Source organism: Haliotis rubra, unplaced genomic scaffold, assembly GCF_003918875.1.
Source record: "Haliotis rubra isolate DU_JTF1 unplaced genomic scaffold, ASM391887v1 Scf226, whole genome shotgun sequence".
Lineage (NCBI taxonomy): Eukaryota > Metazoa > Mollusca > Gastropoda > Lepetellida > Haliotidae > Haliotis > Haliotis rubra.
The window spans coordinates 711,281-783,369 of NW_025766292.1; the positions used below are offsets into that span (position 1 = coordinate 711,281).

The 72,089-nt window shown below is 40.4% G+C and overlaps 1 protein-coding gene and 1 long non-coding RNA gene across 2 annotated transcripts; one reads left to right on the plus strand and one right to left on the minus strand.

Moving 5' to 3' along the window:
- Positions 1–7,984: 7,984 nt before the first annotated feature.
- Positions 7,985–58,118, minus strand: LOC124277713 (paired box protein Pax-8-like). The gene is given in 12 exon segments (XM_046713440.1): positions 7,985–10,674; positions 10,958–11,065; positions 15,842–15,958; positions 18,170–18,391; positions 20,224–20,331; positions 20,787–21,000; positions 21,143–21,210; positions 26,981–27,180; positions 36,449–36,646; positions 43,256–43,421; positions 57,755–57,860; positions 57,862–58,118. Coding segments are annotated over 12 exon segments (1,758 nt in total). The 5' UTR covers positions 57,988–58,118; the 3' UTR covers positions 7,985–10,549.
- Positions 11,075–14,871, plus strand: LOC124277714. Its single transcript, XR_006898900.1, has 4 exons — positions 11,075–11,240; positions 11,781–11,788; positions 11,861–11,865; positions 14,861–14,871. It is a non-coding gene; the product is annotated as an uncharacterized LOC124277714 (long non-coding RNA).
- Positions 58,119–72,089: the final 13,971 nt, after the last annotated feature.

Consider the following 72,089-nt stretch of genomic DNA (forward strand, 5'->3'; position numbering starts at 1 on the left):
ATGTATAATGTGATACCAGAGACTACATAGATGATAACATTACAGTTGATATCATAGACTTTATACGGATATCATCGAGTTTATATCGGGTTTTGTGCTGAATGTATACGTGATACCAGAGACTACATAGATGATAACATTACAGTTGATATCATAGACTTTATACGGGATATCATCGAGTTTATATCGGGTTTTGTGCTGAATGTATACGTGATACCAGAGACTACATAGATGATAACATTACAGTTGATATCATAGACTTTATACGGGGATATCATCGAGTTTATATCGGGTTTTGTGCTGAATGTATACGTGATACCAGAGACTACATAGATGATAACATTACAGTTGATATCATAGACTTTATACGGGATATCATCGAGTTTATATCGGGTTTTGTGCTGAATGTATACGTGATACCAGAGACTACATAGATGATAACATTACAGTTGATATCATAGACTTTATACGGGATATCATCGAGTTTATATCGGGTTTTGTGCTGAATGTATACGTGATACCAGAGACTACATAGATGATAACATTACAGTTGATATCATAGACTTTATACGGGATATCATCGAGTTTATATCGGGTTTTGTGCTGAATGTATACGTGATACCAGAGACTACATAGATGATAACATTACAGTTGATATCATAGACTTTATACGGGATATCATCGAGTTTATATCGGGTTTTGTGCTGAATGTATACGTGATACCAGAGACTACATAGATGATAACATTACAGTTGATATCATAGACTTTATACGGATATCATCGAGTTTATATCGGGTTTTGTGCTGAATGTATACGTGATACCAGAGACTACATAGATGATAACATTACAGTTGATATCATAGACTTTATACGGGATATCATCGAGTTTATATCGGGTTTTGTGCTGAATGTATACGTGATACCAGAGACTACATAGATGATAACATTACAGTTGATATCATAGACTTTATACGGGATATCATCGAGTTTATATCGGGTTTTAGTGCTGAATGTATACGTGATACCAGAGACTACATAGATGATAACATTACAGTTGATATCATAGACTTTATACGGATATCATCGAGTTTATATCGGGTTTTGTATATCGGCTGAATGTATACGTGATACCAGAGACTACATAGATGATAACATTACAGTTGATATCATAGACTTTATACGGGATATCATCGAGTTTATATCGGGTTTTGTGCTGAATGTATACGTGATACCAGAGACTACATAGATGATAACATTACAGTTGATATCATAGACTTTATACGGGATATCATCGAGTTTATATCGGGTTTTGTGCTGAATGTATACGTGATACCAGAGACTACATAGATGATAACATTACAGTTGATATCATAGACTTTATACGGGATATCATCGAGTTTATATCGGGTTTTGTGCTGTATACGTGATACCAGAGACTACATAGATGATAACATTACAGTTGATAGCATAGACTTTATACGGTTTTGCGCTGAAGATCATCGACATAATGATACCAGATAATGATAACATTACAGTTGATATCATAGACTTTATACGGGATATCATCGAGTTTATATCGGGTTTTGTGCTGAATGTATACGTGATACCAGAGACTACATAGATGATAACATTACAGTTGATAGCATAGACTTTATACGGGATATCATCGAGTTTATACCGGGTTTTGTGCTGAATGTATACGTGATACCAGAGACTACATAGATGATAACATTACAGTTGATATCATAGACTTTATACGGGATATCATCGAGTTTATACCGGGTTTTGTGCTGAATGTATACGTGATACCAGAGACTACATAGATGATAACATTACAGTTGATATCATAGAATTTATACAGTGTTTTGTGCTGAGTACATTTTGCGGAATTAACAAGTGCCCTAAAGGCAGAAGGCGATGCTCATTTTACCGTTGAGCAACAGTGGAGGCCTTGCCGGTATATTAGCAGATAATCCCCGCCTGGCCGGCCATGCGCTCTCCGCACTGTAGACCCACAGTGTTTAATTGAACGAAATATTAAACTTATGTTTTAGATCACTTGCTACTATCACAGCCTGTTATACTGAAACGAGTGCACTGTTTCTCACCATTAGAACCAGTTTATCATTCGTAAATCGGGGGCGGTGGGGAAGCCTAGTGGTAAGAGCGTTCGCTCGTCACGCCGAAGACCCGGGTTCGAATCCCCACATGGGTACATTGTGTGAAGCCCATTTCTGGTGTCCCCCGCCGTGATATTGCTGGAATATTGCTAAAAGCGGCGTAAAACCAAACTCACTCACTCACTCATTGGTAAATCATAATCAAAATATTAAAAATACCAAACTAAAATGGTGTCTGGGTATATACACAGACGCTCTGTATCGTACTGAATGTGGAGGTACTTGGACACAGAGAGTCTGGGTATACACATACACTCTCTATCGTACTCTATTTTCACAAGCGGTACAATCAAACATTACTTGGTGCTCCATAAGTAAGGATGATACGTTATTATAAAGCCCAGCAGGTGATACTGAATTCACTCTAAACAGTAATAGCCAGTATCAATCAGTCATATTCTTAAACAATCTGAAATAACCGACTTTGATGATTTTGACTGTATGCGAGAACCATGTCATACCGACTCTCTAAACCTCACTGTAATTAAAATACATCTGACATTTGCAGCTTAAGTGCAATATAGATTTTCCCCAATGTATGAATAACCCGTGTGATGACAGCTATATCAGGCCAGCGCATCCATGTATGTATACACTTTCCGATATATACATTAGCCTGCTTGATTTGGAATAGGAAAGTAGAGGTTATAAATGGGCACATAGGTGTACACGATGATGCAAATGTCCAACACTATTTTATTACCATATCCTGCCTCATCCGCCAGTTGTACATCAAAACATATTTCGTTGTACTTGTCCCTTAGGGATTCAGTGTCACATCCGCCGTACTACCACACTAAGGACCGGCTAGCGACCTTCAATGTTGACTGTATATCACTGGTCATTGTGGATTGTTGCTCTTTCTATTAACCATCGGTATGTTTGGTCCTACCATTCTCCTGCTCTACTCTGAGAGCGATGGTAACTGCTCACATAATGCGGCGCCGTGAACCTGATCTTTTTAATAAACCTGGACTGTTATATTTTGGTTTAAAATTACGTCAAAAGACTATTCATGGGCAATATAGGCTACATTTACAGACATACAAATAATTAATTCTACTCCAGGTTGTTTTATATTTCAGTATAATATTGTTAGCGTGGCTGTATATGTTGTCAATGTTGTATTCATGCTGTATACCAGCAAACATCGCTATCTTTCCTAAAGATCAATAAAAAAGTATATAATTGTGAAATTGCATTATACCATCTATGCCTACGTGCTCTGCTATACCAACCAGACACTAGGGGCAGATACTGTAGGTCACAGACGGTCTAGGTCCACTTCAGAACGATTGCAGCACCCCTAAATAAAGCTGTGTTCACCACTTCCACCAGACAGGCTAGGTGAGTGTAAGTGGTAAGGGTTCAACTTTAGACTGTTATTAAGACTGACTTCTCGTTCACAAAACAACATTAATCTTGCTTACAATAAAACGAAAACAACTGAAGTCACCCTAGAATTGTTCATGAATTATATTCAATATTTCAAGTTTAATAAAGGTGTTTATTTTATATGCTAACTCTCTATTTTGGTGCAAAAAGGCCTCTACAAAAAATATACACAAATTTTTAATGGTGGGTGAGAATGAAATAGTTCTTCCAAGGATATGTATGTACGTTTGTGGTGATTCAGTGAGTGTTTTCAGCTTAGTAGCGTTCTCATAACGTTTCTAATGTTTCGATCAAATTAAATTTTCAAGTTGATACTTTCGTTTGCATGGCACTTAATAAAATAGAATAAAAATAACTTGACACACAATTCAACAGTTTTAACCCTCAAATAATAGTCAATACGAAAGCATCGATGAGATGTTAAATCAATATTTCAACTAAACAATAACCTTTCTTCATGATACATTTTATAAATAATACATAGAGGATATTTTTATTTTCTCGTCATGTTCATTCCTAGTGACTTAGCGTATGTGACATAGAGGGCAGTCACCACTGTCACAAAGTGGATATGTTCATGACTTCTGCGATGCCATGTTCTAAACATATGTTTAGTATAGTAATGAAATAAAACATAACATCAATACTCATTCTTTTATGTAATGAGTCATTTCGTATCGGTACCTTCTAACAGAATGAGATTTGTATCAGTAGTGTATGTTTCATCTGCGAACACACTGGTACAATTTGGGAGGCATATATATTCACTATAGCTAGGCGATGAGAGATTGATGGAAACACGCTTGGTGATGTAAGACCCTGGGAATTAAACAATGTGAAGTTATAAAACTCTCGTCAAGCGACATTCCTTCGTTTCTCGGCTGAAAACAGTAACATTCATTAATTCATGAACGAAGGCTGTAACATGCGTGAGAATTAACAACTGGAGTATGTTGATGTAAGGATATATAAGGAAAGGAGGAATGAGTGAGTATCTGAAGCGTCTAAAGTAAATTTCAATACGTTGTTAGTGTCGTACACACAGTACACGTGGAACATGACGACTACTGGTATTGGGGAATTACGTGTTGCTGCACATGCGAAGACAACTGTCACTATCCAAACAGGTATGAGGATCAGTGGAACGTGTCCAGGCATGTGTAATTTCCGTGATTGGATTTATATAGTGGATGTCTCTATTTCTCCATAAATGTGTTGAGGGGAAATTGCTTATTTGTTCACTTCTTATTTTATCAAGAATGTATCGTGCTATATGTTTTCACCTATATTAATACAATACATTTCCTAATCATAGGTGTTAGTAAATTTCAACCAACACGCAGACATATGGTGTAAAAATAGGTAACAATGTCGTGAAACTTAGTTTCGTAATTGGAAATATTTAGAAATTATTACCAGAAAACGACCCTGGCAAAGTGTGTTAGAAGTGGCCAATGACACTAAACTGTCACGATTTTAGCAGTACATAGAGTAAGATCGAGTTAAGGTTACTTTGTGAATCCCGCGAAACCCCAGACTAATTTAGTAATTTAAAGTTATCCTTGGCTAAGGTTATTTTGGTGAAGCTGGTTCAGGGAACACAGCGTCATCCAGCTGGTGATGCTTCTAGTGTGCACTATGTAGAACAATCCACAAGTTTTCTGTGTGTGTGTGTGTTTGTGTGTTCTCGTATTCTCTATTTTCGTGCTTATATATATATCTATTGTTGTCTCGTCAGCAAGCTACGTCTTGTAGCAAACAAGGAAGTACATTTGTCGCTCTCTACGGGATTCTGATGGATGTGCATATGGAAGCGTATTTACAGGAGAAACAGGCGCGTGTTAACTGACGAAACGTCACTACAAGCGGAGCAGGGAGTTCACCACTGACAGTTTGTTATTAACGCTAGATTGTGACAGGACATTACCAACAAGACCCTTTGTTCAGCTACAAGGACGTAGTTCTTTTTCCTAAAGTTAATTCCTATGGGACTATTAGATGCTATTAAGAGCCATGCACATGTAACTGAGTATTGAGGCGCTCTGTGTTCACTGTGTTTATTACCCCCACATACAGATCCAGGTCTCCATCAAATATGTCATCAGTTTTAATCCATTTATTCACCAAATCTTTTCATCGTGTTCTTACATTGTGTCTAAGGAACTCCAGCTGAACTCACGAGGAAGGAAGAGTGAAGATACGCGGGCAGTGACCAATATTCCAGTTATGTTACGACCGCCTGTCAATAATATTGGACTGATGGCTCGGTAAACCATTGCTGCAGGTGCTGAGGGGCTTCCCGTACCTTCAGGGATAAGGTGCTCTGCCAGATACCGCGTCAGTCCAGCCACAGCAACATGGGGACCAGGGGATCTAGACTCCATCCGGCATCACCACGGGGGGAGAACATGCTAGTTCAAGTCCATCCGGCATCACCACGGGAGGAGAACATGCTGGTCCAAGTCCATCCGGCATCACCACGGGAGGAGAACATGCTGGTCCAAGTCCATCCGGCATCACCACGGGGGGAGAACATGCTGGTCCAAACTGAACAAGTCAAGCTGAATTGCTGACAGTGTTCTATGCATGCTGATGTTGGTTGGTTGGCTTGTTGTTTAACGTCGCACATGTAAATGTACATAGTGTCAGCTGGTTTCACGCCCTTTAGTAAGGATGTGTGCACGTGTGTGTTTGCAGGCTGTCGATTACCTGATCAAATAAGATATATTAGAAGCAGACTATGGTTAGTTGTGTTGTCTTGTAGGGTGTATCTGATACCTGGTGAGTGCAATCAATGGACGTGGCCGTTTGCTCAGGTCTTGTAAGTTATTGTTAAAACAGTTTTATATTTGAAACCCCCGATTAAAGTTACATCAGAAATGAAGTTTACTTTCTGCCCAACACATCTAAATATAGCCCGTGCACACACATGCACGCGCGTGCATTTTGAGGAGTCTGGTACAATAAAGGGGAACGGATTAAAAAAGTGAAACAATATTTTGGCCACATCAATCCAACACTCTTTATTCTGAATCTTTAAACCAGTGTATGTTGAAAGAAAGAATGTATCGCTTAAGAAGTTTTTTTCTTATCATATCATACAAACACATTATCAGCCGATTGAAGTGTTTAGGCTGAGATATTATTAATGTTAGATCTACACGGAGATTGCACTACAAACTACAAAAGTATGTGTGAAACATGCGTGGAATGTTACTAAAATATATAAAACATATAATACAGCGGGAAACAAAGCCATTCTACGTGGTATTTAAGCGCTGTAATGTCATGGGGAATATATTATGAGATATCTGTGTAGTTTTCAAAATGTCATGCTCGCCAAGTCGTACATCCGTGTTAGCTGTAGTGCTGAACAAACTGTAGTTATTCCTCTCCCAGAACTGGAGTCTGCTGCAGATATACATGCAGATCAACAATGAGTAGAACCATAATCAGGTACCTTTTTTGCTGCTAGCTGTTGAATGAAATGTTTTCGAAATTAGCAATATATAACTGATTTCCAATTAAGTATTTGAACATTTACAAGCCAAACACCTTCACAGAGATCAGTCTGTAAGACGGATCTTGGTAAGCTTTCAAGAAGTACTCGCGAGAATGACGAGAACCTGAGCTCCAGCTGGTTTAGTGACAGACCAGTCTAGTTTAGTTTACCTTGTTGTGTAAGAACTGTTCCTCTACAGATAAAGAAAGTTATCTAAACATATCAAGATGAATTTCACTTCCATTCCTATTCGTCCTTTCCCCATAGATAACGACTGTTGCCTTTTGTCTAACAGTTTGGTTAATGATACCATGTATTTTCCATCGCAAGTCATAAACAGTCACTGTCAATCAGCGGAGTCGGAATGTTGCGCCTCGCTTTGATCTCACATGGATAAAAAGCGGGCTGTTTGTTTTTGTTGAGTCTAAACGGGAACTGCCATTGTTGTTGGAGCGATTCTGTTTCAAGCAAACCACAACAGAATGCAGGTACCACATATTACATCACACCATGTGGGCATGTATGGTTTAAACATACGCTTTCTGTAAATTCTTCATGAGCGTAGGATTTGTGCAGTGCCATTCTGTACATCACAACATTGGACGCCATGCATACTAACATATAGTCTCTGGAGTGAACATATTTTACAGAAAAAACAGATCCTAAATTGTAATCATAAAATATAATGAAAGGAGTCCAGAAACTTTTTTCATTTTCAGAAACTGTGGAAATCTAGACTTGCCACATATTCTAGACTTGCATGGGCTTTCTTGGATATATTTGTTTCAGGGTCTGTATGACAGACCATACGCCTTGGTGATCTGAGACACGCTCTACGTATACCGTGGTCACTATACCTTGGATCTCAGCACCCCAGGCTGAAAACAAAATACAATCAACGCATTGTAAAAGAATAATATGACAATTTATTCATGTGAGTTCCACACATATACACGATTTAGATACATAAACAGAATAGACTATTGTTTAACCTCGAGTACCGTTCACAAACACAGAAACAGGCAGATCTGTCAGACACAAGGTCCAACAACGTAAAAAACAACATAAGAGTATTGAGCAAAACTTGAACAAGTAAAGATCATATTTCCATTAAACTCATGAGGTGTAAGCGTACACACCATCGCGTATACAGCGTATATAGATTATTGTTGGCGACTTATAATTATGTACAATTAGACATAATAAGATTCATAAATTATGTGTTTCTAAATAATTCTTGTATAATTAATGCAAAAGAAAATTTTGCTTAAAAGGATTCAGATCTTTATACGCATTTGCTATTTGTCAATATATTTCCGGAGGTTCAACAAAGTGAGACAACAGTAACAGACATGGAAAAGAGTGTATTCCCATCCAGAAACAGTTTTGATTGCTGGACTTTGATTGAGCAGGTAAGGTGCAAATAAGTATGTATTTGATAATTCTATAAGGTATATAAGAGTGTATCAAAATTGAATCTACAATATTTTGATGAAGAGAATGTCTACGTAGATCAGCAGTGATACCATACAGCAGATCATTAGGCATATCGATGCAATTACAGGCATGGTTGGAACTGAATAATGACTTAATGGAATATATGACGTGAGAAGAAGGAAGATATCAAAATCTGATGGAGTCTTACTGACCTAAAGAAAATGAATAAATTGGATACATTTTGAAGAAGCAGACCTTTTACTTCGTAAATAATTATGTTTTCGAATTACTGCAAACAGTCTTAAATAAAGGCAATTTATACTGGGAGTTATGCTTTATTTTTAAAAGGTTAAAACCTGTAAAATAATGCAGAGAGCTTTAAAAGTTTGTTTCGTATAAAAGCTACAATGAAATACTTGCTATGTACAGAAAGCAATTTGAGCACTTAATGGCCGACACGGGACCCATGTGTGAATATGGAGGGGTGTTCTAACTACTATACCCCCACACCATATGCAGTGATAATGCGTCAAGATAAAAAAATGCCATTTTTGACACAGAAAAACTGGTAAAATGGCATCGATGGCAAGATTTACTAACAAATACAACGAAAACGGTAATGGCTATGTTTGCATTCACGCATTCTCAGTCATATGTTTTCACATGAATGTGAATGATAAATTGTACAATTATCTTGTATCTACAAATAAAATATACACACGGAATAACCGTATTTGATTGACAATATAATACCTCAATAATCTAGAATTTGTTTGACATAAACGAGAGCTTTTACCCGATATCTGCAAGAAATCTGGAACAGATTTTACACGTTAGATTCGATGTTACCATGGTTATCTCTACGTAACAAACACACAAACGTATATTTGAGCAAGGCCTCCTCTTGTGGGAAGATATGTCTCTGCCCCAAAGGAGTAACGTAGGGAGCCCCATTCGGTTCACAAATATGAAACTATACGTCAATACATTCCAAATGATTGACTTCAATTCCGCTAAGAATTGTGTCCCGAATGCGTTTCCATAAATACTGGTGATTCGCTCTACGGTCTTCGCTGTATGTTCACAATACATCTAGTATCTATGTGTCTAGGCTTCCATATATCTCTATATCATGACAATCTATAATGTGTGTGGCAAATGAAATGTTTAATAAATATTGCACACAACAAACATTTTGATTAGTAGGTATCAGATCGACTGTTCGGCACGTCCCTCTGGCGCAGCCGTGCTGGATGAAATGTACATGAAATTGATGATGGTAGGTGTCACCTGTATGGCACGACATGTGGGACAGATTTCAGTAAAAGACAACTATATATTGGACATCCCTGCTGTCATCAGCACGTTGACACACCTATAGATGTACATAACAGCAGTACAGAGAGCTGACCCAGGACCAGCTACCTCGGTACCAAACACCAATGGCATATGTGAACATCTCAATGAAACAGCTCTGTGGAGATTTCTGTGGCAAGACAGCAGATGTAACACTGAGTATTCAAACAAGTATGTCTTAAAATATTTTCTGATGAATATGGATGTAAAATAATCTCTGATAACATAGGCGTAACGCTGATATAACATCAGAACTAGATCCTCTTATAATACCATAGTTTATGAGTCAATAAGTCTGAATGTGGGACTATCTTGATATTTGAGACCAGACTTGGATCTTCATTATCAGTCACGTGACATAACTGACCAATCAACACAGGCGTTACACTGTCCGACTATGTATCACACTGGAGTCTATTATCTCGACACATGTTGGACACACTGATGAATTAAGTCCCTTGGCCTGTCAGGTCACGTGAACTCTCCTCCAAACCAGGAATTCTTCTGAAGATAATGTCACTTGAAGTAGTGTCTCTATCATCCGTGAAATCAGTGCTAGCAGTCACGAGGTGATGCCCAGAACAAGTTGAAGAGCATACATGGTTCAAATCACCCGCGCTATTACACATCTGAAAATCCATCAGCCAGTGAAAATGCGTGCTGTTGATTTTCAGCCAATCAGTAGGTAGTTTGGGCTGCGAAGACAGCTGCCGCGTGATTGCGTGCTTTATGTCGTAGCTCCTCCAGGCTCATGTCTCTAGGTTTTGCTGGGTGTGGCTGTTGTTGGGGGGTCGCTTCGGACACTGTGTGGATAATAATACGGCGTGTCTGTAATTTAGGAAATGACTTTGCAAGCAGGTACGATATTTGAGATATATTGTGTTAGTAGACATTAACGACGTTAACTGAACAAGCATATAACATTGATAAGATAAACAATCAAAATGATAATGGTGAATATAAAATATTACGATTTGGTACAATTTACGCTGCGCACTTGTGGCAGTATCGGATGAACGCTTTACATAAATTAAATGTGAATTTATTATTTCAGTTGAATTTACTGTTTCTGAAAAGTGTACTCACTTAATAAACCACTGGGGGTTCCGTAACGCATTGCCCAGGAGGGGTCGGTGTAGGGGCCAGCGCTGTACTGAGTGTAGGGTGTGGAGTTGTACGTGGAATATTCAGCTGCTGCAAAGAGAACATGAACATCATCAATGCCTGTGTGGCAGTGAACATATCGACATCACTGTCTGTGGCAGTGAACACATCGACATCAGTGTCTGTGGCAGTGAACATATCGACATCACTGTCTGTGACAGTGAACATATCGACATCACTGTCTGTGGCAGTGAACACATAAACAGTCAGTGATTCACTTAACACAGTGAAGACATCTATGATGCTGCTATCTCGAACATCGCTCATGAGACTGGTTACACGAGACTGCACCGTGCCTCAGTGTGCGACTTCCGGGTCTGTCCAAGTTTGCATGGACCACTCAGGTGCAGTTTGCTGCTTCGCTTTATCATAATTTCAGGACGACAGACAGTTCTAAATACAACATGAAATTGCAACGAAAAATGGATACACAAAGAATCTGAGCCTGCATGTGTCATCCGCGTACGTCAATCCAGTTACATGGATTATATTACCGGGTAAATTTGAATAAAACATTCACACATATTAAAAAGCACTGTAACAATATCACTAATCAAACTGATAACAAATAGATTATACAACATGTGTAAGCAACATTTGGTGTATTTTTTCATGTCTTGTATAAACATAAAAACCCTGAAGGTTTGCATTGGTGTATTTTAAATAACAATTCATGGGAATTAAAACGTCCTTTCATACTTTATGGTGGTTCCATTTTGTCGTTTACCGATAATATTTGTTTCAGTGAGTGTCGTGTTACCCTCTGAAATAATATTTTACCAACTCGTATCACAGTTGTTTGGCCATCTAAACGCAGTGCAACAGTGTGAGTGGACTCAATTTACAGTGTGATTGGTGTACGGCGGAGGGCATATTTGTCTCCGGGCTCGATTAATGGCAATACCATTATATTTTATACCGTCATATGATACCGTATCGCTCATCACTTGTTTGAAATCTCATCGTTATTGTTTCAGTCACTCATTGTTTCGTTTCCCGACAGATCCAACTTTTCGTAATTTCCCTCCTGCTGTTGCCAGCTCCAATGGCCTCAAAATCCAAGATGGCGGATCGTGCGTAAACATTAAAACAATTGCCCCGTGGGGTGAATGCAAACTAAAATCAATAATTGAATAATTTGTCGTCGCGAAAAAATCGTCAGGTTTAGGATACGTCATCTCTGTTTCATGTTAAAATAACAGATGGTTCGCCACGATACATACACGGGCAGGGGATGACAGCACCACCGTTCGAGTGTTTTCCTGAGCATTTAAATCATGTTTTCGGCCGCTAGGTGTTTCTCGCCCCGCGACACTATTATTTCTAACAACTCTACCTCGTTGACAGTTGAAAGCTCGTCGAAGAAACATAGCAGTGCTTATTTTGCCAACAGATCTCTCTTAATGAAATTTGGTAAATTGAGAACGGGGAATAATTGAATGCTTCTTCCCCATGGCCGTTCCCTGATTGGGTTTCGGATCATCACCGCTCGCATTTCATTGGCAACTGACAGGCGAAATTAGATAAAACCTTAACAATCAAGCCTATTTCCCTCCTCCATTCAAGCCCCACCACTCTAAATAATATTATTTCAATGTCATTATTTTTCGACGTGTTTTTGAGATCGACGCGTCCCGATAGCCTAAGACAATCGCGTTTTATCGCGAATTAATGGAGTCCCCAATTTAGAGCGAATACAGCAACAACGCGACAAGCTTGCTTCGCTAATTAATAGGAGAAAAGATTTGTAAACTAACAGGCCGCCGAAATTAGAGATGCTCTCGGGGGACCAATTATTGTAGTGGTGCTGTCCGTAACAATGACTGGTCCCCGCTATTAAGTGGAGCGATCGCGACATGACATGTCAAGCAGATTTTCGTATCCAAGCAGTTTGCTCCCCCGGGCTTGTGGCGCGTGGCTGTTGCAGAAGCCGCTGCTGTTACCAGTCCAATGCGTTCATATGTATCCCATAAAGTAGCCACTGTCAAGTGGTCAGTCTCTCCACAAACGCCAACCGGTCAGTTTGATCCTCGTTCTCAACATCAGCAACTTGGCTGAAGAAAACAGCAGTTTTCACGTTCGGCAGTGTAGAAAATATATCCATGTTAACTCTAAACATTTAAGCTAACCGCTCAAAAAGGAATATGATTCGATTAAGATTTGATACTGACGGCAACGATTCACACATGTAGCGCGTTATCATTACTAAAATCATTTTGGAATGGCGGGTCCCTGCTGACGTCATATAGCTTGCAAACGAGGCGCTAAACGAGATCTCGTGAGACATTTTAAACACTTTTACAGCTGTCGCCCAACTTTTCAATAAATTCTCATCTGCCTTTCTATATTCCCCGTGCAATAACTATTTTAGCTACTGCCACAACGTTTACACTTTAATCACAAAACAATCGGCTAATTTCGGCCCGGCTTCAAGGGTATCGCTTACATTTAAATTTTCCAGAGCACTGTACCACCATATGAATTTTGTCAGTAGGAAAGCTGACACCAAGCAAAGTTGATCTTCAGCGCCCCAGCCATTAATCATTACAAGCATGGCATGCACGAAAAACATGCGTTTTGCTACTCGTTGTTGGGACCATAGCTCCCTACAGGGTTATCCCACACCTGGGGGAAGGGCTTTTGAAAAGATCTACAAGCTGATTCTCATACAGAGCCCCATTAAGGTGATGTGCATGTATTTTTTGCCAGTCAATGGATCAATGTATCACTGAATACAGCCTCACAGAAAGCAATAGAATTACAATTCATGAAAATATGAAACTTTAATATTTCCACTTCGTTTTCATTATATTTGAAAAAAAAATGTAACAGATTTTGTGTCGCATTCAAGTTGAGAACTCTTTTAGAGTAAATTGGCGACTAATGTCACAGGCAAACGAGGAGGGTGGGGCTGCTGGCGGGTTTCAGCGTTGTGCTGTTGCTGAGTGAGGTGATGGGGAGGCGGGGGGACCCAGGGGAGCCGAGTGCATTAGACTGAATTACTCCGTAACTTCAGTCGATCTAAATCGACTTGGATGTTACTGGGAGTAGCGGTACACCAGAATCACTCAACTTTAATAGCTAAAGCGGCGATTGGAAGCATCTTTGACGATCTATTTGAGGGTTTTGATAAAGACATACATCATGCAGAATCGGGATCTCAATCGCCCGCAGTCCCTCAGTGGGGAAATAACAGGATCGTTCCCCGTTATGATTACAAGCAATTTATCCAATTGTCTGGTAATTGCATTAGCAAGACTCACAGGCCCTGCCTATTGCGAGGTATCCCAACAGGCCTGAGCGAGACTTGGCCGAGATTTACTGACATTATGCGAGATCCAGCATCAATTTAGTACAGCTCTCTTGCACTTTATTGCCCAGCTATCAGTAGTGGGGCGGGGGGCATTACAAGCCAGGCAAGCAATTTGTTTGAAGGGTTACAGAAAACAAGGCAAATGTTAATAAAATTGTCTGCCATGTGATTAGTTATATCCCAATATTGTAGCTCATATCATTCTCGCCGTGTCAAGGTCTGGGACGGTGGGACTGCTCCGAGGCGGGGAGAAGGTGTGGGTGTGGTGTCGGTTGTGGTCAAGCGTCATCTTGACCTCCCATAATGATTCGATGTACTGCTTGATTAAGTGTGCGCCTTTCATATGTACTTTCATAGGCTAGTTCAGTCATTGAGAATGTGTTTCTCAGATGGGTAACTTGTACCTAAATCCGTTTCACTATTGTGAATAGCGTCTGTATAAAACAATAGTTCATTCTCTCTCAGTGGTGACTACAGATCCCTGAACACTTACAAAATCTTGTTGCTTTGAGCAGTGAACACACGACACTCGACGCGGACACGTGCCTGCTGATATCATGCCCATTTGATACAGTTGATAACAATCACATGCACATAATCGCGGTGCCAATAATGGCAATCAGAAAGGGGCCTCGCAAACAGCAATCAAGGGCATCCGCCCGACCAATTTGAGACGATCGCGCGACCGATGCTGAAGTAACAATGGCCGACTGTCCTCGACTTAATCTCAATCCTGTAATATCCTGGGGGCTGCATGCTTAAGCCTCATTTAGGTAGCCTCTCTGTTGCGAGCAAGCATGGGCAATGGGCTTCTAATTCAATACATGATTCCATCTAATTGCTGACGAGGAACTGAGAGCGTTGTGCTGAAGGTTATACGATTAAGGCACGGAAAGCCTTAGATTTCCCCCCTATGGGATGGGCCGTAATGTGGTGTTTGGGCTACGGAGAAAGACCGTGTTTGATTTGTTGTTTGAGAGTCGGCTTTGAACTATGTCATATTGTGATTGGTTGACAAATAGAACACACATGTAATTGTATCATGTCTGGTTCTTGAAAGTTCGAACAAATACCTTAAAATGATTAATTTTGTTTGTAAACCGCGACACTAAAAGCCTTTCAAGCACTTTCAGGAATAAAATATAATTTGATTTTCATTCAGTGGCCATGACCTTCTCACTTCAGCAGGCGAGACAACGATTTTGTGTTCACCTCAGCACACGAGGGTAACATATCCCTGCGTTAAGATGATCCACAAACGCTAACTGAAACACGACCAGAACATAGGTAAACCCGGTCGCCATTAGATCTGCTTGTATCACGAAAGTTTAAAACTTTTGTTGAAACATGACGGCAGTCTGAAATCATCGAAATCTCGGGATCAACTCTAAAGATTGACAGTAACTGTACACCATTGACCAACCCTATCGTGACTACAGTCTTTAACATGTTGACATCTGGCTAGAAACAGTTCCAGCACACGAGCTACATACCAGGGACATTGCCGGTCTGATAGATTCCTCCGGGTACTTGGGGTAGAACAAGAGGTACAGAGCTGTTGACACCTGCCTGGCCTGTGTAGGTCGCTGTACTGTAGCTTATTGCGGGAGCTGAAAGTTAAAGTCACGGATTAGCTGCTGCTGCTGCTGAATAAAGCCACCAACATGTAAACAAACTCTTTCAATTACTTGTTGCATTTTATCGATTGTACGGAATCTGAAGCTGCATCAACACTTTTCCACCAACTAGTTATGTTTCAAAACAAGCACAAATGGAGCTGATACAAGAGCTCATGAGTTCGTCTACAGGTTACAGAGATCTAATTCATCGTACAGTTGTCTCAGACGGAAAGCTATACTATTCATTCATACCATTTCATTCAGTATCAGAGTGTCTTAAATCAAAACTGATTTGGAAACGATAGCGTCATATAAATACAAATTACCTGCAGCTTCTAGCATGCCATTCACACCCACACAATATCACCGACAGGAAGACTATACTCGTATATTTAATGGCATGTTGGATATTCGAATAGTTTTTGTGAATTACAAGATGTTGCATTGCAAGGAAAATACAAAAGAGATGAACAGAAGTCGTTGCTGCTGTGCGGGTAATACACGCTCAGTGTAATAGACGTGCTAGTCGTACGTAAGAGATACAAGAAAGCAGATCAAAGTAAATACAAGAATTGACTACCATGGGGGGAGTCTTTGTGAATACAATGAAATGACGACTGAAACCTTCCCCCAAAGAGTCAGTGATCCATAATCTCTTGTAGCAGGTATTGATGCCTGCTTTGGCAACACCCTGGTTATATCACTGAATAATGTATGGCCATCTCTGACTGTCGGACTAACAGCCGCAGGCAAGTGGATCATTGTGTATCTATTGTCAACGATAAGTCTTTCAGATGAGTAATTGACTACATCGAGATCGAAATAACTTCTACAGTGAAATGTACATAAGACTGACGATAGCCTGAATAAACTATTTTTATTTTGGGCTTTATGACATTAAATTCGAGAAGAAACAATTATATAAAAAATTGAACAGTTAAATATTGTAGATCGTATTGTTGATTTTGGAAATGTAACAAATTTCCTTATTTTAAAGGTTGCTGCACAAGGCCGCCGCACATGCTACAACCCGATTTCAAGTACTGAAATGAACATCTTTTAACTGCCTGCAATATGAAAGTCTTTTTTTAAAGTTCCAAATCGATTTTAAGCCTGACTTTTATCTCCTAAAATTACTTCAAAATGAAAGTGGGCTCAGAATAAAATAGGCCTGAAGTGTGGAAACTCCAGTATACAAGACTGTAGATCGCTGCGTGGTTCAGCACCCCCTGGCGGGCCTCAGACATGTGTGTGCACGTGCGATGTCGTCACTCAATAGAAAAATTAATTGCGATTCTGGTGATAAAGAGGGGTTTAAGTGAGAACCCGAAGTAACCCGAGAAGTGGTTAGAATTCGTTTTTGAAAATCGAACTAATAAATTTCGCTGCAAATTGGAAAGGATAATGTATAACAGTATAGCGTCTTTATGCCAGATGTAGAGGGCAATGAAGAATTATCTCCCTTTTCAGAACTCTCCCATAGGTGTTCAAACAAAAGATTGGATTATCGATAGGCCTACGGGACAAGCAACATAAAAACATTTCTCAGGAACTATTAAGTATGTGATCATATGGACAGGTTTTATATATACGAGCTCACTGCCAAGATGTCAAAAAACTATTAATTCTCAGTTACACTTTGACAAGTGTTTGGCGCCAGTAAATTGGCTGATACTGATAAGTAACCAACAATTAAGACATGTAGCAAGCAACCATTTCTTGGCACGTTAGCAATTTCGATGACATTGATTCCTGTTCACGAGGAATGGTGTCGAAATTTATCAGATTAGTGTTTGTTTGGACTGAGATCAGAACGCGTGGTGAGTCACCTATACAAGAATACCTGGCAGGGAAGAACGTGCTGGTAAATGAGAAGTTGGTTACAGTACTCAAGAACTGATCACCCCCTAGCGTGACCACTGCGCATTATGCGTGTCAGGGACTGAAATAATAGTAGGCCTCCATGGGTATCATCCGTGATAAACAAAACAGAGTGTATCATTTCAGGATTACCTTTGAAAGACATGTCGTAACAGATCAAATAATGTCGTGCACGTATCTTGTACAACAAATCACATGCTTATTCATGCAACATAACAAAATGTGACGGGAGTATATACAAATACATATCAATATATACATACAAAATTGCGTGCACAATATCAACCAATAAAACGAGCTGTAACAACAAGCGACGCTTACTTGAGAAGGTCTGTCCAATGGGCGGGAGCGGTGCATAAGTCTGACTGATGGGAGCTACCGTGGGTACCGGTTTGAGCTCAGTAAAAGTCGTGCTCCCAGAATTGTTTGGAGTCCCGGGCTTGGAGGGTGGGGAGGGGTTATTGTTGTTGATGTTGTTGTTGTTGGTAGTGATGTTATTGTTGTTGTTTGATGGTGAGGAGGAGGCGGCTGGGGTCACACTGGCTGCAACACGATACACTGCATGCAGGGTCATGCCACTCAAACGGGATGACGGGAGTACATGTACATTGCACTAGCTAACAATGTCAAGTCCACTACATTGCATTACAAATACACACCGCAGATCTCGTTCAACTTTCAATACCTTAATTTATCACCCTTATCAATGAAATTAACGTACGGAATGGATCTAAAACAGTAGTTACTAATCGATGTAATTCGCATTTGACATTTAGAATCAGAATTGGCTTGCTATAACAGATATGTTTTTATATGCAATTGAGTCATACGCCACATCATATAAATGTTAAGAATAATAAATATATAAATTATTAACACATAACGGTATTTATTTCCATAAGCGAGATCTGCAGTGTGTTGACTATATCATACCAAAATACAACACTACCAAACATAATCAGATAACAACATTGAACAGAAAGCATCACAAGCTATATTGGCTTGAACTAGCTACCACGTGAAAAGAAGGAGAGTTGTATTGGGACAGAAACAGCTTGGCCAACCTTGGGGACGATCCTGCTTCTTAATCGTGTCTAAGTGGGAAGCACTTGAAAACATTCAGATGACAAGTTTCTATCAATACATTTCCTTGCTAACCAATCATGCCATTGTCTCAACACACAAAGTCAGTTACAGCAACATTTGTCACCCTTGTTGGGTATTACACACAAATGAGGCAAATGAGCGGACTGACATCCAGGTATTGTTAAGGATATGCGGGCGCCCCTCCCACAAACTCTATGCGAATCATTTTGAAATAATAGCAAAGTCATTCAGATTTTTAATTATTTCTCTTGACAAAATTAATTATGCAGTCGCTGCTTCAAAATATGTATGCCACACGCTGCGTTATTCCCGAGACGAACTCATTACGATGGACACTTTCTGTGACATTATAGTCAACAAGAGTTACGGCCCCTGGTTCCGCTCTTCTGACATCGCGGACAGAAAAAAGCCAGTGCGTGACGAGAGGCGAGATTCTCGGCCACTCTCGCATTATCTCTTGCGATTGCCAATAAATCTCCTTTCATCTTTAATTGCTTACATCTTGATCAAATAGCGTTTCAGTTCACGATAGCACCAGGCAGAAGCAAAGTTGTCTGCGACTAATAAATGCAATTAGTTACAATTGATTCTTTATACGACGGTTTATATATGGCGCATGGAGATTTGGAATGAGCCATCGGCATGCGATGTGAACATCCGTCTCGGGGCTGATAAAGTTCGGCGACTGAGGAAACTGGGCCGTATTCTTAAAGTCTCTAGAAGACAGGCAATGTGACAAAGAGGGAAATCCTTTTAGAATGCACACATTGATTCGACGCCACACGCGGTCGGCATCTGTAATGCAGTATAATATGTACAATTTACGAAGAAGATAGCGTTTCAGTTGGACGGCGACCAGAGTTGGAGCACTTCTGTTATCTCAGGATCCTAACGAGTCTTTTTCAGCTTAATGCAATTTGTTTTCATCTATGGTAATTTACTTTGCCATACAGCAGTCATAGAGAAACTGATACCCAAATTAGGCGCTTGTTGGGTGAGGCACACTGTGAAAGTAAGAATAACAGGACCAGCACGTTTTTGGATGTTCGGTGGTCGATGATCTCCTGTCCGTGCGCTGGCTGTGTTTCCACAAGATATAGCTAATGGAACAGCCAATACAAATGGTGACTTAACATCAGCAGAGCTAGGACTCCCCCAAGTTGGCAAGCTGTTCTTTAGGCCCTTTTCTATTCGCTACGAAAATTATTATGATACGAAATTGAAATTTCAGGAAACGGCAAATAAAGCAATATTGGGTATGGTTATACCTTCAAAATTACTGGGAGGGGTACTGGCCGTCTGAATGTTGTCATTAGCAACAGGGGAGACAACTGGCTTAGCTTCCGATCCGGCAGGAACTGTGTTTATATGGGCAACTGTACCTCAAAGAAATTCAACACAAATATTCAAGCAACTAAAAAGAACGTGTTTTACATAAAACTTAAAATAATGGATTTCACAACATTTACACTAAAAAATGAATATGTGCACTTGAAAACAAGTCAAGATCAACAACATGCAAGGAGATGTAACTACCCATTCACTTCATGCCGTAACATCAGAACGAACCAAGGACCGAGAGAAAAACATATCTAATGCCAGAAATATTGCAAAGGCGCTAATTTGATTTTTGACGAGTTGGCTAGGTTTTTGGCGAGTTGGCTAGGTACGGATAGGCTTAGTGTAATTTTTGAGAGTCAGGACCTGGGTGAAAATACTTTCTGATATTAAGGCAATAAAGTTATACATCATCCCTTATTTTCTGGACATGCAATTCCTACATGACACAGACAATAATACGTACGCTCCATGACATCAAAACAGGGCTCACCTATTGCGGGACTATAAGCTCCACCGGCAGCGTTCTCGCTCGTGTTTCCTGAGTGCAGGTATTCCTGTTTGATTTCTGCTGAGGCTGGGTTAGCTCCAAACTGGCTACTATAAGGGGCGTGAACAGTCGTGAAAACTCCGTTCTGAAGTATCTCGGACTCCGTGCTGGCCTCTTCAGCTCGTGGTAGCTTGGCCGGCCGTTCGTACTCCCACATCTGAAGAGTGTTATCATTCTTTTAAAAACAGTTTAAAAATGTCAATCTAACACAGCAACATTTTTTACGTCTTTGTTTCGTATGCAGTGGAAACGCATTCAATGTGTGAACATTATTTATATAACGGACACAACTGACTTACTCCAATTCTGTTTTCACTGCTGCTCGCTCCCTCGTTACTGGCGATCCCATCCCGAGACCCGTTGTTTACTGAAATTACAAAAAAAGTTTTAATTATTGGCAACTGAGGCTGTTATTAAAATGTATAGTGAAATATGATATATTAATTGAGATGCCACTTGAAGTTCTTGCACTCAATGGCTTCCCATGGGTGACTAGGACCGAATAATCCCTATGATGTCAAAATTTTAAGGGTGAAGGTATTGTTGTGTTGATTTGCATAATCATGGAAGATGAGAGTTATTATTTCATGACTGCTAACGCCCAGTCAAAGAAAAAGGATATTGGAATTAGTTCAGGGTGAGCGAGTAATGTTTTCCTTCATTGCGAGTCTATGGGTGATTACCACATTTCTTTAATTGTTTTAAGAGTGTCGCCAATTTGCCTAGAACGGAGGATAACTTCCACTCCGATTGTTACAACAACCGCGAAGCAAACAGGAAACTGTCGTGAGAGAATCCCTAGCATGATTCAACCAAATAAATGGCCCTTTCTGGACTTCCAAACTACTTCCGGTCGAGGGGGGTAAGCACGCGCAGAAAACGAGTCCCAGAAACGCCTCTTGCTTAGTGCCCTCCACATGAAGTTTTGTAATTACTACTAATTTCCTTCTGTCCTGTAGATTACTCGCCCAGTCCCCAACGCAGTTAATAGAACTCCGTTAGGAACATCCTGTGCTCTATCGTGTCGCGTAATGTACACCATTTCGCCGGAAGTGAATTCAATAGATCGCTCCGCCATTGCTGAAGCCGATATTGCCAACGTCCTTTTGTAGGGAACGAAAATTAACAGCTTTGGATTTATGTCGGCAAAACTTTGCCCGCTTTGACGTTAAATAAGCATTCTGCTTGTTAACGCAAACTCCACAAAGCCCTGGAGCGACTTAAGCTCTCTCAACACGCTGATCGAGTCCAGACGTAACAGTTATTGATGGTTTTATTGACTGTAGCCACACAACACCATGGCATTCATGAAAAAGATTCTGGTGTCGTGAGGCTTTCAGAATCTCTTGTTTCCAATGCATTTCCCCTCTTGCACGCGAGCGTCAAGACAATAGAGCGCCAGTCAAACCCCAAGCAAAATTCTCGGCGGGCGGTTAGACGATGCTCTTAATTGACAAACGGATAAATTTCAAACCGATTAATAGCAGGAACCATACGACGTTTGATATGATAGACATTAGGCGACATGGCTACCCCCTCCACATGAATCCCACCGCCAAATATAGGATTATTCACGCTACCAACCCCCGCCCTCGGAGCTACTGGACACGGTGTTAAGTGGCACTTCGTTTCCCCAACAAGACGGCTATTAGTGTATACAGACACTTGAGAATACTTGGGACAACTATTGACCAGTGTATCAATATAGGACCCTTGGTCTATCTAGCTCCCGTGGAGATCGCAACATTGCGTGGCACAGAAAACACTATTGGTTGCGTTGGCGAAACATGCACCAGCGACCTCTTTCAGGACTATGCAATCGGTCAGACGTGGACGAAGTGTCATGTATGTCAACCTCTCATTTACTACAAGGCCCAACTATAGTGATTCTGCGGGTGTGTTTACTGAGCCGAAATATATTTCACTTTACGATAAAAAGTGAGCGTACGTTTCTACATCTTGAGCGTCATAAAGATAACTCCTGTCAGAATGTGTGGATGACGAAGGTAGTAAAGTCACTGGTGGGTACAGGGAAGTACATGATGTTTGTCTGGGACGTGTCATGGAACGACTCAAGAATGAGCTAACAAGACCTCAAACATATAAGATGTAAATATTACGACTTTTTGACAGCACATCTACCCAGCTGAGCGAAGCCGGGCGGAACCTCGCACTAAACGTCCTTGCTCGTAACTCTCCACTACGTTGCCCCCTGCTCGCGAGAACACCGCTCTCATGCAGGATATTCTCAACTGCTCATTTGCTAGTGCTGTGAAAAGCAAAGACACAGCCAGTTTATACCTGACCCCCTGTCGAGGATTTTCCTCTATCTTACAAAGAGACATGATTTCCCACTATCGCGCTTTCACGTTAGATCCTATCGGAAATGGGGTTTCCTCACTGAAGTGCACTTAGTCGAATAACAACCATTTATAGTAGGCGCCGTATAAAGCGAGCACTGCCAACTAGCCCCGCGACTGCTTTATGCCGTGAAGCATTAATTAACGACTGTATTGGAAGCAGAGAAGCAGAATAAATAAGTTTCTATGGACTAGATTCAACGTGTTTTCTCCTATCCTTACAAGCGAGAGAGACCAATTGGCGGGAAGCTTTTTCTCCGATGCCTTCAATGGCGGTGCTGACGATTCATTCTCACCTTCCAAATTGAAAGTGATAGCGAATTAAAGCTCAATAAATTCCATTCTTTACAGTTACTCGGCAAAAACACGTCTGTCTCGCAAGAAATGTATTTCAGCGTTGATGGAGAGCAGGCGACGATGTCAAACTTCACGTGCGGTACAATGGCGGAAGCGCGTGCAGTGTTGATCGTCTGCCACAGTGCACGCGCGGCGGTGTTGGGAGAGCGAGCAGCCGGCTAACATGGGAACATGTTGTACGAAGGGGAGATGACAGAATGTACAAATTTTGTTTGATGTACGGTTGGCTGCTTCTTTAAGCGTTTTGCTTCATGAGTGGGTCTGCACTTCGCCACACATCACTGGTTATCTTAGCGCGGGGCAAAAAGGGATAGACCCCAGCACAGAGCTTCTATGTGAGCACATACCCTATTGCGGCTTCAACAGAGTATCGAACTCGCGGCTCTTAAACGTCGGCGAACACATTTCTTTGAACCATGAAAAGAGAATCAATATATTATTACGAGTGTGTGTATATACAAGGTTTAGCCTCGACATTGGCAAACAGCTTGTATGGGTAATAAGCCGCCACAAATGCATCGTCGTGTACGACAAGAGCTGCGTGAACTCCGGCAAACACACACCGTTTACACAACACCAACCCTCAAGTGGGCAGACTTAAGATAACTGTTGGGTCACGCCCCGTGGCATCATGAATGTCTTTAATAGACGCTCGCAAATACTGAAGAGCAATACCCTGCTTGAACACATTCACTTTCCTATACAATAAGGTAACCCCTCTCTCATCAATATCCGTTCTGGTGTTGTTGATTTAAAAAATGAGAGCAGAGTGGAACATGTAAACATTATATTTCTCCCTCTGCAGACACGTGTTAGCAAACACAAGCGTCGGACAGCGAGCAGTTGCACATAGCGGAGAGCAACGAAGCAAATAATTGCAAGTTGATGCATACGTCATACCCAATGATGACAACATGATACACATCATATTGAAGTATGCATCATGGTTGTTGCGATGCAGCATATGCTTCTGGTGGCCATTTCATCTTCATGCAAGTCTTGTTTGGGAATCCAGAACCTTTTCTAGAAGAAGTAATAAGAATCTACGAGGTTTATGAAATATGAGTTCCGTTTACTGGTCTTACAGCTATGATATATATAATGAGAAAACGGCTATAATATATCACGAGAAAATGTGTCGGCCAAATCCCTTTGATATCAGACCAGGGCACTATTCCATAGACTGCCTTTTGGATGTGGAAGGGACTCGCCGGGTTCGTGGCCCAATCCGACAGTTAGTTACAGTGACAGCAATAGAACCACAATGGAATACTCTCTGTCATGTACAATAGTCACCAGACTCCCTCAAACAGTTAACGAGGTATCGGACAATCCGACCCCTGATGGCCTATGGAAACATTGATTCGTCCCCCGCTGGGCCAATGGCCTTCAATGTGCCTTCCGTCGCTTGGTCATCGGGGTGTCAGGTTTCCACCGTAGGGACCAAACGCACTCTACCTGTCCGACAGGTGACGTTTGAAGTTAATTGACCATTTCAGTATTGGTACCGAGGCTCGGCCAGCGTACACACACGTTACATCCAAGACAGCGAGCATTTAGAACATCCATTACAACTCATCTGAGGACAACTCTCGTCCACGTTTGCTTGTCGGCCTTTCAAGCGAAATAAATAATTCAGATGTTGCTTTCACAATCTCCGAGTCAATTTTCGTGATTAAATCGCCGTTAAACTCTCTCTCTCTCTCTCCTCGGATCCACCTCCTGTGAGATGGGGGACAAGCGGCAAACAATGCTACAACACAAACTATTATTTATTCATGCTGCTCGAGAGTTAGAAAATTGGGCCACACCCAGTGGTGTTGGGGGTCACTGATTTCACGACACTACAAGACCTGATAAACTTTAAAGCAACAAATTTAAACATCCCATTTTAACTTGAAAACGGACACAAAACAAAGCGCTAATACCCCAAATAATGATAAAAAAAAATCCAATTTATTTAATCAGATATTGAATTAATTCTAAGATATGAAACTCGGAAATTGATTTTCAATTTCTTCATACGTTTAAATTTCACCAAGAATTCGATACAAATCGACATTAAATTTTCAGAATTTTACAAGCACGTCTAAAAGCGGTTTAATGTGTCTGGCTGAATGCCAGGTTTGAGATTACGGTTCTGAAATAGCCTTGTATCATTTCGAATACCCTGAGAATTAGTATTGTTTTACTGGATCATTTTCACTAACACCTGATCCCCAATGTTAAACGGCGTGGTGCGCGCGGCTGCCGTGGCATATCGCGATACCCCCGCGTGCCGATACCGGTGTTAAGTGTGGGCCAGCCATACAGCTGTGAAAATGTCACCGATTTCAGAAATATATATCGGACAAGGATCCACAGTGTAATCTTTAATATCGTGTTTTAGCAGTCACGCGCGTAATTCCTTTAAGCTAGAGTGCGGAAACTCCATGCAATGGCGATAAAATACATTTTAATAATTGAAACTATTTTGAGAAAGGAAGTGTGAAGGATGTTTTCAAATCACGACATACAACGATAAAGTGAAGCGTGATATGCCACGTGACGTGTCGTAGCTACCAAGCTAAGCACTAAGTTAACCCGTATTTACGAGTGTTCAAAGTAACGCAGGGTAGCTATATTAACATGTCTACACGCTTACAAACACATACATACTTCTCCAAATGACCCCTATTTTGAACCGATGACTCATGGTATTAAATCATGTAAGCCGCATTGTCACAATAAATAACCTCATATTTCGGGTTATTTAAAAATATTTAAAAATCACTTTTCAAACCAAATATGAACACACGGAAACGTAAGAGACGTTCGTGTTTATACAACTCGTACTTCTTTCAGAAACACATACCATGTACATTGTTGAAATAAGGACAGGGCAAGGATGGGTGAGAGGGACACGTAGCGGACTACTAACACTAATGTAAGTGCCTGATTTGAACACGCACTTGGTCACCCCACACTATATTGGATGGGACACGTGTATTAAATCCCCATTTTGAAGTTCAGAGAAATGGAGTGAATGACTTAAGTGCCAGGAACGCTCCGGTATTGCCTGAAGGGAGACTTTTATTTCACCGTTTTATAAAACACTTCTTTTTCGAAAATTTTGCAGGCTCATTATCAGACCATAAAAAGACACACGCTCTATATTTTCTATCAGATGAAACTACGATACACGATATATAAATCAACGTAACGAAAAGGAAAAAATATATGTATATCATGTAAGATAAACCTGTTCACCTTAAAGTCGGATTGAATATTTGCTTTATTCCCATGATGTCACATCCAAACCCATATACAGCTGTAACCAGGAAGGTGAAAGCTGGACAAAGCCCTATCGGAGATGTGCCTGGATGTGAAATACTAAACGTTTACTGCTATAACTGCAATCAAACTCAAGTTGGAGCTAACCTTGTTCATTGTCGCCTTTCCTCTTAGCCGTCGTAGGGGTGTTGAGTATGCCGCTGATTGTGTAGCCACCCCCAGATGAACGCTGAATGATGTCCCCGTTAGGCGACGTTGTGGGCTGGCCACTCTCTCCTAAACCGTTCGGACTCGACTGACCACTCGGAGACATTTTAGCTTTCTCCGCTGCGCGATTCCGCACAATCCTAAAAAACAAAACGTAAACAAATTAGACAATAAGAATATATGGCTTTCATAATATCAACAGAACACCATAAGTTAAAAAAAGCACAATGCATCTGGGACTTAACAATCTACAGTTGCATGGTGATCTGTTTTATAGGTAAAAGATAGGTAACTCCCAGTACGGAACAAACATCAAACACCTTTACAATGATTGTTTGTTAATCGTTTACAAATGTTTGTATAAAGCTTTGATCTTTGTAATATATTTTAAGGGTACTTGATTCAATCTGCCGCATGTCGTGCATAAGAGCAAATGGTTTCTGTCGGTGTTAAGAACCCAGACATATCCATCTTCCATACAGTATCCAATAAACAATCGAATCGCTGAGGAAGATTCATATATCATGTTTTCAGGGGTTCACCAAATGTATGGAATACTTGACAGGTCTCATGCACAATAACGGAATATCGATTGAAAATTGTTTTCAATGAACTTGATGAGAAATACCTACCCTTTGATCTTAATGTTGAAAGACAGACAAATGTAAATATTAGTTTTTCTGTTACGTAATGTTGCATCACGAGTGAAATGTACATCGACTGTAACCGTGACGACAGTCTGTGTAAACACACACTACTTTTTCCCAAGTGTTAAGAGTGACTGGAGTATGATAATACCACAAACATTTTCTCTGTAAAATATATGACTTGGATAATGCAACGCAGATATCAACACCAGGGCTACCCATTGAACTATCATCAATTTTACAGGAAGCCGACATTCTCTGTAAGGCGCTTCCATCAGGCTATGGGATGGATATTCAACCTCGAGCAATTGGATAACAGCATGTTTGTATTTCAAACACCGTTCAAAAGCAACAGTTTTTTATAACATAATTGTCAATGCATTAAAAGACCAGATATATTTTCTTTGACTTTGTTTACGTGTTAAATGCATCAACCGTGTTGATGGAATAGCTCGACAACTCAAACATCGTCTCCTCTAACATATGTTTGGGAAGAGAGCTTAAACGTTGCTTAAACGCTTACAGAATCTCCCGCTGATACAAGCTGTGCCCAAGTCATCTATATTTCATGTTTCATTACAATGAGGTATTCTGCGTCATTGCAAAAAACATATGTTTAGTGGCGAAAATTGCAACGGAGGAAGCAAAATATATTAACCTTGATTCCACACAACACCTTCATGGCAGTGCTATGTAGAAACATGTTTTCCACGCGTTCGGGGCATTATAATGGCTTGCAGGGACCTCTGTATATACAGAAAGGGCCTGGAGTTGCTGGGGAAATCGACAACCAGATCCGTCAAAATCAAATGCTCACATGACCTCTGACCTGTGCAACCTAAACAGGTGTAACTAAGGAGAGGAGTGGGGTCCTCGTTTGGAAATGTGTTTCGGCTTTTAAGATTAAAATTCCCTACGGAAGACTGTATGATTGATGAGTGTCAAGCCGAATCACATTAAAACAACCTCGTTTCTCTGATGAACTTCCAATGCTTTCCTCGAGAGACGTGAAACCTAAAACAATTCAATCTTACCACTTTTTATTAAACTAAAAATACGTTCCTTGTTCACTGGCAATTTAGAAATCCAAACTGTAAAGTAAACTATTGTATGTACCTTTAGCTGACAGCCAGGTACAACAGTTATACAACCTATTATACTGTCATTATCCTCCACCAAGCTGACGTGGACAAACTAAACACTGCCATCAGATGTTCCAGGCTTTGATCTTATATCAAATGTGCCAAATCGTTTAGAATTGTAACGACAGAAATAAGATAAGAAATGTATTTTAGCGTAGCCTATAAAATCCCCAAGAAACATGTGATTTTGCTAAATGGGACATGAAAAGTGCCACTGGGATGTATTCGATGTTGAAGTGGAGAGTTGCCCCTCGCCACAAGGGAGCTCTTTAAAATGTACGTCAGAAAAGTGCTTGGTGTGAAAGCATTTTGTTTCCAGCGTTGCAGCTTCAACGTATTCATATGGCTGCTAAAGCGTTTAAGGTGATGTTGATGAGGTAGCAACACTCTCCAGTTGTCGTTGTAAAGTTCTTTCAGGAAGCTGGTTATAACATTGAAATATCTGATGAATTTTAAATTGATATGAAATTATTCCGCTTGGCGCTTAACTAGATATACTGTATGTGCTGTGCCAAGATTTACAATAACTCGTTACGACTATGTGGCAGTTGATGCGATGATGATAGTTAATATTAATGCAGACTGATGAAACAAATCACAAGGGAAGAATTAACATGGAAAATTATTCATTAACATAAAACCGTTTGAAAACCTGCCAAAAAGAATATTTTCTTCATAAATTGCCTTTTTCACGTATATTCATAACAACATTCCCATCGGCTTAATAATGAATAATAAAGTTATTACTTTAAAATCGACAATTTACACGTGCACAGCTAACGTTTATCTGATCAAGACGCACGAGTTGTGTCTCATTGTCAGAGCATCCAAGAAACGTAAGAAATATAGACTTGTAAATCAACCAGCCTCGCTTGTAAAGTGTATTGGTAATCACCATTTACCATTAACAAAGCTGCTTCAGTTGCATTGAAACTTTGGGTTGGGGCGGTGATATGTTCCAAAATAATCCGAAACATTTAGTATCTACACTCTGAAGTCATTAAACAGAATATGCCATTGGAACTGTCTGTTACGGTATTGTGTTACTTACAAACTAGGGTATAAAGTGTTACTTACAGACTAGGGTATAAAGTGTTACTTACAGACTAGGGTATAAAGCACTTCGTTTCATCGCACGTCAACGTATACGTATACGTACCATAATGATGTTTTAATAAACAATATACTAGTATCAACTTATATTGGGAATAGGATGATGTAATGTTCAAACGAAATAAAGAGTCCATTGTTTTAGGCGCTCCCTGAACAGAGGTTGGACCGGTCTGTTTGGTCTCTCATAATACATGTTCTGCCTGGTCTGCCGGGTGTGGGTGTGTGGGTGCGGAGAAGGTCCGCTGATTGACGTGTGATGCCCTAGCACCGGCCTAGTTCGGGGTATGTGTAATGCTACCTATTGCCGGACTCTGCTATGTTGTTACGACACGCGAAGCTACACCTGAGACCCGTGTGTGTAGTGCGATACGTTTCCGGAGTTCACTGGGGACTTTGAGAAATTAAATTTAATATATCAATAGCAAAGTATTTTCACACAAGTCAATTTATACTATCTTCCTTAAAAACGCAATCAAGGATGAAACTTGATAAATAAATAAATATGTTATAAGTTCGTAAAATAACTTTTGGCGAACGGTATTCCATCCCTGAACTGTTAACGAAAATAAACTGAAATTATTCTAAATTAAAATTTGTTAAAATTTTATTTGTTCAGCTTGAAGTATTTTTGCCAGAGTCTGTAATAATTAATACTGTCTACAATACCGACATTCCCCGGTGTACCATCACTGGCAGGGTATTGTTTCAGGGTCAAATATTGGTATTTTCTCAGTAGGTCGTTAAACTGTCCAAACTACTGGTGTCGGTTTATCAAAGATTGCCGGAGACAATGTGAACCACAGACTGTTGCATGGTGCCATGACGACTGGTACCGTCGACAGATTTCACTCACTTGCTGGAGAGCCAGGTTGCTTGCCGTTATGAATACCTCTTCTAGATAATCGGAGAGCATTTGAAAAATTCATCAGTGCATAGCCCGAAGTCTTTAATCTTTGTGTCATCTGGCTGGGATTAACTTAACCCACAATAATTCATAGTCGTAATGAAATAATTGGTGCTACCATGTGCAAGGCGGAAACACTATAGCGCCTAATTTGGAGGACGATGAACGGTACAAATTTATCTCAGCTATTTGAAGAGTTGTAAATTTAACTTTCTTGACTAAAGAGCAATTAAAATGTACCTTAACGACGGGCTACTGGCACAATGTTCACATTGCTGATGACAAAATATTGCCTCACAAATGCAAGAGTTACGCGACGGTTTCTGCTAGATTTCATCTCTTATACTCGTCCATTGTTGCATTTAGAGAGCGTGTTAAACCGATCGAGAACAAATGTTCAAATATTCCTGCAGAGCGATGGGCAGAACTCATGCGGAATGGTTCAATTAACTTGATAGAAATTTAAGAACGAACAAATTCGGGGCAATGTATTTGTGTCGGCCCATATGGGGTGTTGCCGTGTGGGTATCGGCCAGATATGGCTGCAGTACCGGTCTGTACATCTTGCCACTGACCGGCACATTCGACCAAACCACCAACTAAACGTCCGCATAAAGACACGCAACGGTTGACGACTGCGATGGCGAGAAGACGGAGAAACAGAGCACCAGATGGCTTATCGGGAGAATGTTCTGCTTCAGTAAAACTCTATGGCATTTCAACTCTCGACCAGGCATTTGGGTATGCCATCGAGTCAAGACATTAATTAAACACTCCTAATACCACCCTCCACTTCTGGCAATCATCGGATACCGCGGGATCGAACTCAGTCTTCCAAGGCGACATAATCACCGTGTGGAACCAGTTTCCCGATCTACCCTGTGTTCGAGGCATCGAGTCAGCACGACCTGCTTTCTTTGGATGAGATCGGGGGCAATTTGGACAAATAGAATGAAATTTCGCGATTCGCTGGCTATTCTCACATGCTCGTGAAATATTACAACACATATCCTTTGTAGTTTTCTGGGTCCTTTGGGAGTTACACCGGAGTCAAATTATGTATATGATATTTGTGACTCGAAGAACATCAGTGTAAATAATACCAACGTTATCGGTCGGTCACGTATTAAAGCCCAGCCACAACATGTATATATGCATGAGCATGGTGCTATCACCCTATCGCCTGGTAATAATACATGCAATCACACCATATGGTCAGGGCAAAACAATTACGGCGATCAAGCAAATCGGTATACATGCGAAGTGTTAAATGATAATTTCTGAAAAAAACCCGATTATCTTTTTTTCAGATTTCTTTCAAGGGTTGAACATATAACGACAACAATGAGATTAGCTTCGGCATGAGACAACTACTATTGAAGACATCATTCTGACAGTCATGGAACCCGAAACCAGCGCTTTCCTACCTCTAAGCTATTTATGTTTTCACAGACACAAATTGCTTTAGAAAATGAAGATGAATTATTTTCTACCATCGATTCTCTTTTCCAAGTAAAATAGTTTTTCGTTCTTTCGGCAGCTGGGGTAGCCCTCAGCCGGGTTACAAAACGCGTGAATCATAGCTCTACCGACGGTCATCATAATGGACCGAGAGGAAATGACAAAATTATTATTCCTTTGGCGAAAATTGATTTTAAAGGCATCATTTGTGTCGCAGGCGTTCATTCCCCTTCCAACTAGTTGTTTGATATTCTTTAATGTGAATTCATCGTCCCGTCTTAATTATCATTAGCCCCGAAGGGTATACATTAGTTAAAGAGAGTTTGAATTGGCCAAGAAAAAGAGCGATATTAGCAGCAGCGGACACGGTGCGGGCAAGGGGCGTGGCGTTGTCAGTGGTCCGAGTGGTACTTGACCGTTCTATCTTCAACACTTCTATATCTCATATCACACGACATGTGACGGCAATTAAAACAGATTTCAACTTAAGAAACATCAGTGAAAATTAGCGAGGATGCCGGCAAAACTTGAACCACGATTAGCTGGGATGCCTCACGCTTCTCTCCTTGCATAACAATGTTCCCCATAGAGAGACGACAAACCACGTGTTCAGCACTTATGCGTGTGTTTATTTGTTTAATTACACTTGAAATAGATATTTCTGAAATCGACAAGTTTGTATTGCTGTCAATTACCCTTGCTAACGATGGTGAAAACACCCGAGCCATTTGCGGCGTAAAACTAAAGAATGATTTCCCTCTCTGTCTGACAAAGCCAAAGCATGGTAGGTCGATCATCTAAGTACATTTAGCTACTACAAGCCCACTTAATGAAGCGTGGTCTGATGTCGGGACTGTCCATTTGTTTAAAACCTGACCATCATTGTGGAAAATATGATCGCGTGAGATGGCGGGGTGTACACGCGATAGTATCTACGTTTCTCGTGAGAAAGGATGAGGGTTTTCGCTTTTAAATGCTCGCATTTTAGATGTCCCCAGAATCAGTCTTTTGTTTCCAGCACTAAAACGCATTAAAGCTAACACACTTTAAAACACCGTTTAAGACTTTATGAAATAGACATGTCTTCACGGTCAGAAAGCCTGAGTCACCTGTGACGGTCCTACTCGAAGCCCAACAATGACCAGCGACGATGATGTCTTTGTCGACATGGGCGCACATGAGGCTCGGAAACCTCATCGCTATTAAACTGAGGGGGGACATGGGAACAAATGGGAGGGTTTTGTACTTCACGCCAGGGGTCTGTCTTTATAATAACTTTTAACTGTGCCCCACGACTAGCGGCCACACAGAGCAGGAGAGGTCCTAGATTTACTCTACTGTCAGACCGAATGATTCTTGTTTCAGCCCGAATTATAGACCGCTGCTTTTATAGCCCTCTCGGATTGGAAGCTGGCTCCCCGCGTTAGTTTAACACCGAGCTCGTAGCAGCGATTATCACTGGCTTAGCGGGAAGCGACGTTGTTTTTCGTCCTCTCCACGAACTGCCAGCAATCGTTAAAGATTGATAAGTGTATTTCGAGGCAAGCATATGAAGCCAGAGAGTGTAAAAAAACATTAAAACTTGAGATGTGAGGGGGGTCATGCTACGATGGCCCGCTGAATAGACGGGAGGGGTTTGGGGGACATCAGACGGGTAGGCTGAAAGGCTGACCAACATCACAGAACACTGCCTAATCCGTGATCAGTGTAGGACAGAGGAACGGGTTCAGGTACGCCCAGGATGGGTGTCCACAGAGGGTCATTGGACACAGCTTCTTTTTGTCAGTACCTAATTTTGAACAAAGAGATGAGAAGTGTTGTGTGTGTTGAGTATTAGAGAGTCAGTGTGTTAGTTACAGCGGATCTATTATAAACAACACAATATCGCGGAGTCCATCGATTGATGAAAGGGGTATATATACGACAGCTGGGTCTGTCAGTCAATACACAGTTTGTATTTGTACTTGGCTTCTAGGCCGGCAGTGATTCACCAATGACTTGTCGATGATAAAACGATTACCGTTCCTCTGCTACACCTGCAGCCTTGTCTTACATGAGGTTATTATCGAACGTCGTTTGGCTAGTTGTTGCCAAAACATACTGACATCCAATCCGACCATTCGTCAATACCCGTCTGTGTTGTAGATCAATATTTGTAAAATGTCCGAAGAAGAATAGAAAATTTAAGCAAAGCTAAAACTCTATCTGTCTGCATTCAAGACGCCTATTGTTTGACGGTTTGACATGTGTCTATATTGCATGTTCACAGTTTTCAGCCGAACCCATTCCCACTTGAGAAATGTCATAACACTTGACTTAAATCCCTGAGTCATGGAGCCCCCCAAATCAGAAACCTGTAAGTACACCCCAGGACCAAGTGTTCGACCCTGGCTTGCGTGTGGCAGACCGTTCTTTTCCCTTCAGCCGATAACTGCAGGCTTTTTTCAATACCCGGTCTATTGTTCGTGCTGTAACGTGTTTTCTAGATTAATGCTTTTTCGAGAGACCGTCCAGGCCAGTATGAACCTATGAAGTGTCGGTTTCAAGTAATAGTGACACTTAAGACTCTGTTGCAAACTGAAACCCATTCCAGGAAAGGGCCGTACCCAACTGCTTCTGTCTGGGGGTCGTGTAAGCCCCTGAAGTGCTCATTGCCTGACCGTGCCACTGTCCCCTGAGTCAGAGACAAGCCTGTCATAGCACAAGTGACATCTTTGTCGACCTTCGTCATAAAGCAACCGTTGAAGAAATTGGAACGTTCTTTTAGAAAAGATGTATTCAAATGTCATATACAATCACAAACCAACAAACCAGAAATAAAACAAACTGGAATCCAAACTGTGTCCAACATTAGTGTTGTTTATTTCATTTCGAACTGATATAGACATCTTCGGGCATAACTAACTGGTTACGGATGTTGGTGTCCGTCTCGGGCCACAGTGTTTAACTTCTAGATGATTGTACGTATTCCTACCAAACTGTTTTCGTGCCTAAGCACTTTGAAATACTGTTGACAAAAAGCTAAAAATCAGGCCGAGGGTATTGATTTCGACACATTTGTTTTCTTTTTGACATGAAGTTATCGATTTCCACGTTTCAACCATCAATAACCACCTGCCATGGCAGAGTGTAAGACCAGGCAACACCTGACTTGCCATACAGTAAGTCCGGTACATTAAACCACGACCTGACTTCTCCTTAACACGTACTGGCACGAGATGAGGACATTCTAGCAGGCAACAAGTCCCCAGATGGGCCTACAGACAGAACATGAGGCAGTACCTTAGACCGCTCTACCATGTGGTTCTCGGCAGATTGCTTAAATCTCAAAGACGTTTTTGACAGATCTTACAAAAACTTGTGTTAGTGTGTTTTATTGTCCCGGCCCCTGTGGAGGATATCTGCGGATGATTTAAACGTGTCTGTGGTTAGCCTGATAAAAACGTTATCTATGTGATGTACGTACATGAGTCCATATAAAGATAGTGTATGTAGGATATTTTTAATCTGTGTCATCGATGAATGGAACACATCAGTTGAACACACAGAGACGTTCTGAGGACACTGAGCGGAGATTATGATACTTGTCTGTATACATGATTTGAACGATGTCGATAGAATGAAGGTTTGGGATATGGCAGGAAACGCCGTGAGCGGGTTGTCTATTGCATGCTTATTTCCCTGATTGTTTCCATGATACAGCATACGTCTCAGGCAAAACATGAAATAGAGTAGCCATGTACGCCAGTGATATCACGCCGTCCTTCTGACCAGTGATAGTGATCGGGAAATAGACAACACTTGACATGAAACATACAACCTGATACTATACGATATAGACAGCATGGACAAACGGATACTCTCGGGAAATCTCTGATTATAGCGGGCTCGATATCACAGTATTGATTTTACCATGCAGTCTTACATGATCTCGCAATTGTAGAGCTTGTACGAAAACACCCAGACAATTCAGACTTGTTCTTCAAACTCCAAAATCAAAGCAACCAAATGAGCTTGTGGTATTGCTTCATTCAAGAAAAGTCATTTACATTTCTTCTACTAAGCTCAAGTATCGATTTAACTTTTGAATTTCGCGCCCAATAATCTTCAGAGATTTCCTGTAATTTGATTGGCCACTCACCTGTTTATTGAACTAACACTGGGCACGTTGTCCTGGGAACACACCCCCTCTGTAAGTAACCTATCTCGGATCTCCCAGGCGAACATGGTGGGGTTGTCTTGCTTGTAGCGTGTTATGGCATCAACAACTTTTGGGGTCGCCACTTTGGGCTTACTGCCGCCGATAACTCCAGGTTTGATGGAACCTGTCTCGTAATACCTGCAAAATATGTCCAGATACATTAATATGATGCGACTGGAATGTCGAGATAGACACAACACAACAACGCGTACTCTTCATCAGAAATATGAACACTGACCTATGTCTGCTGGCTTTGAATGGATCAGGAACAACTTCAATGTATTCACAGTTGCTCACTATACATGTATTACTTCTCTCACTATACATGTATTCCTTCCTGATGGAATACAATACAATTTCCTCCTCTTCTATACCCGGTAGTTTGTAGACGTTAAATGATAGGTGTGGGGGTGGGGTGGGGGTGTGGTAGGGTGGAAAGGAGTAAGGGTTTGAGGAAGTCGGGAATAACATTTCCTGAGATGAAAGAGTCCAGGTACTATATAAAAACAAACACGTGTCTATTTTATTTTATATTTGTTTTTGAATGTATTTAAGACTTTGAAGTTTAATTTTACAAACACCACATATATTTGGTAAGAAAGCATGCCAGCTATACTGAGTTTACAAGGTTCGGTTATATTACACTCAAGAATAATGCTTGGTCGAACATCACTGTGGTAGTAAAGTAATCTCACATATTAGCATAAATTTCAAGCTTAATTGACAGTCTGTTTTTGTACAACATTTTTTCCACACGCGTTGTGGATCATTTTACAAGCGACAAGATGCTTTCATGCCTGCCTAGGATATGCTTTAATGATGTGAAACATGCACTTGTAACTACCTGATATGTTGTACGTCGTTTCAGTTTTAATAGACGTACATGTTACATGCTTTAGTCAACACGTAATACGCATCAATTGACGGTGAAGCTTTTTATAGAGTAATAACTCAGATTCGAACCAATGGCACATTTTATGTGAGCTATAACTCAGAATGTCTCGTACAGCGTTCATACTGCAGGCGCGGGGGCTTGTCATTTCCAATTAAACCTCGTAACACTACCCTGACAGAGCAACAGACATCAATACAGCTGAAATGTGATACACAAATAAATAAACAGAGGAGAAAATTAACAGAAATCGTCAGAATCGAATTTCTTGAAAACAAATCACGCCCGATCAGATTATGAGAATTTGCCTTTTTCCTGAGCCCCGTTCAATCGATAGTCAAACATGGTACCATACAATCTAATCTATCGGTTCATCATGAGCTGCGTGTATTTAACGTTAGAGAATAATGAAGACTCAGTGTTGATGCTAGACTAAAACGGGGCGGGCAAAGACAATATATAGTTGTTGAAATGAATAGCTAGCTTGGCGCCACACAAGACAAACTTGCAGCTGTTACGCTTTCTGTCCGGCATTCAAAACTACTAACTAGGAAACTCGCAAAGTTTGTCGATAAACTAGAAAATGAAGTAAAAGCATTCTTGCCGGGGGCGATGGAGGGATCTATTGCCAAGAGTCCACTAACAATAAAGTTCATTACTAAACAACGGAATCGATAAATTGTTTGAAGGATGGAGGCGGTGTCAGTGTACAGTTCGTGTCGTATGACATGTCAAACCCTCTGTCTGGGAAAATATACAACAAACACTGAATCGTATCCTGTCATCTGAAAATTGTTCAGATTAGAAATATCGAGATAAGATAATTTATACCTGATAAATTATATGTTAAGTTGCTGAGATTAATTCATGAGATTTAGTGTTTGAGGACCCGTTGACATGATCCCGACCAAAGCAACATATTCATGCAGTTCACTGCGAACATAGCAGAAACAAATATCACATTACACGGTAGCGGCCTTATTCATATTCATTTAATATCACGTTGTAATCTGCACACATCTGATGCTCCAACAGCTGGGTGAATATATATATTTTCCAATAATGTTGTTCATTAACAGGTTCGTTAAAAGCGTCTACATCAGCATACAATGCGCGCACCCTTGTAATTCGAATGGTATTTGTAGCGACGCAAGTATTAGGGTCCGGGCTGTTGAGTAAACCGCAGCTACATCGGATATTAATCTCATTCAGAAAATGATATTTCCAAGTTGAATGCATCGAGATTTAATGTAGCTGAGAATGAAAATGATTCTAAATGTAATGTACGGCGAAACAAGCAATAACTGTCCTCAATCCAGGCAGTATAGGCACAGCAGTCTTAATTCATCACATTGCCATATTCCGACCAGAAGGTATGTGCTTGGGTTGGTGTGCGATTAGAACATAAGCTGTTGAATACGGGGTATTTGATTACAAAACACAAAACACTCGGATTACAATTACTGTTTTTCAGCAAGCGTCGTCCTTTCTCAACCCAGAATGAATATATTTCATGTATCACCTCTAAAGAGAGCTTCGCGTCATTAACTGCGCTTACATACTGATATTTGAAATCGATTAAAAAGAAACAAGAATAATTTTCATATTCAATGATCTTGGAGGCCTCCTTTTAGTTTCATATTGTACAAACAACTAAACAAATGTACATTTAAAGATAAGAGGGTGATCTTATACAGCAATATCTACCCAGTTAGGTAATCTACTCCGTTCTATTATTCATGTCGTTTATCTAGTCCACAAATACGGTTTAATTATAACAAGCCACTAGTAAGCGTTTTTCAGGGGCTCAACATGTTTATTCATGAATCCCATTTAACAGAGAAGGTTTTATAGTGGATCATTACCTTCACCGTGTTCCATTAAGCTTCCTTATGTAGTACTGAATTATTTATCGTCATGAAAATTAGTAAATAAATAATAATAACTGTCAATATCATAAGCAATTTCATGCTTGACAACCACGGAAAACAAAGGCAATTTTGGGGATAATTGTCAACAGTTTGCACATTTGAGAGTTTGTTTTGTTGGAATGGTCAACGAAAGCAGTGAGTTGAAAGAGTACAGGCTAAGTAAAATGCACTCACAAACTAGAATCTCGCGTATTACCCAGTTTGCTACTACAGTTTGCCCAGTTTGAATATATGCTTACCGATGTCATATTTATCTTTGAACATAGCGAGTCAGGCTTCTCGCAACTGATAAGTTTTTTCTCAGTGACAAAGTTTCCTATCCGCACGTGAAACCATGGGTTGGACGGGGAATGTTGGATGGCTACATCACCTGTCTCCTGTTGGGTCATCTAGATGACAGTGTCAGGACCTTAACACTAATCGACATCGGAACAACCATCGACGCTTGAGAAACACATACATTAATACCAAAATGTGATTTCAATTTGTCTAAATCCCATGTTGAATAAATTATAGCACAGGTTTATATGTTAAGGATTACGTAGATACACTGATATTGCATTTACTTCAAAATTCGGAATGAGCGAACGTTAAATATATACTGATAATAATAGCAGTGATAACTATGCCATTATACTCACTAACTTTCTAATAAGAGCGTGTCCATGTGTATCACAGCAGCTTCAAAACACTACTTACAGAAGTTAAACTATCTCATTATTACAATAAATATTAGATTGTACTGTCTATAGAGGAGGCAGGTGTGATGTGGGGGGATGGAGGGGTTGGGCAGGGGACACGAGGGTTTAGCTACACCGGTCAGTGGTGGGGATTTAGCGTGAAACGAGAGCTGGCGAAGGATGTTTGATAACGGGTATTCTGTGTGGTACTGGGGAATCCATCATATATCCACACACACACCACGTCAAGGGGGAACAATAGTCAACAAAGACGCTTGTGATTGTCTTTCGGCGATTAGAGGCAAGATATGGCGAATCACGCAACCAAGCCCGCCTTCTATGCTCGGGTGACGGCCCCAGCGGCTGCTCCGCACAACACCGGCCTGGAAACAGGCTTAAAGTCCAACACGGCCAATTTGAAAGCGATTTCGGGTAATTTCTCCTCATTTGAAACTTGTTCAATGTCTGTGAAATGTGTTTGAAGCGCCTTCATGCTAATAACATGTACATTTCAACCTTCAAAACCCCACCGGAGCTAATTCCAATAAATTCACGCACAGGTACAGGGTAAACGTTAATGTCTCTTTCAAGTCATTAGCTTTGATTAAGGTGATTGTTGCGTCCATCTGTTTCTCTGTGTCTTTAACACCAACAGTCACAAAGTGCACAGACCCCAAGGTGTTGGCTAGTTGGAGAACCTTCGCAACACATCAAGGTGCCCTGATCGTGATTGTGAATGCTTCACGGTTCGGGATATAACACCAACATGTCTTGTCTGTGTCGTGTGATTGTTCAACAACAAAACACAAAATAGGAATTACTTTAATCGCTGTGATTTCGTTAATTGAAGTATTAAAAGTGACGCAGCTGAGATCTAAGATCCGTATGTCCTAAAGATTGCCGTGGGCCGAAAGTAAAACGGTTCGAAATTCACAAAAGCATCTAGTGCATTAAGCTAGCCATTTATCGAAACTAATGTGTTAATTTAAACATGACACCAAGTTTAATAGAAGTTTTCATGGGAATAAAAACTATTCTACTGCCTTTGTAGATTTAATTGTGTAAACTCAAACCGGTTACTTTGTCACCATGCATTATCACGTGACTGTAATTTATCAATATAAACCCATCAAAATATGTTTCCTTTGAAGTGAAAAACAAAACAAAGCCATATTCACGGGAAATAACACATTTTCCTCGTTGTTTTTTTGCGACAGAACATGCGAATGAACCTATGCATTATGTTTCTGATTACACGGAAGCTATTTCCTTACAACGCTGTGCATAAATAGCCTACAGATATTTTTAATCACCTCCCCCCTCCCTACTATGCCCAAGAACATGGATTAAAGATAATGTTTCATGTGGTGTCACTCCCTTAAATCGGTGTCCATCTCTGCCAGAGTGCAGTAGAGTTTGATGCGACAATAACGTGTATTAATCCACAACTCTTTAATAACCAACTGCACTATTACTGCTCAATAGCGAGCCAGTAAAGTACTGTTTTCCTACAGCAATCTCTGTCACCCTGATGTCAGAGCGCGATGAGGAAGAGAGATTGCTGTAGCCTTGAGCACCAGAGAGAAATATGGAGCTTCTAGAGAGACAATAACGGTGGTTAGAAAGGGGCTGTTTGGACGGAGACGGCCACGCCTGCTTCAACAATGGTTAAAAACTACTTGAACACACGACTGCGGCGAATTAGGGAGTACGGGTACATTTTGGAGAGAATTTGAGATCCTTATCGAAGCAAATTTGTATTGTTGTCCTATCTTTGGGCGTGTGTAACAAAGTGCTATCTTAGTTCTGCTACTGGTCGACGGGAGACCAATCCCCTTCAGTTAAAAGACGAGCTTCTTCCGTGCATCAAGTCGAACTATATTGGAACATTTTTAATATTTCGAATATTTCGACACATCAGGGACACATACCTCTGATAATCATGAATGAAACTTATGAGTCTCGTATTCAAATTAAACATTCGAATTGTGATATGAATGGGTTTATTTGTTTGATATGTTTGAATCTGCTTGGTGAATGTGCCTCATTGCATGTTGTCAGTCTTAAGACACGAATTCCAAAACCCATGACTATAATAGCGAAGACAGTTGGATTATCTTTGTGTAAGTTTGTAATTTAATCTTTGGTAATTTAACCTTTAACATTTCACAAATATTTCACATCTAACACAAATTGTTTAGAAGATACACAGGGAGCTCAGATATTTAAATTACAGTGCCACTTGATGAATATTTACATGGATTTCGTAAAGAGATAGCAAATAGTTTTCTGGCCAAATACACTAGAACACGAAAGACGGGAACGATCGGAGCGTCGTGTAGGGACCCAAACAGAGTATAATTTGACAAGTACAAACAATTATGTCAAACCCGGTGTGCCTAACAAAGGTCCATATCTTTAAAGTGGCTGAGAAGCAATGTAGATGGCATTCCTTCATAGTGTGTCATGTAGGACAATTCGATGACACTTGAGAATCAGGTATAGACATCGTAATTATCTGTGTGAGATGTCTACACTGGGAACCTGGGTATACTACACACAAACCGGGTCGACAACATTTAAAAAAAAATTAATTAACAGGTATCTGCGAGTTAGATTCGTGTCAGTTTTTACAATATAATCGAGCATAATGTTGAATATTCACAAGACCGGTGATTTACCATTAATCTGAATGTACATAATTATAGAGACGTCACAACGGTTGTCAAACTACAGAACAACAAATGTGGTGAATCACAAGAAACATTGCGGCAGACAAAGCAATAAAATTATTGAAAGGTGTCACATCGGAGAGAAATTAAAATACCAATAATATTGTTACATGATCCAAAACCTTTCTCTCGAAATGTATGAGATTATAACAGCCAAATGTCCGCTGACTATTTTAAAAAATAGATAAAAAGAAAATAACCTTTTAAAATCAAATTGGTATCACTTTCACAAAATACTGTTTGTTGGATTCATATAAGGAAGATGCAAGATACTCGTATCTGATGCGATAATACACACATGTAGACAACTGATGAAGATACCTGAACCATGTTAACAGAGGGAGATACCAATCGGGGCACTGTCTTAGTTTGAGAGGGGGGATATTGACTGCGATAAAACATAAGCCGGTGGAGACACATTTAGATAAAGTTAGCCTTACGAGCAAGGGGCACTGCGGGCTAGCAATGCCGTAGTAGACGCTGATGATGGAGTTGACGTTGGCGTCACGTACCTGCCGAGAATTTTGCTGACACAGCCGTGAGATACACGTAGTTGTCTTGAAATATCACAGGGACGTACACCCTGGTGGGCGAGGTCCACGATCCGGGTACGAACTACATCGGGCAGCGGTCTGCCATTCACAAACACCCCTCCTAACTGATTCACTCCACCATGGCCTGAAATGGAAAGAAATAATTGTTGAGCAAAATGCGAAAAAGAAAACAAAATACCTAACACAAATTGTGACAGGATGTTGTCTTGGAGAAAAGTTGATATTCTGTTTGTTATCAACCTGAAAAGTCATAAATCGAAAACGTACACAAGTGAATGAATATATTTATTGTGGTTTAATAAAATCGCAAGAAGTATCGTATTCTTAAACACTGAAATAATTATATTGATATCTCAAAGATGTGCTTGTATTATAAAAAAGCAGTTGCATATTCAATTTCCTTTGTACAATTTCAACGCAAAATAACAGATAAATATCATCTGTAGACAGAAGTAAAAACTGAGGTGGTCGTCATTCTAAATGGGTTTCTTCAGTAAGTGTATTTTGTATGCGCTGCTGCTAAGTGGTGTATGGTGTCATTAAAGATACATCAGGTCTGTATATACATATTAAGATCATATCGATATACGTCCGTTTAAAAATACATGTGGGAACACAGCAGTATCGTTCATCTACCGTTTATCATTTGAAAATAAAACATATATACTCAACGCTGATTTGATTTACATTGCAAAAGCTTTAAAGGAAAATTGAAAATCATTTTGTTGAAATGGATACATATTTTGTACACGTAAGAACCAAACTGTTACTATGTCAGTACACTAGGCCTAAATATTCTCGTTTACAAATATCCATTAACAATTGATAAGGACGTGTGATGTAAGTATGCAGCAAAGAGATTAATCTAATGTAACTCAGGTTGTAACAGAAAGAGGAGAGACTGCTGATGATTCTTCAATTAACGTAAGTCAGATGCTAACAAAATGTTATTGTCAGCTGTTGTAAAACTGCCGAGCAAAGCTGTTGTCGGCGATGGTTGTATTGAGGGAAACGACTTTACAAGGACTGGGGATGAATTCCCCCAATTCAACATGAACCAGATCCAGCTATTTAACTCCCTATCGCTGAATATCCTCTTCAGGTGTTTGAAGCATCACCGTTTTCGGGGTTTTAAACCGACCGGAGTTTAAGAGGCCTTTTGTTATACCGCTGAAATAGCAGCAAGCTCGGAGGGCGACGAGTCCTTTAAAAACTGGCTTAACACAAAAATAATGAGAGCCGGGGCTGGAATATGCATCATTCAGACATCTCGCCCAAAATAAAAGCCTATCATCTTAACATTAGAGGGAAAATGACTTACTTACTCACAGCTGAACTCCCCTTAGGCGCAATAGGTTGTAAACATTGCCCAAATATCTCTGTCCTATACAAAGTTGTTTTCAAAGTGTTACGTAAAGACACAATGACATAGCAAAATAAATATTCGGACATAAAATAATTATCCCGTTTGTAGACGAGTGAGAATGGGAATTGATCTCAGATACAGAACAAGGCAATCCCACACAAGCCATCTTCTTGAAGATATTGTTTAAAACAGCATTATAAATAAAGTAAGATAAATTGATCAAACTTTATATTTGCTAAATTTTGGCGCACACTTTGGATATTCGCAAAATTAAGTTATTTTTGTGTGTAAAAGGAATAGATAAAATATTTGTTTCTTTACATTGATATCTATTCCTAGAATCATAATAGATACGCGAAACCTGTAAACAACGAGAAACGTCGTTATTGAGCGCTGTTTATTTCATACAAAATTTGCAGAAACAATATCCACGATTAAATCTCGAAAAATCAATGCATCCGCAAAAACTGAAAGGTCCTTAAAAGTTGAGATTAAAAGTACCTGGTTATTTCGTATTTATTTTAAGCGAAGCATATATTGTTTATAAAATATAAATAAAATTATCCAATCAAAATTACAGGTCCGAATTGAAGCTGATTATTTTGTGCCCGCTTAAAGACACTGTTCCAATACAAGTTACCAAACTGAAAAATAAATCATTTTGTTGTCAACTATTTCCGTAAAGTCGCGCGTGGCAATCGATATAATCTAATGCCATGTTCACTGCGTGATGAAATAGACAACGATGCTGTCAATATGCATATGCCAATACTCTGACAATGATGACAACCAACAATAAATATTTACCTTGATATGGATCAAAAGTCTGAGGAGGCCTGAAGGCAAACGATGGGTGAAACGATCCCCATGAAGGGTGATGCATTGTGTCCTGTTCCCAAAACATTTTAATTGACGCCGGACGGACACTATGACTAGATAGGCACAGGAGTCATCAACGTTAGAAAAGGCAAGTCCAGTCCGTGGGGCAAACACCACCGTCACCCGAGTCAGCAAGCAGCGCACTGACGGGGTGGGGGAGGGACCGGGGTTCTAAGTCCACTCAACAAAATAATATCCGTTGCACAAAAGATTACGAGTGGACCGGTGACGGTGAAACAGTAAAGTGTATAGTATGGGGTGCACAGGTTGACTAATGTCAACAATGTCCGACTCTGCCACTATAGGCCCGTCCAAGCTTGAAACAATCTCCAGAGTAAAACAGCAAGTCTAGGATTGGAATATGCGGGTGGGACAAGGAGCCCGCTCACGTGGACCTGATCCTGCGATAAGTTAATTAGCTATAAACAAACCGCGAGCTGTTCGCCTGATCAGATGAAACGAGCACCACTTTGAAAGGCAGGCATTTCTCGGGTTGCGACTCAGCCCCTGGTTCTGCCTGTCAGCGAGGCTCATCCAGCGATTGGTTGCTGTTACCTTCCCTCAAATCGTTTATTTTCTGCTCGGTCCGCCTCGAGTGATATATCTGTTTCCCTTCCCTCTCGGGTGTAGGCCTGCTCCTGAACGCTACTGGGGAGGAGGGGGCATGCCATAGATATATTGACTTTAAACTGCCACTTGGCACGTAAGCGTAGGATTAAACCTCTCCTCGAGATACATATTTCATATCGCGGGCTTTCGCCCGTCAATCGCATAGTATTTCTCAAACAGATATGACACAAAGTGGTATTTTTGTAGAATATTGATAGTATTGCCAGCCACGAATATCATCCTATGGAAACAGTTAAGTTTAGAGGATAATTGACAGACATTACAGAAAAAACATCTATTGTTTGGATGAACGGGATAATATTAGCACGACAAATTGTTCCAACTCGGTAATTGTTGTGACTATTGTTTTCCGGGGTGGGACAGGCAGGTTGAATTGTTTTGTCGGGGACTTTGTTGACGTCTCCGGTAATAATACCTCGGTATTACGACTTCGTGAAAAATTGATATTGATAATTGAGCAAGTGTGAATGACGAGACCTACCTCTCACGCAAGTAACACAGACAATTATGTGTGGAAAATTGATAGAATAGAACAAAACGGGCAGCTCGAGCCCAGTGACTGGTCAATATCATCAGACCAGGGGATAATCAGGAGAAAGTGAAATTGATCGAACGAGTAAATAAACACGGATATTGATAGTTGAAGTGTATTTGCGTTGTCAATCATGAGAGAAGGGACACAGTCGGAAGATATCCATACAATGACATATTTTGAAGAAATAAAAAAAACCCCAGAGTAACCCTTTACACGTGCTACAAGTGTAGATGTTTAACACAGATGAGGTAAAGGATGTCACGCATGATGGGGTGGGATATCAACTTGCAACTCGACACCTGTGATGAGGGGCCAATACTTTTACAATGAAGCCCTGGGACATGAAATAAGGACGTGCGTAAGAAGATGACGGTGGGAAAAATCACCTCGGTAAAATCGCGAGCAGGTTCCGGTTTAATGCCGATATTTCCGCCGTTTTCGGTAAAACAATGTTATTTATTACTTAAACCACTGCCCGTGTGAATTCCAGTGCAATCAACATGAGGTGTACATTTCAGCGGTGTGTACGGGTGACTGATAACTTCCACATCAGTTCCATCAACTGCAGTGTAGAGTGAGCACTGATTTGCGTAGGGTGTGATACGTGGACTCTCAACCATCTATCGCGTCGGGGATGGATTTGTATTTCATTGAATGCCTGTCAGTTTTCCTTTTGATACATATCGGATATTGCCATTCAAATTCACCACCAGTGAAAGCGTGTATTTGCTAACACCATATCATCCAAAGTTGGAGAACCGCAATCCTATTCTGTTTGTAATGAACGTGAAATCGACAGACAGCAGCAAGGGTCGGGTAGAATACTAACATACCTTTGATAGACATGAGATCTGTGCTGCTTGATTTAGCAAGTAAATAAAGACACAGACTACGGATCAGGGGGCTTGGCCATCTCGAATCCAGTTACCACATTCCACACAATTATCAAAACGTGAAAGCCACTATACCGCTAATCGAATTGACTCTACCATCCATTGAACACAGTAACGTAGGGGCTCGAGTGTATCGTAGCGGACCACGGCTCTCTCTAATGCAATTTACACAAGTACTACAATGTCGATCAACTTTGAAAGAGATTTCTTTTTGGAGGTGTTCATTTCACTAGTCTGTAGTCATGAATGACAAGCATGCTCCGCTTGGAATCACGCGACTCCATGACAACATAACCAGACCTTGACCAATAGCTCGGCCTCGCGGGGACATCTACAGCATGTACATGTCATGATATGTACAACCGGGCGGGATTACGCAAGACTGACAGGTTTCAGAACGGGTGTGAAAAAGTTTAAACGGACTTACTTTTGCACTGGTGATAAAAATCCATCATGTTTAGATTAGGATTTGGGTGGTGATATCGATAGGCGGCGGCGGCGGCGAGGTCCATGTTGCTGAAGGTTTGCCCGTGCATCCGTGTATTTCCGGGTTGGTGATGCTAGGCTCGGGATCAGGTTTGTCAGCTGTATCTACTCGGATGGCCGAGTCGACTCTCACTTTTACTTACAGTCAAGTGTCACCCTCTAACTGCCAGGCCAAAATACTTCACTCATGCACATCATAAATATTTCTACGGTTTGGAGATAGATGACACAAATTCAATGACAAGCGAGCGATTTATCAACTGATTGCTTATCTGTTCAATGATCGATTACTCGGGTCCCTCCTGTTTCAGGTCTTGCGTGTAATTTATTTGTGCTCGTACGGACCCATGATCCGCCCACCGCGTCATATATGGCAGTCACGTGACCATCGGAGCTGTCAATCACGCACCAATCGGCGTGCTTCCTGCCTCCCTTGTTAACCAAAGGTTTGAGAACAAACAACGAGTGGTTGTTATATTTGGCAATGTGTTTATGACAGTTTTGACGTCTTTATGAGAAGTTGACAATGTCTCCCAGTCGAGTGTCGCTGCAAGTTATATCAATGGTGTGCTTGCTGGGTCGGATCAGTGGATTTTCTCTCCATCTCATGCGTTCATTCCAAGCTAATTTTCGTTTGCATTGAAAACTTACGGAGCTTGTAAACGGGAAAACTAGCAAGCAACGATAAGACCTGTATTGACACTATTTATTCAAGTCGTTATTGTAATTCATTTCAGGCAAAACTGATATACGCACATGAAAAAACTTTAAAAAATGATGCTCATTTCATTGGTTCTAAGAAACACCATGTTTTTAAGAACATCATGAATATATTTATCTACTTAAAGCCGGATATCCATACATAAATATATTAAAACCTTCAACAGACCATACATACAAACAGCAAACCTTTAGATCGTTTTTTCCGTGAATTAAATCAGCACTGTTGTGTCATTATGAAGGTGTTCTAAGCGACAATTGTCTTCGTTAACTAGAATTGTCGCGAAAAAGAATCAGCTAGCATTTCATTCAAAATGATTAATGAAAGTGGTTTAGCCAAATGATTTATACTTGAGAATTGTATGAATGTTTTCTACAAATTGTCCGCCAGATGTAGAGGGTTAGGGATGGCGAGATACACCAGACCGACGTCCAGGTTGTCGCTGCAGAAACTCACAAACTTGTTCATCAGACGTAAAATTGAATGATTTAACTAAAGAAAAAGGTGGGGCAAGAAATAAAACGCTTCCCACTTGAACACGACCATGCGGGCCGGCAGACAATACACAGAGATATCCCATTTGGGCGATTTGTTAAAGTGAGTCTTCATATCGCCATACGCCGCTGAAATGTACACACAAATATGAACACGACAAGACGTCAATTTCAAATTGTACCAGTGTTTTCCATTTCATTTATCAAGAGATGACACATTAATTTCCTAAATGCTGGACGCGGTGCGTGCCTCGGGCTTCTGTATGGCTGTAATCCCCTACAAGACCAACACACAATATCCACGCCAGCCACAAAAGCAATTGACAATCTAAATTTTGACAATTGTGGCCAAGATTATAAAAGGGATGATTTAATAAAGGTGTTAGACAATAGTAAGACAGTGAAATGCACCATTCTTATTTCATTAAAACCGACTAATATTTCCGATTGTTTCTACTTATGCGGAAACGTATCCCCTAGAAAAAGCTTGAAGTGGAACGAGCCTTGCGCGTGTATTGTTATCATCAATTTGTTCGCCTTAAAAGCTAATCTTCCTATCCGTTGGTGCTAAACCTGACGCAAGATGTTGCTATTGAAAGGATTTGTTGACTCTAGCCATCTCATCCCATTGTGGCGCCGATACTGAGATGTTAAGATGACAAACACTTGTCACTCAAGGAGCAAGGAACAAGATTGGGCACAAACAACTCCAGGAATTAACAAGGGATAATAGCCTGGCCACGAGGCTTCCACAGATTAACTCACGTCTTGTATTCCTCTGTTTGATCGCAGACTGTTGTGATAAGTAAACAGGTAGAATTAGAAAGAGAAAAAGACTCTTTAAGTCGTCATTGTCATTATTAGGATGCGACAGCTCGTGAACACTACATAGATATTATTGCTGATTAGCCCAGGCTGATTGGCAATCTGTTACTTGAGGCTATTGGCAAAAGCCTCAGTTTTGAATGCTTCGCATGGGGAAATTATTGTAGTTTTTTATCAGTGTTTAGTTATACGTAACATCTGTGTGAGCCACATGTTTCTGCCTTTACAACCATTTCCACCGTTATTGTCTACTGTAGGGGTGTTGAGTGTAACTGGTTGTATGGAGCAGCGAGTGAGTCATGACTGTATATATTAAAATGTACCAACAAACAGGTCAGAAGTAAGAGACTCGTCAATTTCGACAAAAAAGTCGGCATCAGAATATGATTGGCGTCTATATATGACGCGTGGGAATAAATCGAGACATTATTTGATATTTGGGACTCTTTTCAATTTTATGATTTATCCATTATTACATGATGGAATGCCCATGCACTCGAGCCAGACATACACCAGCATGGTGACATTCGTGATCACATCAAGCTAAACAAACATGTACCCCTAGTGCTCGTCGGGTTGCATAGGCAATGTCATTTTCATTTCTAGCGAAATCCCTACTTGAAGTCCGCATCTTATGAAAGAAGCCGCCTATTGAAGGCAAGATGCTTGAGTTATCTATATGGTAATGCATGATCGTCAATTTCAAACTCATACAATAACCGGGAGTAGGAGGACGGAAATTAAATGTGAAGAAAAGAGGAAGGTAGAGAGGATCAGAATCGGTGGATATGGGTCCGTATTCGGAAGGGGGAGAATAAAGACGCCGGTCCCCCCTCTTGTAATATCCCCTGCGTTCTGAAGAGGTAACAATGCGGAGGGAGTAAATTACATGTAGCTACAATAGATATTGTCAGTAGAGCGTAGTCGCTCAGTCTAGGTCCCGTACCCCCCTCTCTAACACTCTCCATAAAGGGTGAAAGGCCGATGGTGAATATTCATTAAAGTTGAAATATTTCTCTCCCCTGGTGCGAGGGGCGGCTAGAACAAGGTTTGCATGGCTTGGGCAAGATTTTAGAGAGGTGTCGCTCACATTACAAAGTCGGAGGATACAAAACTTGTTTCATTTTTGAAAAGGTTCGTTGCGAAGTATGAAGGCCCAGTGTCAAGCTTAAAGTGATGTATAGCATCCAATAAGTCAGCAACACTGTCCTGCTGAACGCAGGAACGACCGACACCCGGGTCCCAGTGAGTAGTAATACCATGTGGATTTGTTCAGTCAGTTCCTGCTTCTAAATCATGTTCTGAAAGAAACAACACGAAATGATAATCTGTACCGTGAGCCACTTTATGTTTTGTAAAACCATGACGCCGAGCTGCATTGACGAGAGAACCCATCCTTCTGTTAATACATTACTTCAATTTAGCATTTGATTTATTTCATGTCTTTGTTGCGTATAACTGTTTAATAATTGCTTTTACGTTTTTACTTTTAATCTCATGATGTTGAATGACACCTTTCTAATCCAGCTTGAAAAAAACCCCGAGTAACCGAAAAAATAATAACTCATTACACCTCTCAGAGCTTCACTCAGATTGAATATCAAATGCTCAATATCTCGACGGGATGAAAATATATTTACATTTTTGGTGATAAGGATAAAAAAATACGAAAAGTAGTATGTAAATACATGTAAATGATCGTACGATGCGCGGATATACTGCAGGGTTGCAGAGAAGTTAATGCCATGAAGCTATGAAACACACACATCAGTATTGTCAATGAAAACAAGAACAAGAGATGCTCTGGTGTTCATAGCTATACCTTCAACACAAACATTTATACATTTGTTGTAAAAATCCGCTCTGATGACAACAGATTACATGCAGGATAACTCCGTGTTAATTATTCACCGTAATCAGGCACAATGGCCGAGAACGCCAAACACGGTTCTATTTCACGCAGTTAATATCATTGTCGGGTTGTATTACCAAGTATCTCACCTTCAGTCAGACAGTTCATGTGTGTCCACTTCACACAAACAATGCATATCATTTAAGGTATGTGCTCACTTCATTTCGTCAGTTTTAAATCATATATATTGTTTCAAGAAAATAATAAAAGGTTGTTGAACGAAATGACTATATACTAATTTATCAAAACTACACAAATACATCATGATACACAAGCAATATAATTGATGATAGAAACCAATAGAAATAAACTGGATCAAATCTCAGTTAACTTCAAAACTGAGTAACAACAACAACAACAACAACAACAAAACAGCAACAGCAGCAGCAACAACAACAGAAGACTACATATCGGGGTTGTAATCACTCTATGCAGCAAGAGGGACGAAATATAACCTGACATTTCTGTAACGAAGCACGGATCAGTCTATCGCGAGTCTGTCGGTAATACGATTCTTCCGTATCAGATGTCACCGTAATGTTCATCAGTCTAGCTTAATGCATGTACGCACGTGCATTACATGCTGTAGACGATAATCAGGCACTTGGATACGTGGAGCTTCGTGAGAAATGTATATGAGACAGGCAGCGTGGTTTTGAAGGACCCAGGACGCATACATTAGGAATGTGTATTCACTTGGAAATTGACAGGTGTACATGTCAAAATAGCCTATATTTACATGTGACGTACATATTTAATTCATGGGAAACTAGCCCCCTGAAATGTACCATCCTTATTGCATTTATAAGTGTCCACAGTGTGTATAGTTTCATTCTCGTCAACAAACACCATACAAATTACTTACCTAGATCCCAATTAAAACTTGTTTATGATTTAGTCTACAAAATTCATAGCGAATGATAAAAATGTTTAGGGATTGAATTGGATTGTGTGTCGCTGTCGCAACTTGATAAGAAGACCTCAAGGTCTGAGTTTCCTCTATGATAGCCAACAAAGTTAATCATTTAGGTTAATGTGTTGCTATCAGCTTATCGACAGAATGTTATCCGTTGAAACAAATATCTCACAAAAGTCTTGTCGTTTCTGATAGAAACAGCACCCTTCAATGATCAGCTGAGATCTAGCTGGTGAACCGTCATCTTGGCCGATCTGTCATTCATATCGAACATAACATAACTAGCAGACAAATTACACAGCAGTAAAAATGAATAACTTAATTCTATCAAGGAAATAATATTTTATTTATGGCGTCGTAATTACCTTTCATATCACCGATAGATTGCTCCGTAAGTTGAAATCGATGTGGTTTATTGTCCTTGTTTATACTTGCTAAATAGGGAATATGAGAGATCTCTCTACGTGAATACAGTAGGAGCAAAAATGCCTATCTACCTATGTATCTACCTATGTATTTATCCCTGTATCTACATATGTATCCCTGTATGTATATATGTATATATCTATCGCATATCTTTCAACGAAATGTTCATGGTTGTTAAATCAAAATAAACCTTTGGTTCTAGAAAGAAAACTTTATAATTGTTATTACTGTTTAATAAAACCGGACCGTTGACCATTTGCATATTGTTATTGGTTGTTATAAATTGTTCATCCTTAACGGCAGTCGTTGCTACACTAACCAACGATAATGATTTATTCTGAAAATATATGTGAAATTAAAAAAATACTGAATCTAATACAAGAGATGAAAACTCATGTAATAACATTTTATGCATCCGTTTGAAGATTACAAATGCGTCATTATTATAAGATAAAAGTGCTAGCGACATATACCCGCAAGGTATTTCAGAGAAGGATCATATGGTAGACGCCAACACCAGGCGTGATGAAACGAAAAACTGATCATACGGAATGCTTTTCACAAACGTTTCAAAACAAAGAGGACATCCCCCAAACATACGTCCAATATACTTCTGCTCTTACAGTCATTTTATTTTTAAGGGATCATACTTTATATTTTAAATTAAAAAAATCATAGTTGTACAATAACATAGACATGTATTCCCAAAGGTGAGCCATTTGCCCCGCAGGTGCATATCTAATAATGTCCCTAAATAACACCAAGCGGGTTTTATACAAATATTGAAATTTCTTCGGACACGCAATTTACAAGTGGAAGTGATCGCACAGCTGTTGGGCATTAGTTGGGGGACTAAAAACATTTCAATTCATTTTTATGAAAATTTACGATAATTTGTATATTTCATGCCCGGCCTGTTCACTGATGAAATGAATTAATCTTGTCGGTGCGCCAACATGGGGTGTCAGTTTCACGTGGTGTCGATTTCAACCACGCGAAAAGTGTGGGCCGTGGTGCATCTTGTTTATGCTTTGATGTACGTGACAACGACACATGGACTAACGACACATGGACTAACCACACCACCACCACCATCTCCCTGTAGCCAGGAAACGATAAACCTGCAGCTGGAAGAAGCACTATCGAAAGACATGAACCACGATAGGATATAGTATTATTTTATTTTCGATAATTGTACCATATTAAGCCCTCCTCAAAAATCAGATATAGACAGTAAACAGTCAAAATGTTTTTCGAACAGGAAATTGCTTGTAACATGTCACAACACATGTTCTTGAAAATAATAAAAAGCTGCACTGTGAATTGCATACATACCTATAAATATAGAAACCGGTAAAATTTAATGTACTGTGTTTAACAATCAACGAGAATCATTAAATGATGATAAACCCAGTTCAAAACAATTTACTCCAAGCAATTACAAACGGAAGTAAGCTTTGCCCAAACACGAACGGAAACCACAGAAAAAGACTCAAGGAAAATTTTGTTTCTTTTGAAATTTAATGTTTTCGGGATTGGTGATCCTGAACCGATTCTTGATAAACGCGACTGATAGTGCGTGCCTTGTTTAACAGGGTGTTTCCCAACGCGGGTGGGAGATGGGTCAAAGCGCATGAATACCAAGTTCAAATACAAGGAGTTCGGGTACTCAAGTAGGCGTGGCCTTGCGTGCCCAAGTAGCCACGCCCCCTTTGTAGAAGAAATAGATACTAAGCCATGCTTTTACTCAGTTTTTGGGAGGTCTACTACGAATCAGCGATACTTCATTCACTCATTTCGATTATTTTATGAAATCCTGACGGAATCTTACCAAGGAGTTGAACAGCCATTTTGGGCATTTCGATAATACGAATATGTGTGAAAACAAATCATATCATGTCGTACAAGTAACTTTAAGTATTAAAAAGCATATTGAATAACTGCTACTAAAATAAGTACCAGATTGATGCAATCGTTTTTCACTATAGAAGAAAACCATGTTGACACAACAAGTTTACCACAGAAGTATCTAGACGGCTACACAGGCGATCCAGTCATATTTAGTAAGTCTCGCATTCTTCCGTGTATGAACAGTATCAATAAAACGGGTAGGTTAATATATGATCGCCACCTACTTACAACCTGAATGCAAGGTACCCAGTATTCTATAAGGTTCTGAATCCACGGAATTCGGAGGAGTAGAGAGGATCCCCTCAAATAAAGTCCCACAATTGAGAAATATTGTCCCCGGAGACAAGGCCGATTTTCTCATTCAATTTTCCGTTAGGATTCGCTCGGCGGCCTACACATCCATCAAACCCCTCTCCCCCTCCCTCTCGGCTCTAAGACGCAAACCCTGGGGAATTGCCACTTGGAACCTTATAGTAACTGTATAAAAGGGTCGCGTCTTTTATTAGACTCTGATGATTACAATAAATTCGTGCAAGGATCGGAAACAATTTCAGCAAAGTTTGGCAAAACAAGAAAAAAACTCGTTCGACATTAAGTGTGACACTTCTCGCAACACGAAAACACAAATGACTCTGGTAGGATCATTTATTATGCTTTCGGTTTTGATGTGCGATTACAGAGGAACTATGATTACTTCCCGGCAATCCGAGCTTTTGCTGAATAATAAGGGAAATTTGATCAAGCGGTCTTGAAACGAATTGAAACGGAGAATGAAACTGCGCAAAAATTGCATGAAAATTAAAACATTTTTCATGATCACTTCAATAATAACAAATTATTGAAAAAAGTTCCTCTTTTGACATACCTGATAAGAGACCACCTAAATCTGTTTTGATATACATGTATTTGAAAATGGTTCGTGTAATTATTATCTTATGTATCCCAATATCTGTTCATCAAGACAATTTCATATCAAATATAAAAGTTATTATTCGATTAAAAGATGAACTGTTTTCAACGTTTTAACATTTAACGTGTGTTGGTATTTTAGAGTGGTCGAGTATATTCTATGTTTTCCCTATATATTACCTATATTTGGAATCGTAATACCGGCGTGACAAGCAACAATGGCGTATTCACGGACGAAGAAAGGAAACTGATAGCAAAAGGAGAGATTCCCTTATCTCAACTGTCTGTTGACGGCAGGGGTCAGAGCTGAGCATCTGTATTATGCTGAAATCTACATGAGAAACACAACAAGACATGTATGACTGACAGTCACGTCAATCTTGTGACAGTTGAACTCTACAGGAAGCAAGAGAAATCCGCTACATAGTACATTGCAAGGCAAGACTGGTGAGTTACCGTGGGCTAATATGGTAATATATTCAATAACTGAGCTTTTTACCACTTGTTCTTCGAGTTTCACCTTAAGTAAACCCATAAAGCATGGTCCATAAAGATGTTTTTTTAACAAGCGCTTCAAGCGTTAGAAGAAAATACATCATACGAAATAAAACGTGTTTCACACTCAGTTTGGAGGAAGTACAAGGCATCCTCACATCATACGTATTATTGTGTAATTATGATGATTTTAATCGCCTGTTACATTTCCACCGTACAAACTTTAATCATAAAAATTTATAGTACTACGTGTAGCATTTCCCCGACGTATCATGAAAGTTTTATGGAAAGAGAATATCAGTAATAAAACCATAATAAACAGAGTTTTATGATCTGTAACTTGAAAAATCAATTGCAAAATGTTAAACCTTTGAAACTGAACCCATTCCAGTCGAACCCGTCAGCTGTCGAAAATGTATATTTCAGTATAAGTGCGCTATAAAGACATTTCTCATGCTTCAATAATTGTCTAATTATTTTTTCTGTGGTTTTCTTTTCAGGGGACATCGATCCAGTGTTGCTAGCGATGTATACAAAGGTAAACATAGTATGGATTTGTTTGTAAGCATGTCCTCACGACAGGGGAAGAGAAAATATCCACAAATTCTGGCCACGGCTCAGTGCGCTGCCAAAACACACGGGGCAATTAATGCATGTGTTGATATCGACATGTCATGGACCTGAAACATCCGGTCAAGAGCAAGGGCACCCCTTACTAGATTCACAATTACCAAAGTCACACAATTGCAATGTATCGACGAGTGATGGTTAATTTGACGACCTAAATAAGAGGGAAATTGCTATATAATGTTCTCTTAGCAATGCAGTGCTTGCCTCGATGCCCCATCAGAGACAAGTGTCTTCAATGTTGTTGATATAAACAACCCCTCATCGATGTATTTTCTCTGCATGGGGTCGGGGTTAGACACTTCCGAGTGCACATTATTTACATGTCGATGATTTCTCACAAAGACAGTACTTGCGACCAAAACTTTCTAATTTCATTAATAACATGATGATAAAATAAGTCAGTTGAAGTTTTAAGAAATATCCTATTACCTTTAATCCGTCCCGTCCGTCGCTGGAAAAACCCTGCACAGGAGCTGGGAGATTGGGGCTGAAAGTGGTAAGGGGGGAAAGTTGGACGGAAAGTACCCCCCTCCGTCTGAGGACTGTCCCACATTAGGATAGGCACACGATGAGGAAAAGTCATACTTGCAATGTGTGTTTAGTTGAGGGTATGTTGGCCGGTACGTATAGGTCACTCCATCCCCAAAATACAGCATGTCCATGATGACCGACCACTTAGCAGTGTCCCTAGTATAGAGAGTCCGGTATAGGCAGGTTAAAATACACGTGAGACAGAAGAATTATAATCCGGCGCGTGCGCTGTCAGTCACAAGTGTGAAATGTACATCCAGTCAGCTGATGTAGATAATGCTACCGAGCGCAGCACCCAAATCCTCTCCGCCCTCTCTCACTCTCTAGCGCTAGACTCACCGAGGGATGAAGTTGCAGTCGCGAGCCAGTTTGCTAGGGGGGAAGGAAGCACGGCATGAATTTTCATGCAAGCGAGACGCTCCATGACAAATTACTCTGTGTCTTAACTTCCCTTAGAAGTGCTCGTGTCTTCATCATAGATACGCGAGGCGAAAATCAGAATGCAAATGTTGATAGTGATACGCTCCTTCAGTGAGAGTGATTGATATCTCGCCACACTTGTGACGGGCGTTCGCGAGGCTTGTTCTCCCTGCAATTACAACTAATTCTTCACCGTAGAGGCACCGCGCCACGACTTAGCCAGGCCCACCACCACTGTTCTCAAGTGCACGCACACCTCGTGGCAACATGTAACAAAATTTGTCTCCTATTTCTGGGAATTATTTTTTTTTAAAACTCCGACCGACGTAGTTCGAGCAAGCGGTTGAATGCCACGACACATAGGAGAGAAAGGCTAGATGACTTTATGCATGAGGTCGCTCCAATCAGTATTAAACCGATATAACCGAATCAATTGACAATACACAGAAATACCTCACGTGGTAGGAAAGTAATCAGCTACCATACAGGGGATTGTTATGATCATATACTTAGTGTTTATCATAGATTTGCATGTCTACGGTCTTACACAGATACGATAACTTATACAGTGGATAGTGAAGAATATTCGGTAACTGAGACTGATATTCGTACAATCCATTATCATTAGACAGTTTGTAAGCCCGTACGGAGTTAAACAGTGAAGGGGACTTCTCAGCGTGTTCCATGCGACAACTCTAACTACAGACTGTATACCATACCAGTCTCACGAAATCTTTCAAGCCTACATGTATAATGCTATCTTCAAAATATTAATGTTTCATTTAACATTCCATCTGGCAAGTATTTCCTAGATTTATTAAATTGGAACAATATTATTATTGTTACTAGTTTTGTCGAACACGTTATTCAGTTTCAATGTAGTTACTGACAATATAATAACGGCGCTTGTTTCGCCATGGGTCAGCTTGCCGAGTGTCGCTGACTCTAATTCAAACAGATTTTCATAATCATCACTGCTACGATAAAAGCTATGAAGGCCGCGTGAATGCGACATTTCTGGCTGAAAATTGATTGTTTCTGAATCTTTTCCATCTCCCTGAAAACCAAGCAAAACCCATGGGTGGCTTCAACACGCCCTGGCCCCAAACAATTGATTTGTGTAAGCGCTAATGTGCGTTTTGATGCGATACCACTAGGCAGTAATAGACCCTTAACTACCGATTAAAACCGTGAGATTCTTCCTCACAATCTGACACTAATATTCATATTTCCCCGACAAAATGGTGGACTTTTACTCGTCTCCAACTGTAATCAGCACCGACATTAAAAGCAATCGGAATGTCTCCATGTCCGCAATGGAAAATCCTGGGAGTTTCCCTTGGGACGACGAGTGTCCCACCACTGTGCTCCCATGACAGTAAAGGTTATCGTTTCAACTGCGATTAATCCCTGCTATCGAATTTCATGCACATTTAAAAATGAAAGCATTTAATATTTTCATCTTGACGAGAGGTTATCTCTCCGCGACGAAGGGACTTCTAGTTTTACATCTTCCATTCCACTTCATTAACCACGATAAAGGAGGAGCTTTTTACTTTTCTTTAAGAAAAGTTGATTCATTGATTCTTTAAGCTGAGAAATTGGTACTGTTCAGAGAATGACACAGCGAAATGCCCGTAAGAGGGTATTGTGGTGTATAAAACATGCAAGATTACATACGGTGTACAAACAGACATTATATTAGATAAACGTTCAGTTTATATAATTCGTTATTTAATTGGCATACTCAGGTTTAAGTGAGGCCATATACATGGAGACATATTCAGTTATACCTGTATTATTTATACTTTAATTTGGTTTGGAGAAGAAAGAATTAGAATGTAATTATGCCATACCTTCAGAAACCACAACGCTGTCAGACCAAAAAAATCGCTTTCAGTCTCTTTATTTCCCATTTAGCATCGTAGATTTTACCCATCTATATCTTAGCATTTGCTACTCAGGGGAGGCGTCACGTGGTTACCCTCACACAATAAATTCAGCGTTTGGAGCAAAAATGTGACGGAATAATTTTTCCCTGACGATCAGGGTTTGTGACATGGGGAGTTCGTTGAGGAGCAAATTTATCGCAATGCTCGAAAAGTTTTCATTTGACGAAATAATTAGCATGGAGAAAGCATTAATAAACTTGTATTCGCTTTAATTAGGTTTAGCGTAGCGTGAGCGATGTTTCGACGCAACTGCAAAACGGAGCCCTTCAATAAAGGGTCCTGTTCATTTGGAGGGCCAGATAAGTCTATGCATCGCGCCACTGGGCTGAAAAATTGCATTATTCTCCCCATCAACATTTTCGACTCGCGGTCTTTCTTGTAGTGGGCATGGAGGGACACGTCGGAGTGTGGATACGGTGTAGAAAACTCCAGGACAAATAAGAAGGAAATTAACAGACAGTTGAAATGCCAACCTAATCAGACCAACTCCCCGGCGACAATGGCCCGGTGCGGTCCGGGGCGAGATCCGAGTTCGGACGTGACCCGGGAGACAACCGAATGAGCCATGCTTGGTGGCGCTCCAGATTAAATCCCATTCCCAGTTTTTATCACCTCTTTTCTCTCGTTCCTGCGTCCAATTTCTCCCTAGATTTGTAGATGTGGCGGGTTAACTGTTCACCTTAGTTAAATCAATCTTGACAGTTGTTTTACTGCAGCATTCAAACGATGGTGATGAAATCTTGCGGCGAATATCCGGATTAAACTCGGCCACATGGAACGCTTAACAGCCCTTGTATTGAATTGAATGTCGGGTATATTTTACACTGTTCCCACCTATACAGGCCAACTGACGTTTTTAGCGCTCATTCACAGTGTCGTGAGTGTGTAAATAAGCTGTTTTATCCCACACATAAACACTTCAAACAAGAGAAATACTGATGATTGTATTTCCTAACAGCTGTAATCTACTATACAACTTATACATCATACTTTGCTAATGCACTTTTGTTATGAAGAAAAATCGATTATTGTAAGAGAACGTTGTCCGAATTCTATATAACTGTCAGTTTATAAATATGTGTGTTTATTGTACAACATAAACATGCACAAGTGGAAAAGCGACTAAGATCGTAACTTCATATGGACAGTATTTCACATGACAAAGTCAGTGTTTAATGTGGAAAGAACACATCAGGTATTCTTGCTTCGAACAATCGAAGAGGAATCATTCAAAAACTAGGTTCGCATCAACCCAGAGTATCTTTAAAATAAAGTGACGCCTTTCAAACACATACTTTCCCATTTTGTTTCAGGCCGAGGACCCACCAGCAAGGCTTTTTGTTGACTATAACTATCAATAAATGCGTCAATATGAAACTTCAACAGGGGACGCTGTCCTCCATTGGAAGGCTGTCAATACCCTGCCAGAATGTGAATGCAACACAACGTGTTCCTCCCCACTGGACCAACTTCTTTATTTTCCTCATTTTCGTTGATTATGCAAACCTGCTTGAGTGTGACCATTCATTATCTACAACAATCAACACACCATGAAAAGCCGCGTAGAACACAAGGGCCACGATGTTGCAGAGTGAGGAGCCGGAAGGGAGGCGACGTCGCGGGGACCTTCCAACTATGATATTAGCCTCCATCCAGGTGCATTGTTCTTGGTAAATACAACTAATATGGAGAACACTAAAGGCTAATTAATATTGCAACACTCCATTATAGTTTTCTTAATGACAACCGTGTATTAACCGTGGAGGTACCGTGAGAACGCCTACATTCGCATAGATAGTGCTAGTAATTAAGTGTCCTATCTGAAAGAGGATTTCCCATGTCAGATAGTTTTATTATTTTTGTTAATGTTGTAAAATAGTTGATTTTCCCGTGAGCCTGAGATGGTTTTACGTTTAATTGATATTTGTGTAATGATGTAAAAATGTATTGACGCCTGAAGCATCATAAAATATTTAGCGGTCAGTGATGATAAAGGTATTATCTGTCTTGCTCCCCCTTCAGCACAAACTTGCACACACATAAAACTACCTTCGAAAAAGGAAAAACACATACAAAGAAATAAACCCCAACAAGAGAAATACACCCCCCAAAAGCCCCTGCCACAGAAACAAACTTACCAACAAACAAAAGACACACACCCAAAAACAAAAACATCTTGTAACAAGATGGGAAATCTTTCGAACTAAACATTCGATCATTTTGCTTATTCGATGGTCACAATTTAAACATAAATACTTTCATATTTCTGAAATGTTTATTCCACCTCGAATACGTATTCATATATTTGGTCAAAAAATCGCTGCAGGGAAAATCCACGCTATGAAGAAAACCGTCCGTTCCAGTCAGTGAGAAATGAACATTTTGTCGCGGTTCGTTTCTTTCTCTACGTGTTTTTGTGTGTTAAACTCAGATCGAACTCCCAACAAGTACGAACGTTTCAAAAGGCGCGTGATAATGTTGTGGTATGTATTTCAACTCTTTGTATATTTCAATCAGCTTGGTTTTGTTGCATGCTTATTCGCTCTTAATGAGATTCAATGAATGATAAAAAACTCTCCCAGCACTTCAACATGGCGTACTTTCAATGTAACTCGCTTCGCTGCCAAAATAAGCAGAAGCACGGAACTATGAGCATTGTATTGTTATCCAAATACATTGCTTTGTGGTTCGAAACCAATATTCACAACATGAATAGATATGTTAATATTTTCGTTTAGAAACGTAAATAGGATGTTTAATTAATATCAGACCGTACGACACATATCATGACAAAGATTCTGTTTATGTAAATAATCAAACGTTTTAAACCGAGAAAGCCAATGGAAATACCATCCGAAACCGGCTATATGTCAAATCAACATATCTATGTTCCAACATGTTTTGACAATATTTTAATTAAATCTAAACGCCTACCGAAATAAGTGTCTTGCGAGAAGATTTACACTCGATATGCAAGGGGAGTTTTAGTGACATACCAGTCTAATATCCCCGCAAAAGCGTGTGTGTTTGGTTATATTGAAATAGGATGCGGCACAGCTCTTGTAAATTACACATGTAAAATGTACATGAAGCATCAAGGGTCACAGAGCGAAATATACACCTAGTTGACGACAATTTGATGAGTTTTCAAAGCGATATGACTAGGTGCTAAGAAAATTACGAGCTCCTTGCAATTATATTCGCTTTTCACCGCTGGGGTTCCTATGGGAAATTGCTACTCTGAAAATGAGAGGTGATCTTACAAAAAGGCACACACGCATAAACACGGAGATATATAAATATACAGCGCACGTGCTCGTTATCTATATACCGACAGATGAGACCATAAATTGACGAATATGCCTATCTATAAAATATCCGGGAGAATTCTAAACGGTATTCCACATTGCCCAGCCATAACCCGACTTGTGGTGAGGACAACCTCGCCTTGCGCTGTTATCGTATATCTAACCCCAATAACATCGAGAATTAAATAAAAAACACAGAGCTAGTATCTGCAGGATCTCCTTATGTAAGGATAACAGCTGAAACAGGGTTTTTCTCTTCTTTCCTCTGCAGTGACGGACAGGCTGTTTGTAATAGATTTCGAGAAACTGACAAGATTGTCCCTTTCTTGATTTTAATCACAAGTATACGGTTAGATATACTGTTGTTGTTTTTTGCTCAAACTTGTGTATAGGCAATTTCGGTTCATCCCTACACGTGTGCAAACTGTGTACATTGTGTTTATAGGCATATGACAGTTGTACTTGTTTTTATGTAGCCTGCCAAACTATGGCTTTTTATCGAAACGCTTCTGTCAGTATTAATCTTTCAAAGAACAAATAGGAACATTTATTTTTGCTGTTGTCACTGCTAAAAAAATATCCATTCACTATCCATGTCATGTAAACACCACCCCACCCCACAAGCCCCAAGATCAAGGAGATATCAACTTAGGTTTCTCGTCAAAATTGCAAGTGCATGTATTTTGCTCTCTCATCAGACTGAAAATGACAAAAAAATGACATTGAATATTTCTGTGTTGATTTTGAGACATGTTAAAACACATAAAATGAAAACGGCCTGGTCAGATATGGTCCATTCAGCCGAGTTGGCTGCCTCAACTGCCTTACAGTGAACATTTTAGCTGGCCTTGTTAGTAGCAAGGGAGCTTTTGTGTGAACGCTCTCTTTCTATCACACTCTAATACGAGGGAGCTGATGCTCATTTCTTGTGTAAATGGGCGGAGTCGAAAATAGGCTCCGCCTTATAGAGGCTGGCTTATGAAAACAGTGCGCCCCGCCTCCTAACCCAGAGCTGCAAGCTCCGCCCCCTAATTTCTCCCGCAACGCTTTAGAGGAAGCAAGTCACCGCCTTGAAGAGCATGATCGGTCGCGGGCGCTAAGTATTGCGCGGTGGTCAGTGTTTAACTGTCCACAAAACGGTCAGTTATTGACACGGAGGAATGATGAATTACGGTAACGTACGAAGAGAAATTGATTCCTATTTTTATATACACAGACGTCGTATTGCAACTGAAGGAATGAAGACCCCGTTGATCATTGTACTTGTTATCTTATGACGGAAACAATTGTAATGAGCTGGCAGTTGCGATTAGTGTCTCTGGTTCTAATCAGAGATTCACAGTTTTCAAGAAATAAAAGCTTTAGACCATTAAAGACACTTAATGAAACAGAAGCCGAGCTGTACAGCAAGATAACATCGAGGATGTTTCTACGTGCAGTTGTCGTATTTAAATTGAGATATAAAGATATCAGCATTTTGCAAGACGATATGTAAGCCGTTTTCCAAGACACAATTAGATATTCACTCCAGCTATCAGAGCGATTCGCCGAGAGCGCTATACTGCCACTGATGTTCCCACAGTGTCGAGATGAACGTTACATTATTCCTCTACATTAATGGCAAAATATTAGATGAGATTTATGAAAATTTAAAAATATTATAAACTGTTATCTGTAAGAACGTCGATTGGCACTGACATCCCATTCACTCTCCAACCGACATAGGGCCTTCAATGCAGATAAGCACCCTGCCTCCATGCATTGTGGCCGCTATAATGTACTTATCGGAGTTAAATTTGAATTATATATCACGTTCAAAATCCCACGCAGATAAGAACCTTATCCTAGGAGATTTTCCATGGAAATTATTAATCTCATAGACATTTCTTTAAAAATTAAACTATGAAGTCAGTTTTCGATCATAATGATTTTGTTCTAAGATATTACACATTGGAATGAACGTATCTGCTATTTATCACGAATATATCATTTCCCTGGGAAAGTTAAAAAGAAGCTAGAAAAAAAAAAGAGTTATGTTACATAGGATGACACATTTTCTTTAATGCATACATATTTCAAGTGTACACAATATCCTGACAATATTTTAACTCCACTTTACCAGTTGGTTCATATGGCAATAGTCCGGACACATAATGTGAAGGACCTATACAGCTTGTTAATTCCTATACACAACTCGTCACGATATGGCTGAAATATTGCCGATGTGACGTGAAATTTTAACTCACTCACTCACTCCTATACATAACAGAACGACACAAATCAGTTCTGTCTCTTTAACGAAATTATATTACACAGAACACATGACAACAGGAAACCGGGACGTCACCTAAGGCATTTCCAAAATGTAAGCATGCTTATCTGTGTTTATGAAATAAAACAGAAATCAAGCAGCTTTCAATTCTGCTTGCGCCATCAATAACATCTCTTCCAATACACACGCAACGACATCAGTAAATAAACATCTGTGTAAACATGCAGCCGAGCAGGACCGTGTAAACATCTCCCTGTACATGTCAGTTTGTATATTTTCGTGTGTCAATAACGCTTGTAGTTATACGTGTTACAGGAGACGTGAGCATGCAAATAGGAGATATTTGAACATTTAGGTGAGTACTCTATTTGGTGTTGTTCTAAGTAATAAATGGGAAAACCCTGTTATATATCACAATGTCAAGAAAATCAATTCTACTTTGGAAGTAATGCATTGCAAGTGATTGGCCGACCACCGCCTGATGAACATTCTGAACTCTGATAAACCGGCAACTGACTTCTCATTATTACAAATATATTTATTATTATTTTTAACAATGATAAAGCAATCAGGTATAACATAAAACAAAATTCAAATTTTAGTCTTAATCTAAATGGTGACAATAGTAAAAAATGTCAACACCAATATTGTGCGCAATTATTCAAATAAAATATTTTATTGGATAATCGTCGTAAGACTTGTACAATGTTTAGATCCATGTTGGAGATAATCGTCGTAAGACTTGTACAATGTTTAGATCGATGTTGGAGATAATCGTCGTAAGACTTGTACAATGTTTAGATCCATGTTGGAGATAATCGTCGTAAGACTTGTACAATGTTAAATCCATGTTGGAGATAATCGTCGTAAGACTTGTACAATGTTTAGATCCATGTTGGAGATAATCGTCGTAAGACTTGTACAATGTTTAGATCCATGTTGGAGACAAGCGGCATTTGCAACTGCCCCTGTCAACGTGTCATTATATTTCTAACTTCCAGTTATTAGCTCAAATGCCGATTTGTTAGCTAATTTGAGATTATCATTTAATTTCCAAGTCATAAATTTAAAAGTTAAAAAAATACAGCGGAAGCAGAAGAGTCCAGATGTATGGAAAGTTGTCCAGCACAAAAGGGGTGAGTTGAAATGCGTTGGTTGCTAGCCATGCGTGATTCCGTCACCACCAGATCTTTGTTACATTGCCACGACGACATTGATGGCTTAAGTACATTGCTTAAGACGTTGTCTTATAAAATATTAAAGCCACATCTGACCACAATCGATAATTACTATGCAAACATTAGCATGGCGCCGGTGGTCCAAGGGAGATAACTAGTATTGTCTTAACTTGGCTCCGTGACTTGACCAACGAGATCACTGGCCATATCCAGCCTTTAGCAAACAAACACAACTGCTGTCATACCCTTGGAAACTTCATAACTCGTTGAAACACTGCAGTGATAAATAACACTGATGCGAAATAGACAAAAGAATAACAGAATTCGAAAGATAATTGAAAAACGTTCAACGTCAAATATTTTTCTCGGGATCATATTTCCCAGTTCGTTACAACTTGACTGGATGATAAGGGAAGCATGTATCCCAATATGTTTGATATAAAGTTAACGCGCATATAACACTGACATCATCCTGATTTGCATGTTGCTGCCGGATAGATACCCTGAGTGGTATGAAGGATGAAATCAGATATACCAGGTGATATACACACACATGCTGTGCGACTGGGCATGCCAGGTGGTAAAGGTGGGAAGATATGAGGTTCACACACATCCGCACACACATAGACACACGACAAAATATTGAGTGAGTGAGTTCAGATTTACAGTCACATCGGCAATATTTCAGCCTTATCGTGACTAAAACAAGTTTTAAATTCACTATAAATTATGTAAAGGAAGGACAGTAAAACAACTAGAATATCACAGTTATGAATATAAAACTACTCTGTATATCTGAAATATTTTAACTACAGAAGACAATGCAATATAAAAACTGGTTATAGATTGCCAACAACTGAAGGTAGATCACCATACCAGGGTCCATGGGGACTTACAGTACATTTGCTTCCTGCAGGAATCCAAGGTAGATCATCATACTAGGGACCATGGGGACTTACAGTACATTTGCTTCCTGCAGGAATCCAAGGTAGATCACCATACTAGGGACCATGGGGACTTACAGTACATTTGCTTCCTGCAGGAATCCAAGGTAGATCATCATACTAGGGACCATGGGGACTTACAGTACATTTGCTTCCTGCAGGAATCCAAGGTAGATCACCATACTAGGGACCATGGGGACTTACAGTACATTTGCTTCCTGCAGGAATCCAAGGTAGATCATCATACTAGGGACCATGGGGACTTACAGTACATTTGCTTCCCTGCAGGAATCCAAGGTAGATCACCATACTAGGGACCATGGGGACTTACAGTACATTTGCTTCCTGCAGGAATCCAAGGTAGATCATCATACTAGGGACCATGGGGACTTACAGTACATTTGCTTCCTGCAGGAATCCAAGGTAGATCATCATACTAGGGACCATGGGGACTTACAGTACATTTGCTTCCTGCAGGAATCCAAGGTAGATCATCATACTAGGGACCATGGGGACTTACAGTACATTTGCTTCCTGCAGGAATCCAAGGTAGATCATCATACTAGGGACCATGGGGACTTACAGTACATTTGCTTCCTGCAGGAATCCAAGGTAGATCATCATACTAGGGACCATGGGGACTTACAGTACATTTGCTTCCTGCAGGAATCCAAGGTAGATCATCATACTAGGGACCATGGGGACTTACAGTACATTTGCTTCCTGCAGGAATCCAAGGTAGATCATCATACTAGGGACCATGGGGACTTACAGTACATTTGCTTCCTGCAGGAATCCAAGGTAGATCATCATACTAGGGACCATGGGGACTTACAGTACATTTGCTTCCTGCAGGAATCCAAGGTAGATCATCATACTAGGGACCATGGGGACTTACAGTACATTTGCTTCCTGCAGGAATCCAAGGTAGATCATCATACTAGGGACCATGGGGACTTACAGTACATTTGCTTCCTGCAGGAATCCAAGGTAGATCATCATACTAGGGACCATGGGGACTTACAGTACATTTGCTTCCTGCAGGAATCCAAGGTAGATCATCATACTAGGGACCATGGGGACTTACAGTACATTTGCTTCCTGCAGGAATCCAAGGTAGATCATCATACTAGGGACCATGGGGACTTACAGTACATTTGCCTCCTGCCGGGACCCTAGATGGATTCAAGACAAAATAGGTGCTCATGGCAAAAGGAATTTTTGGTAAAAAAATGGTATTGAGCTGTCAAAACAGAATTAGCAGAAAAGGAAGAGTTATTTGAAAATTAGCCCAGACAAGGCGAGGGGAGGAAGTTAGCAACGCTGACTTTGTCAAATATTGTCAGTTATTCTCGATCTTCCCTACAAAAGAATAAAAACTCCTAAGCGAGGCTCTGCGGGTCATCACGTAAATTATGGGCATTTAGTGTCATAACCTCATCTTCTGTCTACACACAACTCGGCAGTCTGGAGTCGGGCACAACTGGGTCGGAAGCTTTAATAGCCTCGACTCTATCAACACTAATTAGATAGCGGGACAACAGAATATGGGCATGCAGTTCTTCATTGTCCAGCAATCATAGCACAGATCTTGGTCTCTTTAGATCACGTGACCTAGTATTGTTTGTCACGTGACACTTCATTGTAAGGCCTCCGTGAACACTATGATGCAGTGATGGCTACAAGAAGCCGCCGTGGTGGCAAAACGTTGCACGTGCAAAGACCGGTTGGTGTGAATACGTTGTCAGCGTGTAATGGCGGCCTGTGAAAGGACACATTACGCTGGTGTAAGGCAGTTGAGGTTTATTGAGTCCATCTGAGTCGTGGGAACAATAGCTGAACATTCGGCGCTGAGAAAAACACAAGACTGTTTGTCTGAAGGTCACATCATCAGAGGCAAAAAACAGGGGAGATAACTGGTCTTGCAAAATAAAAACGTCTTTGGGCATCGTTGGACGTTGTGTGACCTGTAGAACCTTTCTATGTGAACATTTTCACTTAGAGGAAGAAAGCGGAATTTACTGGGCGTTACCCAAACTTTATATGCCAGTTAGTGGAATGAATGACGTGAAAACAGACTCAATACGCCAAACCAGTAACCCCTCTATCATCTACCACTAGTAGAGTGGTTCCACGTCTCCATACTGTCAACCAGTGACCCCTCTATCATCTACCACTAGTACAGTGGTTCCACGTCTCCATACTGTCAACCAGTAAACCCTCTATCATCTACCACTAGTACAGTGGTTCCACGTCTCCATACTGTCAACCAGTAACCCCTCTATCATCTACCACTAGTACAGTGGTTCCACGTCTCCATACTGTCAACCAGTAAACCCTCTATCATCTACCACTAGTACAGTGGTTCCACGTCTACATACTGTCAACCAGTAAACCCTCTATCTTCTACCACTAGTACAGTGGTTCCACGTCTCCTTACTGTCAACCAGTAACCCCCCTATCATCTACCACTAGTACAGTGGATCCACGTCTCCATACTGTCAACCAGTAAACCCTCTATCTTCTACCACTAGTACAGTGGTTCCACGTCTCCATACTGTCAACCAGTAACCCCTCTATCTTCAACCACTAGTACAGTGGTTCCACGTCTCCATTCTGTCAACCAGTAAACCCTCTATCATCTACCACTAGTACAGTGGTTCCACGTCTCCATACTGTCAACCAGTAACCCCTCTATCATCTACCACTAGCACAGTGGTTCAACGTTTCCATACTGTCAAAAAGTAACCCTCTATCATCAACCACTAGTACAGTGGTTCAACGTCTCCATACTGTCAACCATTAACCCCTCTACCATCTACCACTAGTACAGTGGTTCAACGTCTCCATACTGTCAACCAGTAACCCTTCTATCATCTACCACTAGTACAGTGGTTCCACGTCTCCATACTGTCAACCAGTAACCCCTCTATCATCTACCACTAGCACAGTGGTTCAACGTTTCCATACTGTCAACAAGTAACCCTCTATCATCAACCACTAGTACAGTGGTTCAACGTCTCCATACTGTCAAAAAGTAACCCTCTATCATCAACCACTAGTACAGTGGTTCAACGTCTCCATACTGTCAACCATTAACCCCTCTATCATCTACCACTAGTACAGTGGTTCCACGTCTCAATACTGTCAACCAGTAACCCCTCTATTACATACCACTAGTACAGTGGTTCCACGTCTCCATACTGTCAACCATTAACCCTCTACCATCTACCACTAGTACAGTGGTTCAACGTCTCCATACTGTCAACCAGTAACCCTCTATCATCTACCACTAGTACAGTGGTTCCACGTCTCCATACTGTCAACCAGTACCCCTCTATCATCTACCACTAGTACAGTGGTTCCACGTCTCAATACTGTCAACCAGTAACCCTCTATTACATACCACTAGTACAGTGGTTCCACGTCTCCATACTGTCAGCCATTAACCCTCTACCATCTACCACTAGTACAGTGGTTCAACGTCTCCATACTGTCAACCAGTAACCCCTCTATCATCTACCACTAGTACAGTGGTTCCACGTCTCCATACTGTCAACCAGTACCCCCTCTATCATCTACCACTAGTACAGTGGTTCCACGTCTCCATACTGTCAGCCAGTAACCCCTCTATCATCTACCACTAGTACAGTGGTTCCACGTCTCCTTACTGTCAACCAGTAACCCCTCTATCATCTACCACTAGTACAGTGGTTCAACGTCTCCACACTGTCAACCAGTAAACCCGCTATCATCTACCACTAGTACAGTGGTTCCACGTCTCCTTACTGTCAACCAGTAACCCCTCTATCATCTACCACTAGTACAGTGGTTCCACGTCTCCATACTGTCAACCAGTACCCCCTCTATCATCTACCACTAGTACAGTGGTTCCACGTCTCAATACTGTCAACCAGTAACCCCTCTATTACATACCACTAGTACAGTGGTTCCACGTCTCCATACTGTCAACCATTAACCCCTCTACCATCTACCACTAGTACAGTGGTTCAACGTCTCCATACTGTCAACCAGTAACCCCTCTATCATCTACCACTAGTACAGTGGTTCCACGTCTCCATACTGTCAACCAGTACCCTCTATCATCTACCACTAGTACAGTGGTTCCACGTCTCCATACTGTCAGCCAGTAACCCCT